This window comes from Arachis ipaensis, chromosome B7, assembly GCF_059453495.1.
Source record: "Arachis ipaensis isolate K30076 ecotype BB chromosome B7, ASM5945349v1, whole genome shotgun sequence".
Classification (NCBI taxonomy): Eukaryota; Viridiplantae; Streptophyta; class Magnoliopsida; order Fabales; family Fabaceae; genus Arachis; species Arachis ipaensis.
The window spans coordinates 46,975,251-47,047,339 of NC_142442.1; the positions used below are offsets into that span (position 1 = coordinate 46,975,251).

At 40.6% G+C, this 72,089-nt stretch overlaps 3 non-coding genes and 1 pseudogene across 3 annotated transcripts; 3 read left to right on the plus strand and 1 right to left on the minus strand.

The window, feature by feature from the left end:
- Positions 1 to 7,743: 7,743 nt before the first annotated feature.
- LOC148551041 (small nucleolar RNA R71) lies at positions 7,744 to 7,850 on the plus strand. Its single transcript, XR_015893762.1, has one exon. It is a non-coding gene; the product is annotated as a small nucleolar RNA R71 (small nucleolar RNA).
- A 4,167-nt stretch (positions 7,851 to 12,017) lies between these two features.
- LOC148551042 (small nucleolar RNA R71) lies at positions 12,018 to 12,125 on the minus strand. The gene has a single exon (XR_015893322.1). It is a non-coding gene; the product is annotated as a small nucleolar RNA R71 (small nucleolar RNA).
- Positions 12,126 to 13,139: 1,014 nt separating this feature from the next.
- LOC148551043 (uncharacterized) lies at positions 13,140 to 50,112 on the plus strand (annotated as a pseudogene).
- A 12,934-nt stretch (positions 50,113 to 63,046) lies between these two features.
- LOC148551044 (small nucleolar RNA R71) lies at positions 63,047 to 63,154 on the plus strand. Its single transcript, XR_015893692.1, has one exon. It is a non-coding gene; the product is annotated as a small nucleolar RNA R71 (small nucleolar RNA).
- Positions 63,155 to 72,089: the final 8,935 nt, after the last annotated feature.

The following is a 72,089-nucleotide window of genomic DNA, read 5'->3' on the forward strand; positions in this document are numbered from 1 at the left end:
TCTCATAAAAGTAAATGACAGAAATTAAAGAGAATGGGTAAGATCAGAAATGGGGAGTTCATTGGGCTCAGGAGATGTTGCATTCTCCGGATCAATTTCATTTTCATCTCTTCCTCAATCAATGCACTCATTGATCTCCTTGGCAATCTTAAGTGATCGAATTACAATTCCTTGTAATTCAATCTCTCAAATCTTGATCAATAGCCAATTCCTTGGTCAATTACTCATGAGAAGAGATGAAGTATGGTCACTGATTATACCACATGCATTTCCCAAATCAAGTGTTGAGAGGATTATAGTCACATATCCATCCAATCCCAATTTGGTCCAGCATGAGAAAGCATTTATAGCATGATCTCTTCATTCCTCTTTCAAGGTTCAGAAGAGATCCAAGTATGAATAGCTTCTTTTCCAAGATAACTACCCAATTGGATGAAGATCGAAAGCTTTCAAGTAAAATCAAGAGAAAAGATAGAAGAAGAATAATGAAAACTAGTATTGATCCATCAAATTACAACAGAGCTCCCTAACCCAATGAAAGGGGTTTAGTTGTTCATAGCTCTGGAAAATGAAAACAAAGATGGAGAATACATGATGAAACTAGAAGTGCAGAGAAAGTAAATACAGAGAGTAATTATATGCCCAGAGGCTCCCTGTATTTTCCAACTCCTTAAATAATTCAAAGCTACTCCTATATATACTACTCTTCTACTCTTCTAGTTGGCTCTTCAAGTCTTGGGTCTGGGCCTTTGGATCTTGAGTTTGAAGCAATTATCTTCTTCATTGGGCTTGGCTTTACTTGCAGAGAGAAAGTGTGAAGTGGGCAGAGACTTTAGCTCAAGACGTTAGTGGTGTTAACGTTCAGTGAAAATATGGGTTCGAGAATGTTAGTGACATTCAACTTTTTCACTAACGTTCCTCACCCAAGTAAGAGCCACGTTAACCTCAACGTTAGTGGCACAAGTTGCCACTAACGTTGCCTCTTTGTCCTTCGCGCACGTTATTGGGACTCAACTTTCCCAATAACGTTGAGAAGCTTCCCCCTTCCCTACTTTAGAGTCCACGTTAACTTAGTTAACGTGGCTCTTTTAACGTAGGCTTGCCAACCTTCGAGAACGTTAGTGACACTTAACATTGTCACTAACGTTCCAATGTGCCCCTTAGCTCCCACGTTAGAGTCCACGTTAACTAGGTTAACGTGGCTTCTAACGTGGCTGTGCTAGCCATCTCCAACGTTAGTGACAAAGTTGAATGTCACTAACGTTGGCTCATCATCCCTCTCCTCACGTTAGCTTCCACGTTAACTAAGTTAACGTGGGAGTTAACGTGGCTCATTGTGGCTTGTGTTGGCTCCTTCCAACGTTAGTAATAATGTTTGGTGTCAAGTTAATTTGGGAGTTAACGTGGCTTCTTGGGGATAGTGTGTGTTCATCCTAACGTTAGTGACAATGTTTGGTGTCACTAACGTTGTCGACCACCTAGTTTCTTCACGTTAGCTTCCACGTTAACTAGGTTAACGTGGGAGTTAATGTGGCTTCTTGTGACTTGGCCAACATTAGTGAGAAAGTTGAATGACACTAACGTTGGTGTCCCCCTTTTCTTCTTAACGTTAAAGGCCACGTTAACTAAGTTAACGTGGCAACTAACGTGGCCACTTATGAGCTTGGTCCAACGTTAGTGATAATGTTAGTTGTTACTAACGTTGGCTCCATTTCTTTTCTTCCACGTTAGAGTTCACGTTAGCTTAGTTAACGTGACTCTTAACGTGGGCAATGATGGCTTCGAGAGCGTTATTGGCAATGACTTTTCTCATTAACTTTGCAAGTTACTCCCATTCCACGTTAGTGTTAACGTTAGTGTAACTAACGTAGCTACTAATGTGGTTCTTCTTTGCTTCTTTTGTCCTGAAATCAAGCAATAAAGTGCATCAAAGTTCTAGTCCAAGCCATGGGAAATGCAACATCCAATTTGTCATTAAATTCATGCAAAATCCTCATGAAATCATGTAAAGTGCACAATGTATGCTTGAATCAAGATGTAAATGAATATCTACCCAAAACTAGCTTATTTCCTAAGGAAATGCATGAAACTACCCTAAAAACAGTAAAGAAAAGATCAGTGAAACTGGCCAAAATGCCCTGCTAAGTCCCTAAGCAAGTACTGGAACAAGAGAATGATGAATAGAATGCCAAGAGGAATGAGTCATTCTTGTGGAAGTCATGTCCCTGGTTTTATGGTGGTTTCATGCATAGCAACTTAGGTTCATTCTTGGCTCTCAGACCTTTATCATGTCCTAGAACATTCACCTTGATTGCATCCCATGAGACTTTTATTCATTGATCCTTTTATTGTCATTTCAGGGTTTATTTGTGTTCTTAAGCTAAGTGCTCTGTAAGGGGGCAACTCTTTAGAATAAGCTTTCAGCCAACACTCCCAAACCAGTTGGTTCAAGGTGCTAGGTGTTGAAGCACCCCTAAGGACTTACTTGCTCAAGTCTCTCCCCCATACATACACACCACAGGCACATAGTTTATTTATTTTCTTTTCTTGAGACCTTGGTGTCCAGCACCTCTTTGGGTTACTAAATGCTCTGTAGTGAGGGTTACTCTTGATAGTGGACTTTCAGCTGATAATCCCGAGTTAGTTAACCCAAGTTACCAAGTGATAAGGCACCCCTAAGAGGTTATTCATCCAAATAGATCCCTCACACAGGAGCACCACAGACACATGCCTCAAGATTAAAACCATTGGTGCCTAGCCTTATTGCTTACTCTTTTTCTTTTCTTTTTCAACCTTTATTGTTCTTTCCCTTTTTCTTATTAGGATCTTCTTATTTAGCTAGTCTCATGGGGTGTGTCTCAAGCATAGTATTCATGACAGATAGTTGTCCTTCCACCTTATGGTTGAACCAACTTAGCTAACTTATGATTATACCATAAACTCATGAACTTATTCCATAGTATGAACTCCTCTCTGGTCTTTAAAAATACTCATTCTCTTTTTTTCATTTGATTTGAAGGGACAAACATACAAGTAAGTAAAGTAAGGGTGCAGTGACATAAAGACCAGCAAACATAGACCTTTTCAACACAAAAACTTAAAAGACAGAATTTAAAAAGGTTTAAACATAACATGGAAGAAATTTCTATTTCATACAAGATCTTTCTTATTCAAAGCATAGAAAAAGATGGACCAAAGAAGGAACTCCACCACCTTTTACTCTTGTGGATGTCCATGCTTTCCTCCTTGTTTGTCTTCTTTGTGTCCTCTTGCATTCCCTCGCATCCGTGCCAATCTTGCTTGCTTCCAATCCTCAAGTGCCTTCCTCACTACTTCATGACTCTCTTCCACCCTTTGTCTTTCTTCTCGTGCTAATTCATCCCTCATTTCTTCATACCTTGTGATTCCTGGATGCAATATAGGCAGCTGTCCTACCAAGTAACCGAGCCTGGCTTGAGTATTTATATGATGCCCAGTCTCGCTCAAGTAAACTCCTTTTGCGAATGCCCTTTGCTCATCCAATAGTTCTGCCTGTTCTATTTATCTTCGATGCATCTCATGTATATGTGCACCTTGATGTGCTTGGATGTTGATTAGCCTCTGGATGGATTCTTGTTGCTCATTTTGCCTTTGTTCCATCCTGTGGAATGTTTCACTCCATTGTTGTCCTTGACTCAGTTACTGATCCATCATTTACTTTTGCCAATCCCCTTGTTGAGTCATCCATCTTGAGAGTGACTCCTCTTGCTGCCCCATCATCTGTAGTTGAAGTTCTTTCTGTGCTCCTTGGCTTTCCAAATATTGTCGAGATAGCCCACCAATGGCCTCCTACAATTGGTGCATATCCAAGGTGGCTGGTGCTTGCCCTTCTACGACTTGTCCTTCTACTACTTGAGGGGCTGCCCTCTTCCTTTGCTTCCGTTGAGGCAGGGGGAATGCGGTGGCATGCATTCATTGAACGGTTATTGGAATGCCCTCTTTTATCCACACGGGGTCCTCATCTTCAAACACCACCCCAGCTTTCTTGCACGGTCGGTAGATAGTGCTGGGGTAACCTAGCGTTCCCCTTGAGTCGCTTTTCTCTGCCATTTTTCTAATCCCTTCTACTATAAGTTCATGAACCTTGATCTCTCCGCCTTTGAGTATACAGTGCACCAGTGTGGCTCTCTTAAGATTCACCTCCGAGTTGTTCGCTGCTGGGAGGATGGACCTCCTTACAATTTCGAACCACCCTTTTGCTTCCGGGGTGAGATATGCTCTTTTGATGAACCTTGGTCTCCTATCTGCATATCTTTCCCAATCAGCTCCTGGTACACAAATGTGTTGCACAATCTGTTCATGATCAGGGTTGTTGTCCATTCTTGAATGATAATTCTCTTCTTCAAACGGTATGGACCGCAGCTTTAATGCCCTCATGACACTCATGGGACCAAAATCCACAATCTTTCCTTTCACAAAGCTTGTATATGACTCATCTGCCTTATCATATCGGACCGCATTTGTATAAAACTCTCTTATAAGATTTGCATTCACCCTAATAACCGGATCAGTGAGGAGCTCCCATCTTCTCTTTTCTACCTTCTTTGTGATTTCGGGACACTCATTTTTCCTAACTTGAAATCCCAGCTCATAAATGATCTCCTTATCCACCATCCATCTGTATTGCAATGCATGGTGCAAGCTTCTAAATCTCTTTTCATCATACGGGTGTTGCTCCATAGGTTCATTTCCCTTCCTTCTTTTAGAGCTCGAAGATGCCATGAATGAGGGTTAATACGTGAGGTTAGCATAGGTGTGGAGACTTTTGGTTGTTTAGGGTTGAGTGCAATGAAGGGTGTGAAGGGGAACCCGAAATGGAGAGGTGTGAAGAGTGGGTACGGAACAAGGATCACTCATATAGAGAGGTTGTGAATAAATGGAGGGTGTGGATTGATGGAGTGGTTGTTTGATGGACGGTTGGGGTTGTGCATGGAGAAAGGACAAGGATCATCACTTTATGATGGAGATTGCTCGGTCTTCAAGGGTCCCATTTTTTTTACAATGTTGCATGGCAACATTTTCCAATGCCTTCCCTTTTTAGAACAAGTGTGAGTCCTTCCTGTTGTGGTGTCCGAACCTTCTTCATTTATTTGTCCAATCTACCTCCTTCAATGCTCCTCTTCTTTTTCCTATAAAGATCAAATAAAAAAAGTAAGAATTAATATCATAAAAATTCAATTTAAATTTTACGGCTAGAATAATAAAGGGAAGAAGGGATTAGATTGTTTATTCATGAAGTCCAACTAACTAACTAACTGTGTATCCTTATATGCACATTGGTGGCACCATGGGGTGACACCAAACTTAGTTTTGAGCATTGTGATGAAAAGGTTGTTTTTCAAAGCACCAAGACAAGCATGCTTTGGGTTGCATTCATGCTTTCTTGGCATGCTTTAAACACCAAACTTGTTCTTCACTATATACTGCATTTTAAGGATTTCACCAAGTTTTTGTCAAGTTTGGGTCGGAATTCATGAACATTGACTTATTCACTAGTAAAAGCTCATAAAACATGGGTTGCCTCCCATGAAGTGCTTCTTTAGCATCACTAGCTTGACGTTTCTCCTTCATCAGGGAGGTTGATAATGCTTCAAGTCCTCCCCTCTTGCCTTGGACTTATATCCATTGGTTGTATCAATGATCTCTACATGTTCCAAGGAGAGAACTCTGTTGATAGTGAAGACCTTAGGTAACTGAGATGGTACAGTTGGGAGATTAGGGGGGATATCTAGAAAGTAAGCTGAGATCACTTTATCTCCTGGAGAGAAGTCTTCCGTAGTGATCTTCTTGTTCCTCCACCCCCTTGGTACTTTCTTCTTTGTCCCTTTTGATGTTGCCTTGCTCTTGGTCACTTCTTCTTCTAAGGGAATTTTGTTGTTGTCTTCACATGTCTCTGGTGGTTTAGGTTCCTCCAGCTTTTCCTTGAGTTGTGACAACTGTTTATTTCCTTGTTCATCAACCAAGGGCTTTTCCAGATGGGCTGGTTGTGCTTCAGTGCTTGCTTCTTCTGTCAGCATCTCATTATGATCTTTGCTTGGTTCTTTGTTCTCTTGGTCTGCTTCTTGTGAAAGTTTGAAGACATTAAAGCTGAGTCGTTCATCATGGATCCTCAATATTAGCTCCCCTTGCTCCACATCTATGAGTGCTCTGGCTGTAGCTAGGAATGGTCTTCCCAATATGATTGGGTGAGTGTGACTTTCTTCCATGTCCAGGATGACAAAGTCTGTTGGGAGGAAGTATTTCCCAACCTTTAACAATACATTTTCCACCACCCCTATTGCTTGTTTTTGAGTTTTGTCAGCCAGCCTAATGACTACATCTGTGGGCATTATCTCATTGATCTGCAGCCTCTTCACCAGGGAGAAGGGCATTAAGTTGATGCTTGCTCCCAAATCGCAGAGTGCTCTATCAAACGTTGTTTCTCCTATGGCATAGGGGACATGAAAACTCCCTGGATCTTTTCTTTTTGTAGGCAACTGCGGTTGAATGAGGGCACTGCACTCCTTGTTCATCACTATAGTTTGGCCTCCCTTGAGTGAGCTTTTCTTGGGAAGAAGTTCCTTCATATACTTGACGTATGCAGGCATTTGTTGAATAGTCTTGATGAATGGTATGTTGACATGCAGAGATGTAAACAAATCTAGAAACCTTGAGTATATTCTCTTCTCCACAGTACCATTGAGCAGTTGGGGAAAAGGTGCATAGAGTCTCAGCAGCTCCTGTTGTCAGATTTCTGGTTCTTGATGATCTTTTTCCTTTTTCTCTACTGAGGTATCTTCAGGTTGTTCTGACAGCTTGCTTGGCTTGTCCTCAGTCTCCTTATCACTTATAGTGGCCATCTTACAATCTTCCCATCTTACTTTCTTTGTTTCACCTCTCGAATTCTTCTCTGTGTCACTTGGGAATCCATCTGTGGGTTTGGGAATTTGCTCAGAGAGATACCCCACTTGAGATTCCAACCTCTTGATTGTGTCTCCCTGGTTCTTGAAACTGGCTCGCACTTCCTCCTTGAACACCTTGTTGTCTTGAATCTCCTTGCCTATGCCTTCAAGTAGATTCTCAATCCTTGAGAGTCTGTCATCAAATGATTGTAGATCGTGATTAGAGGTGGAAGGATGAGGTAAGTTATTTTGGTTTTGATGTGGATGTGGAGAGGTGTTGTTATGGGGGTGTTGATATGGTCTAGATGTGAAATGTTGGTGGATTGCATTGTTGGGATTTGGGCGTCTTTGATCAAGGCTTGGGTCTTGTTGATTTCCCCACCCAAATTTTGGGTGATTCCTCCATCCAGGGTTGTAAGTCTTGGAGTATGGATCATGGTTTTGCCTAGGTGAATTCCCAATTTAGTTGGCTTGATCCTGACTACTCTCTGCTTCTTCATTCACTCCTTCTTGGGTTGTTGGTGAAGTGGCGATTGCTGCTATTTGGTTCCTCTCCATCTTCTTGGTGAGGTCAGCCAGCTGTTGGGTAATGAGCTTGTTTTGGGCCAGCAGAGCATCTACATTGTTTAGCTCCATTACTCCTCTTGTGTTCCCTCTTTCGGAAGCATAGAAGTAGTCATTCTCTGCTACAGTTTCAATGACATCTATGGCCTCCTCAATGGTCTTCTTCTTATTCAAAGATCCTCCGGATGAATGGTCTACGGCCTTCTTCGACTCATAAGAGAGCCCTTCATAGAAAATGTGCAGTTGTACCCATTCGTTGAACATATCTGGTGGGCACCTCCTTGTTAGGTCCTTAAACCTCTCCCATGCTTCATAAAGAGTCTCACCATCTTGTTGCCTGAAAGTTTGGACCTCAGCTCTCAGCCTATTGATTCGTTGAGGAGGGTAGAATCTTGCTAAGAATTTGTTCACCACATCTTCCCAAGTTGTCAAGCTCTCCTTTGGGAAAGACTCCAGCCACTTGGCTGCCTTATCCTTAAGTGAGAATGGAAATAAGAGCAGTCTATAGGCGTCAGGATGAACACCATTAGACTTCACTGTGTCACATATTCTTAGGAAGGTGGTTAGATGTTGATTGGGGTCTTCTTGGACACTTCCTCCGAACAAACAGTTGTTCTGCACAAGGGTGATGAGCTGTGGTTTTAGTTCAAAATTGTTGGCATGGATGGTTGGCTTTTAAATGCTACTTCCACAGTTTCCTGGGTTCGGATTGATGTAAGAGCCTAAAACTCTTCTATCCTCCCCAGCATGATTTGCTCGACCTCCTCCGCCATGATTGTGAGTCTCTTCTTCATGATGGTTTTCCATATTTTCTTCCATGTTTGGTTCAAAGTATTCCTCCTCTTCCTCAGCACCAACTACTCTTTTTCCTCTTGCTTCCCTTCTTAATCTCAAGAAGGTTCTCTCAGGTTCAGAATCAAAGGAAGTTGAAGCCCCGCTTCTTCTCCCTGTCATACAACCAACAAGTACAAGCAAGAAAAATAGATGCAGAAAGTATTTCTGTCAGAATTACTGTTAATGTGAGTGATGCAATATATCAAACAGTTAGTGGGTTAGTGAAATGAATTGTAAATAACAAAGAAAAAGTAGAGGGAAGGGGAGAAATTAACTAAAACAGAAAGTAAATTACTCAAACAGAAAATTAAATCAAACAAAAATAAAATGCTCAATCTAGTTATCCTCCAATTTAATCATTGTTGATGGACAATCAATCCCCGGCAACGGCGCCATAAACTTGATGCACGAAAAACTTGTCTCATAACAAATTTTCTTCGGCAAGTGTACCGAATTTGTCGTCAAGTAAAAACTCACAATAGAGTGAGGTCGAATCCCACAAGGTTTGATTGATCAAGAAACTTTAATTAGAGGAATGTTCTAGTTAAGCGAATCAGAATTTGAGTTGAGAATTGCAGAAAATTAAATGGCGGGAAAGTAAATAACAGAAAAGTAAATGCCAGAAATAAAAAGCTGAATGTAAATGACGGAAAGTAAATTGCAGAATCTTAAATGGGAATGGGGGAATTGCTCATAAAAGTAAATGACAGAAATTAAAGAGAATGGGTAAGATCAGAAATGGGGAGTTCATTGGGCTCAGGAGATGTTGCATTCTCCGGATCAATTTCATTTTCATCTCTTCCTTAATCAATGCACTCATTGATCTCCTTGGCAATCTTAAGTGATCGAATTACAATTCCTTGTAATTCAATCTCTCAAATCTTGATCAATAGCCAATTCCTTGGTCAATTACTCATGAGAAGAGATGAAGTATGGTCACTGATTATACCACATGCATTTCCCAAATCAAGTGTTGAGAGGATTATAGTCACATATCCATCCAAACCCAATTTGGTCCAACATGAGAAACCATTTCTAGCATGATCTCTTCATTCCTCTTTCAAGGTTCAGAAGAGATCCAAGTATGAATAGCTTCTTTTCTAAGATAACTACCCAATTGGATGAAGATCGAAAGCTTTCAAGTAAAATCAAGAGAAAAGATAGAAGAAGAATAATGAAAACTAGTATTGATCCATCAAATTACAACAGAGCTCCCTAACCCAATGAAAGGGGTTTAGTTGTTCATAGCTCTAGAAAATGAAAACAAAGATGGAGAATACATGATGAAACTAGAAGTGTAGAGAAAGTAAATACAGAGAGTAATTCTATGCCCAGAGGCTCCCTCTATTTTCTAACTCCCTAAATAATTCAAAGCTACTCCTATATATACTACTCTTCTACTCTTCTAGTTGGCTCTTCAAGTCTTGGGTCTGGGCCTTTGGATCTTGAGTTTGAAGCAGTTATCTTCTTCATTGGGCTTGGCTTTACTTGCAGAGAGAAAGTGTGAAGTGGGCAGAGACTTTAGCTCAGGACTTTAGTGGTGTTAACGTTCAGTGAAAATATGGGTTCGAGAACGTTAGTGACATTCAACTTTTTCACTAACGTTCCTCACCCAAGTAAGAGCCACGTTAACCTCAACGTTAGTGGCACAAATGTTGCCACTAACATTGCCTCTTTGTCCTTCGCGCACGTTATTGGGACTCAACTTTCCCAATAACGTTGAGAAGCTTCCCCCTTCCCTATGTTAGAGTCCACGTTAACTTAGTTAACGTGGCTCTTTTAACATAGGCTTGCCAACTTTCGAGAACGTTAGTGACACTTAACATTGGCACTAACATTACAATGTGCCCCTTAGCTCCCACGTTAGAGTCCACGTTAACTAGGTTAACGTGGCTTCTAACGTGGCTGTGCTAACCATCTCCAACGTTAGTGACAAAGTTGAATGTCACTAACGTTGGCTCATCATCCCTCTCCTCACGTTAGCTTCCACGTTAACTAAGTTAACGTGGGAGTTAACGTGGCTCATTGTGGCTTGTGTTGGCTCCTTCCAACGTTACTGGCAATGTTTGGTGTCACTAATGTTGTCGACAACCTTTCTTCTTCACGTTAACTTCCACATTAACTAGGTTAACGTGGGAGTTAACGTGGCTTCTTGGGGATAGTGTGTGTTCATCCCAACGTTAGTGACAATGTTTGGTGTCATTAACATTGTCGACCACCTAGTTTCTTCACGTTAGCTTCCACGTTAACTAGGTTAACGTGGGAGTTAACGTGGCTTCTTGTGACTTGGCCAACGTTAGTGAGAAAGTTGAATGATACTAACGTTGGCATCCCCCTTTTCTTCTTAACGTTAGAGGCCACGTTAACTAAGTTAACATGGCAACTAACGTGGCCACTTATGAGCTTGGTCCAACGTTAGTGATAATGTTAGTTGTCACTAACGTTGGCTCCATTTCCTTTCTTCCACGTTAGAGTTCACGTTAGCTTAGTTAACGTGACTCTTAGCTACTAATGTGGTTCTTCTTTGCTTCCTTTGTCCTGAAATCAAGCAATAAAGTGCATCAAAGTTCTAGTCCAAGTCATGGGAAATGCAACATCCAATTTGTCATTAAATTCATGTAAAATCCTCATGAAATCATGTAAAGTGCACAATGTATGCTTGAATCAAGATGTAAATGAATATCTACCCAAAACTAGCTTATTTCCTAAGGAAATGCATGAAACTACCCTAAAAACAATAAAGAAAAGGTCAGTGAAACTGGCTAAAATGTCCTGGCATCAAAATCACATAAATTCTCTAATTTAGTTTCCTGTTTATCAACTCAATTCATTTTTGAAAACATCTGATTAATAAAATAGCACACCTTTCTGCAACTCGTTGGGAGAAGACCTGGGATTCATACTCCCAGTATTTTAATTTTAATTTTTGTGACAACCCTTCTAAATTGATAGGCGGATTTCTGTTTGGTTGAGAACTTTACTTGCAACGCATATCTTATAACAATTCTTAACTCGCCAATTTCTGCCACGTCAATTTTTGGCGCCTTTACCGGGGAGTTGCAATAGAGTGCTAAGTTATTGATTGGAATTTATTTTTTTGCATTTTATTTTATTTTGCTACTATGAGCTGCATGTTTCTTTCGTTAGATGACGCGTTCACTTCCTGATCCAAGCTTGCCAGCATTCGATCCTGAAATTGAAAGAACTATTTCACGAATAAGGCAAGCTCGGCGTCGGTTAGCCCTCTCTGAGGGCAGATCTGAAACGTCACTTGAGGAAGAAACCAGTCTCCGTTCTACTGATTTGGTTGATTTACGTGCAGGTGACATGGCAGCACCTAGAAGAGTTACTATCCAGGAGGCTGGAGCCCCTGATTTTTCAATGCAACCGTTTCAAGCGCATCACTCAGCGGTGGCTACAGATTTTGAAATAAAGACTGCACTGCTAAATTTGATGCCCAAGTTTCATGGCTTACCTGCTCAAGAGCCTATCAAGCACCTGAGAGATTTCCAAGCAGCCTATTCTACTGTTAGGCATGATGGTGCAGATGAAACTTTAATCTTGTTAAAAGCCTTCCCATTCTCTTTTGAGGGAAAGGCAAGAGAGTGGTACTACACTCAACCCACAGCAAATGTATCCGACTGGGATACACTTAGAAGATAATTTTTGGAAGAGTTCTTTCCAGCTGAAGTTACTGATAAACTGAGAAAAGACATTTCCATGATTGTTCAGGATGAATCCGAGACTCTCTATGAATACTGGGAGCGCTTCAATAATCTTTTGGAAGCATGCCCCCACCATATGATTGACAAGATAGTGTTGCTCGGTTATGTCACGCAGGGCATGAGGCCCCAAGATAAGACCACATTGGAAAGTGCTAGCAATGGGTCTATGAAAAAGTACATGACCACTGATGAGGCATGGTAATTGATCAACGACTTAGCTGAATCTACTCGGAATCACAGGTAGAAATAAGGCCATTCAAAAGCTGTTGCAGAAATATCCTCTAGCAAAGAGACTGCTGCTCTAACTCAGAGTATCTGTGAAATGACCAACTTACTGAAGCAGATGCAATTAAATCAACAACAAGTTCATCAAGCTCAACCTTCTCCACCACAGCAAAGCCAACAGTTAGTCCCACAGAGAGTTTGCGGAGTCTGTGTTGATTATAGCCATTATACTGATGAATGTCCGCAGCTCCAGGAGGAAGACAACACCGTGGCAGCCACTCATAACTTCTATGACCGCCCCAACTAAGGGTACAATCAAGGTGGCAGTTACAGCCATGGATGGCAGGACAATTTTAATCAGAATTGGAGGGACAACAATAATAGAGGAGGCAGAGATAATCAGGGAAATCAGAGGTGGAATAATAACAACAACAAGCAGCAGAAGCAGAACCAACCTTACAGAGCACCTCACCTGAGGCAATCCCAAGGACCACAGAATACCCCACAGTAGACCTCTCAAATTACTTATCTTTCTTCATCTGCTAATGATGAGTTACTACAATCTATTGATCGGAGACAACAGGCCATGGAAAATAACCTTTATGCTATACTAAATGGTCTGAACTCTACCTTGCAAGCTCTTGTCTCACAGATTGGATCAATGAATAACTCCAATAACTAGCCTTTGAGCTCCAGTGGAATCCCCTCTCAACCATTACCCAATCCAAAGGGTGGCATCAATGCCATCACCCTACGGTCCGGAACCACACAGCAGGAGAGAAATCAGGAGGAGCCAAGCCCACCAGAACACGCCTCAGCTGAAGAGGTAGTGGAAATAGAAGATGTTGAAGAGGAAGAGGACGTACAGGACATGGCTGAAAAAGAAGAAGCTCAATCACAGGAAGAAGAACCAAAGGGTGCAGACACTGTAGAAAATGCCACTCCTATTCCATTTCCACAACTTGCAAGGAAGCCCAGGAAGCAGCTGGAACCTGATCCCAAAATGGTAGAAATATTCAAAAAGGTTGAGGTAATTGTTCCCCTTTTTGATGTTATTCAACAGGTACCTAAATATGCAGAGTTTCTAAAAGATTTATGTATACATAAAGACAAAATTAGTGAATTAGAAACTCTTCCTTTAGGAAGTTCCATATCTGCTTTAATGGGAGGTTTACCCGAAAAGTGTAGTGACCCAGGTCCATGTATGGTTAATTGTACTATTGGTGGTGTAGTATTTTCTGACTGCATGTGTGATTTAGGAGCATGTATGAGTATAATGCCTTTTTCTATATATGATATTTTGAGGCTCCCTCCCTTAAAAAGATCGGCAGCTCCTTTTTTGTTAGCAGATAAAAGCATTATTACAGTGGCTGGAGTTGCTGAAGATGTATTAGTGGGCATTAAGGGGCTCACATTTCCCATTGATTTTTATATCCTGGAGATGCCCCAAAATGACTCAGAGAAGCCATCATCAATCCTACTCGGAAGACCATTCCTGAAGACCTCGAAGTTCAAATTAGATGCTTTTTCCAGAACATACTCTTTTGAAATAGACGGCCGAGTAGTAAGCTTCAATCTGAATGGAATTATGAAGCACCCTCCAGAAGATCATTCTATCCTCCAGTATGACATCATAGATGAAACCGTGGCTGAAGTTCACCAGGAGGAGTTTGAAGAGAAGTACATAGGACAAGGTCCAAGTGTGGGGACATTCTCAGAGGACAATGACAGTACTTTACCGTTGTCACCAGCTCCAGACAATCCAGAGCTTGACCATGAGCAGAAGCTAGAATTGAAACCCCTACCTCCACACCTCAAATATGCTTACCTTGAAGACGAGCAGAAGTTTCCAGTTATCATTGCAAGGGAACTCACTTCTCAACAAGAAGAGCAGTTACTTAGTGTGCTGAGGAGGCACAAGAAGGTAATTGGTTGGAGTTTGGCAGACATAGTAGGCATCAACCCTCAAGTCTGTAAGCATAGGATATTTCTAGAAGAGGGAGCAAGGCCTGTCCGTCAACCCCAGAGAAGACTGAACCCCACTATCTTAGAGGTTGTCAAAAAGGAAGTGACCAGACTACTGGAGGCAGATATCATCTATCCCATCTCAGACAGTGAATGGGTAAGCCCAGTACAAGTGGTGCCCAAGAAGTCTGGAGTCACTACAGTGAAGAATGAGCATGGAGAGCTCATGGCAACCAGAGTTTAGAACGCTTGGAGAGTCTGCATTGACTACAGACGCCTCAACCAGGCCACTCGTAAGGATCACTATCCTCTTCCATTCATTGATCAAATGCTGGATCGCCTGTCAGGTAAATCACATTATTGTTTTTTAGATGGTTACACAAGTTATTTCCAGATTCATATAGCTCCTGAAGATCAGGAAAAGACCACTTTCACATGTCCTTTTGGTACTTATGCTTACAAGAGAATGCCCTTTGGCTTGTGCAATGCACCAGCTACTTTCCAAAGGTGCATGATGAGTCTTTTCTCTGATCTTATTGAGGACTGTATGGAGGTTTTTATGGATGATTTTAGTGTATACGGCGATTCCTTTAGCCTTTGCTTAGATGGATTATCTAGAGTATTAGATAGATGTGTCAGTACAAAGCTTGTATTGAATTTTGAAAAATGTCACTTTATGGTTAAACAAGGGATTGTACTAGGACATGTTGTGTCTAATACTGGCATTTCTGTAGATCCAGCAAAGATGGATGTTATTTCTAGTTTACCTTACCCCTCCTCTGTGAGGGAAGTCCGTTCGTTCCTTGGCCATGCAGGTTTTTACAGGAGATTCATTAAGGACTTCAGTAAGGTAGCACTTTCCTTATCTAGACTACTGCAAAAGGATATTGAGTTCGAGTTCAGTGAGGATTGCAAACAAGTGTTCGATAAGTTGAAAACCGCCCTGACTCAAGCTCCAATTGTGAGAGGACCAGACTAGAGCCAACCATTTGAAATAATGTGCGATGCTTCCAACCATGCAGTAGAAGTAGCATTGGCTCAGCGTGAAAGTAAGGACCCCTTTGTTATAGCTTATAAGTCTAAAACTTTAGATGCCGCTCAGTCTAATTACACTACTACTGAGAAAGAGCTTCTTGCTATTGTTTTTGCTCTGGATAAATTCCGAGCCTATTTACTTGGTACGAAAGTAGTAGTGTATTCAGACCACGCAGCTCTAAAGTATTTATTAGCTAAAAAGGAATCCAAACCAAGGCTTATACGTTGGATACTGCTACTACAAGAATTTGATTTAGAAATTAAGGAAAGGAGTGGTAACCAGAATTTAGTGGCAGACCACTTGAGTCGCCTTGAGCACATTAAAGATGACTCCACTCCTATAGCTGATAATTTCCCATTTGATAACCTGCAAGCAATATCCGAGGTAGTCCCTTGGTATGCACCTGTAGCTAATTATCTAGTTAGCCGCACCTTTCCTCCAAACTTTACTAAGCATCAAAGAGACAAGATGAAAAGTGAGTCTAAATATTATATATGGGATGACCCATATTTATGGAGATGTGGCGCTGACCAGGTAATTAGATGGTGTATGCCTCAATCAGAATTCCAGTCCATCTTAGAGGCCTGTCACTCATCTGAGAGTGGAGGACATTTTGGCCCTCAAAGAACGGCTAGAAAAATCTTAGACTGTGGATTCTGGTGGCCTACTCTTTTTAGAGACACTGCTGAATTTTGTAGATCTTGTTTCCCATGCCAAAAATTTGGTAATATATCCAAGAAGGATGAGATGCCTCAACAAATTATGCTTTTCTGTGAAATTTTTTATGTTTGGGGCATTGACTTCATGGGTCCATTTCCAATTTCTAATGGTTATTTTTATATATTGTTAGCTGTGGATTACGTTTCCAAATGGGTGGAAGCAATTCCAATCCACACTGATGATGCTAACACTGTTGTTTCCTTTGTGAGAAACCACATTATCTGTCGCTTTAGATCACCACGAGCAATCGTAAGTGATCAAGGCACCCATTTTTGTAACAGGATTATTAATGAAGAAGCATGGGATAATTCATAAGGTTGCAACATCCTACCATCCTCAGACTATTGGGCAAGTCGAGGTGTCAAATAGAGAGATAAAGCGTATCTTGCAGAAGATAGTCAAACCTCATAGAAGAGACTGGAGCACCAGGCTACAAGATGCACTATGGGCATACAGAACAGCATACAAGACACCCATTGGGATGAGTCCTTTCCACTTAGTTTATGGAAAAGCCTGTCATCTTTCAGTTGAAGTAGAGCACAAAGCCTTTTGGGCAGTAAAGGAGTGCAACATGGGATTTGAGAAAGCCGGAGCTGAAAGGAAATTGCAACTGCAAGAATTAGAAAGCCTTCGCCTAGAGGCGTATGAGAACTCAAGGCTATACAAGGAGAAGATGAAAGATGTACATGATCAGCACATCAAGAGGAAAGAGTTCCAACCTGGGGACTTAGTCCTCCTTTACAAATCTCGACTGAGGCTCATGCCAGGCAAGTTGAGATCAAGATGGGAAGGTCCATACAGAGTAGAGAAGGTCGAACCGTACGGAGTTTTTCACCTAAGTCATCCTTCAAGCTCTGAACTCATCAAAGTTAATGGACATCGTTTAAAGCTGTACCATGGCGAGAAGATGAAGAAAAACAAGGAGTTCAAGATCTTCCTCTTGGAAGATCCACACATAGCCAAAGACTGAGCTAGTGGAGCGTCCAACTTACGGACGTTAAAGCAAAGTGCTAGGTGGGAGACAACCCACCATGGTATGATCGTTATTTTCTTTATTATTAGTTTTCTTATTCAATAACTCTTCTCTTTATTAGTACATTTAGTCTGCATCTACATTTGCATACTTTTATTATAAAAAAAATCCAAAAATATTCAATAATTAAATAAGGGGACAAAATTACCCCAATGCTAAATTTAAATTCAAGAACCAATGCATATATGATAAAATTAAAATAAAAAGTTGATACATGAGTATGGAAGGTGAAAGAGAAATTTCTGGGTAGCTAGGTATGAATTCTAAAGTTATATAGAATATATATAGGTTAGGTTAAAGCTTGGGTTAACTAAAGATTCAATTCATAAGCTTACTTAGCCATATATGTATCCTTATCCTTACCTTGGCCCCATTACAATTCATAAGCTTGGGTTAACTAAAGATTCAATTCATAAGCTTGGGTTAACTAAAGACCTCATGATGTTTGCATTGGTAAATTAAATGTTGTTGATTGGTTAGGAGAAGAACAAAAATTAGAGAGTATGATTAGAGAAGGATAGAGTGATTACCCTATACACTAGAGAGACTAGAGTGTACATACATCATCAGTGAGGGTTTAATACTTGAAATTCTATGTTCCCTACTTTCATGAGCTATCTTCTTGCACTTTTATCTGTTTTTACTGTATAAGAATTGAATTAGTGGAATTTGATTTGTAATTGTTTTGAAGAGCTTATTTACTTTTGATCAAGTGGACAAGAATCATATAGTTGCATTCACATATATAGGTTGCATTGCATTGCATGAGTTTTACATGTTCCTACTCACTTATTTTATCTCCTCCAACTAAGCATGAGGACATGCTAATGTTTAAGTGTGGGGAGGTTAATAAACCATTAATTTATGGTTTATATTGTGTTTAATTGTGTGGTTTTACCAACTCTTTATCCACTTATTCATTAAAAAAACCATGCATTTATAATTCCTTCCTAAAAATGCTTTATGGTTGAAAACTTGCTTTCTAGAGACTTTTAATTATGTATTTTAATTCTCCTTTATTCCATTCGATGCCGTGATTTGTGTGTTAAGTGTTTCAGGCTTTATAGGGCATGAATGAGTTGGAGATTGGAAAGGAAGCTTGCAAAAATGGAAGGAACACAAGAAATTGAGGAGATGACCAGCGAGAAGTGACGCGGACGCATGGCTCACGCGGCCGCACGATATAGAGGAAATTGCAGTGACGCGGACGCATGGCTCACGCGACCACGCGGATTGGAAACTGCATCAGTGACGCGAAGGCATGGACGACGCGCACGCGTGGCAAAGCAAACGCTGAATGACGCGTCCGCATGAATGACGCGATCGCGTGATATGCGCAATCTACATAATCTGCAGAATTCGCTGGGGGCGATTTTGGGCCCTGTTTTGACCCAATTTTCGGCCCAAAAAAGCAGACTAGAGCCAGGGAACATGCAGAAACGAGGGAGAACATTCATTCTACACCGTTTTAGTTTTTAGATCTAGTTTTACTTCTCCTCTAGGTTTTTCTCTCTACACATTTATAGTTCTTAGGATTTCAATTATTATTGTTTTTGCATTGGGATATTGAGAAGAGTTATTGCCTCAGCAAGACTTCGTCATTCTAGTTCGTTCTCTTTACTTGTCTCTTACTCTTCCATGTCCTTAATTTACTCAATTTTACTATTGGATTATTTTAGAATTTATTAATACAAGAATTACTTTTATTTTTAATTGATTTCTTTGATTATTATTTATCATGTCTTTCTTTAATTCCCTTTCCTATGTTATGAATTCTACATTCACGATGAGCGAGTAGTTCCATAACTTGATTGGGAGTTGATTGAAAGGAAGATCTTGAGTTGGAATGCTTAAAAGAAAAATTGTAATTGGGTTTATAGTTGGATTGCCCTCTAGTCACTGACACCAATCCCTTTCAATTAAGCGAATTGGAACTTGTGAATAGAAATAGCATTCCAACTTGTTTGACTTTCCCTTACCTAGTAAGGGATAACTAAACAGAACAACCTTCAATTGTCAATTAATCTTGAGAGTACTCCAACAAGAATAGGGCTTCCAGCTAATCTACTCCCAGTCAAGGCTTTTATTTAAATCACATAAATTCTCTAATTTAATTTCCTGTTCATCAACTCAATTCATTTTTGAAAACATCTGATTAATAAAATAGCACACCTTTCTGCAACTCGTTGGGAGACGACCTGGGATTCATACTCCCAGTATTTTAATTTTAATTTTTGTGAAAACCCTTCTAAATTGATACGTGGATTTCTGGTTGGTTGAGAACTATACTTGCAACGCATATCTTATAACAATTCTTAACTCGCCAATTTCCGCCACGTCAGTCATCCATCCTTGATCCAAACCCGTTATGGCTAAGACCTTTTCTTCCGAGATTGACAGGTTCTGTAGCATTTCCTGTATGAGGCTTCTATTGTTGCCCCCTGGTTTGGTGCTGGCTAGTTTTGAGAATATGACGTTAATATTTTTTTGCCAGTAAAGAATTTCATAAAAATAGTTGCGTTGTAGATATAGTTTCTAAACTAACAAAAATCTCTTCGTACAAACGTTTTGGGTGTCACAAGTAACAAACCCCTTTAAAAATTGTTAACCGAGTATTCAAACCTCGGGTCGTCTTCTCAAGGAACTGCAAGGAAGTATGTTCTTATTATTGGCTATAAAGGTTGTAATCGGGATTTAGAAGGTGAGAAGCAAGTGATTTAAATGACAAGTAAAGTAGATGGCAATTAAAATAAATAAATACTGTAAAACAAACTTCTGGCAAGGTAAGAGAAATTGGAAGTCCAACTTAGTTATCTCTCTCAACAATAATGAAAGTTGAATCTAATTTCTACTTAGTTAACTTTTACTAGAGCAAAGGAAAGTCAAGGGACTAATTAGTTTGACCTTCGAATCCTATTTATTTCCTAAGAAAAAGTTGGGATTATTGAAGTTCAGTTCAATTAGCAAGATAGCGATTATCAGTTATGTTGAGTTGATAATGTTGAGTTGCTGATTTCTTAACCAAGACCAAAAAGGGAAAGAGTAAAATTGCTGGAATAAAAAAATGTCCTTAGATGGAAAGCAATGGTAACACAAATTAAAGAGAAAGCAATCATAAACTGGAATACCTCAAATATCATTAATTCAAATAACAATCTGTAACATGGAATAATTCATAAATTAAATTATAAAAGTAAATAATCAACTCAGGTGCTGGAATAAATAAATAAGAGTGAAAAGGAAGCTTAAAACAAGAAACATAAAACCTGGATCGAGAGTTACTCTTAAAAACTAAGAGAAGTCCTAAATCCTAATCCTAAGAGAGAGAGGAGAGAACCTCTCTCAAACTAAATCTAAATCATGGAAAGTAGTAAAACTGCGAGCTCTCCTTTGAATGGATGCATTCCTCCACTTTATAACCTCCAATCTGTGTTTTCTGTACTTGGATCTGGGCCAAAAAGGCTTCAGAAATCGCTGGGGGCGTATTCTGTAATTTCTGGTGCGTGGCCTCTGTCACGCGTCCGCGTGGGTCACGCGGTCGCGTCATCTGGAGTTTTCCTTGTGGCGCGGTCGCGTCGGTCATGCGTCCGCGTCGAATGCTTCTTCGCTCCTGGCACGCGATCGCGTCGTCCATGCGATCGCGTGGATGCCAGTTTCTTCAAAACTCCGTTTCGCAATTTCCTTCCATTTTTGTACGTTTCCTTTTTCATCCTTTAAGTCATTCTGCCTTTAGAAAATCTGAAACTACTCAACACACTAATCACGGCATCTAATGGAAGTAAAGGTAATTAAAATAATTAATTTTAAATCTTAGGAAACATGTTTTTCACATACATCACATAATAAGGAAGGGAAAGTAAAACCATGCAATTAATATGAATAAATGGGTGAAGGATTGAATAAATCACTCAAACTAAGCACAAAATAACTTATGAAATATGGGTTTATCAACCTTCCCACACTTAAACAATAGCATGTCCTCATGCTAAATCCAAGGTAAAGAATAAGGTAAGATTAAAGTGGTGGAATGTTATGCAATGCAACCTATTCTAAATGCATCTACCTAAATGAGTCATGCAATTCCAATTTATCCACTCATATATAAAGCTTACACATAGTCAAATTGATTTACATTCTCAAGGAGTCATATATATATATATATAGCCAACCTTTAAATAATAAAGCATTTTAGCAAATGAGATGGGAAAAAAATATTGTACAAACTTGCAAAACAATTAGTAAATTAAGCACAGATATATGTTGATGAGTTATTGAACCCTCACTAGATTTTGTGTTTACCCTCTAGTCACTCAGTGTTTATTGGGTTTATTCACTCTACTTTTCTTTTTATTCCTACTTTCTATAACTTTGTTCTTCATCTAACCAATCAACAATCATAGAGTACAGTCATACCAAAAGTCATGAGGTATTTAATTAAGGTTGTAATGGGGCTGACGTTAGGATTTTTGCCAGTAAAGAAGTTCATAAAAATAGTCGCGTTGTAGATATAGTCTCTAAACCGACAGAAATCCCTTCGTACAAACGTTTTGGTTGTCACAAGTAACAAACCCCTTTAAAAATTGTTAACCGAGTATTCAAACCTCGGGTCATCTTCTCAAGGAACTGCGAAGAAGTATGTTCTTATTATTGGTTATAAAGGTTGTAATCGGGGTTTAGAAGGTGAGAAGCAAGTAATTTAAATGACGAGTGAATTAAATGGCAATTAAAAATAAAATAACTGTAAAACAACTTTTGGCAAGATAAGAGAAATTGGAAGTCCAACTTAGTTACCTCTCTCAATAATAATGAAAGTTGAATCTAAATTCCACTTAATTAACCTTTACTAAAGCAAAGGAAAGTCAAGGGACTAATTAGTTTGACCTTCGAATCCTATTTATTTCCTAAGAAAAAGTTGGGATTATTGAAGTTCAGTTCAATTAGCAAGATAGCGATTATCAGTTATGTTGAGTTTGATAATGTTGAGTTACTGATTTCTTAACCAAGACCAAAAGGGGAAAAAGTAAATTGCTGGAATAATAAAAGTGTCCTTAGATGGGAAGCAACAATAACATAAATTAAAGGAAGCAATCATGAATTGAAATACCTCAAGTAACATTAATAAGGGAAATTATAATCTAACATGAAGAGTTCATAAACTAAATTGGGAAAATAAATAAAAATAAAGAACCTGGGATTGAGAGTCACTCCTAAAACTAAGAGAAGTCCTAAATCCTAATCCTAAGAGAGAGGAGAGAACCTCTCTCTCTAAAAACTACATCTACTCCTAAAATTGTGAATTGTGAAAGCCTTCCTATGAATGGATGCATTCCCCCACTTTATAGCCTCTAATCTATGCTTTCTGTACTTGGATCTGGGCCAAAAAGGGCTTCAGAAATCGCTGGGGGCATATTCTGTAAATTCTGATACGTGGCCTCTGTCACGCGTCCGCGTGGGTCACGCGGTTGCATCATTCGGAGCATCTCCTTGCCACGCGGTCGCGTCAGTCACGCGTCCGCGTCATATACGTTCTGCTTAAGGCGCGCGGTCACGTCAGTCATGCGGCCGCGTCGCTGCTTCTTTGCTTCTGGCACGCGATCGTGTCATCCATGCGATCGCGTGGATGCCAGTTTCTTCAAAACTCCGTTTCGCACTTTCCTTCCATTCTTGTACGTTTCCTTTTTCATCCTTTAAATCATTCTGCCTTAGAAAATCTAAAACTACTCAACACACTAATCACGGCATCGAATGGAAATAAAGGTAATTAAAATAATTAATTTTAAAGCTTAGGAAACATGTTTTTCACATACATCACATAATAAGGAAGCGAAAGTAAAACCATGCAATTAATATGAATAAGTGGGTGAAGGATTGAATAAATCACTCAAACTAAGCACAAAATAACTCATGAAATATGGGTTTATCAACCTCCCCACACTTAAACAATAGCATGTCCTCATGCTGATTCCAAGGTAAAGAATAAGGTAAGGTTAAAGTGGTGGAATGTTATGCAATGCAACCTATGAATGCAACTACATGCAGAATGTTTCTACCTACTTGGTTAAAAGTAAATAAATCTTTTAAGAACAAATATGAACTGGATTTCACTCATTCAAATTACAAAATAGAGTACAAATAGTCTTGCAAGAAGAAAATAGCTCATGAAAGCCGGGAACAAAGAATCGAGCATCGAACCCTCACTGGAAGTGTATGCACTCTAATCACTCATGTGTTTAATGTTCGATTCTCTCAATCCTCTACTAACCTTGCTTTCTAAGGCTTGCTCTTCATCTAACAATCAACATAAATTTAATGCACAAATACACAAATCAAGAGGTCTTTTAAGGGTTGTAATGGGGTTAGGGTCAAGGTAGGATTGTATTTGGTCAAGTGGACTAAAATCTGAATCCTTAATTAACTTAAACTTTCCACCTAACTTTAGACAATCCATGTAATCATAATACAATATCTAACTATCCATTAACCATGTTTTTCCACATATTCATGCATTCTAATTTCAGGTACAATACATATGCATTGTTTTCAACATTTACCTTGGGGCATTTTGTCCCCTTTCACTTATTTTGCTCTTTTTTTTTCATTTTTTTTTCATTTTCAATTTTTTTTATATATTATTATTTTTTTTCTCAATGCATATGATTAATTTATTGAATGCATGAATCATGTTCTAAACATTTCTTTCACAGTTTCATAAAGATATATAATACCCAATTCTTAAACCAATCGTTTCCAAACCCAATTTCCCACACTTAAATCATAAGCACTCTCACTAGTCTAAGCTAACTAAGGATTCAAATTAAGGACATTATTGTTTTCCGCTTAGAGTTAATGATGTGCTAAAGTAAAGAACAAAGGGGTAAAATAGGCTCAAATTGGTTTGCAAAGGATAATGAAAGGTAAGGCCATATGGGTATGTAAGCTTAGTGAAACAAAGGCCTCAATCATGTAAGTGCATGTATACATCAAACCATGGAAATATAGAATTAAGCAAGACAAAGATCACAATTTTAGAGAGAAAAACACACACCAAAAATAAAATATTGGTTGGTAAAATACAACCAATTCAAATAGGCTCAAAAAATCTCACAGGTTTTTTGTGTTCGAGCTCTAAACCATGTTCCAGTATAATATTTCTTCAAACAAGTGTAGCATTAAATTTTATTCAAATTAGTGAAATGCTTTAAAAATTTTTCTTGAAAAAGAAAATATTACTTCAATCAAGTGGTAAAATATGCAAAAAATCAAACAAATATGCAATCAAACATGTAAATGCAACAACTAACAAGGAAAATAAAACATTGGTGTTTGAGAAGGAAATACTAACCCATGGAGATCGGTATCGACCTCCCCACACTTAAAGATTGCACCGTTGGTGCACGAATTGTGAATCACACTTTTCACAATGCGTACCACTTACCAGCAAGTGCACTGGGTCGTCCAAGTAATACCTTACGTGAGTAAGGGTCGAATCCCACGGAGATTGTTGGTTTGAAGCAATCTATGGTTATCTTGTAAATCTTAGTCAGGAAGTCAGTTATGTTTATCAGTTGAATCGCGAATAACCAAGAGAGCATAAATTAAAGGTTACTTGTTATGCAGTAATGGAGAATATGTTGGAGTTTTGGAGATTCTTTGTCTTCTGAATCTCTGCTTTCCTCTGTCTTCTGATTCACGCATGCACGTCCTCCCATGGCAAGCTGTATGTAGGGGATCACCGTCGTCAATGGCTACATTCCATCCTCTCAGTGAAGAATATGCTCACATGCTCTGTCACAGCACGGCTAATCATCTGTCGGTTCTCGATCATCCTGGAATATGATTCTTCATCCTTTTGCGTCTGTCACTAACGCCCAGCACTCGCGAGTTTGAAGCTCGTTACAGTCATTCGATCATTGAATCCTACTCGGAATACAACAGACAAGGTTTAGACTTTCCGGATTCTCATGAATGCCGCCATCAGTTCTAGCTTATACCACGGAGATTCTGATTAAGGAATCTAAGAGATACTCATTCAATCGGATATAGAACGGAGGTGGTTGTCAGGCACACGTTCATAGGTTGAGGAAGGTGATGAGTGTCACGGATCATCACCTTCATCACAGTTAAGCGCGAATGAACATCTTAGGTAGGAACAAGCGTGTTTGAATGGAAAACAGAAATACTTGCATTAATTCATCGAGACACAGCAGAGCTCCTCACCCCTAACAATGGGGTTTAGAGACTCATGCCGTCAAAGAGTACAAAGTTCAGATCTAAAAAAATGTTATAAAAAATGCAAAATAAGTCTCTAAAAGTTGTTTAAATACTAAACTAGTAGCCTAGGTTTACAAAAAATGAGTAAACTATGATGGATGATGCAGAGATCCACTTCTGGGGCCCACTTGGTGTGTGCTGGGGCTGAGATTTAAGCAATTCACGTGCAGAGGCCATTTGTGGAGTTGAACGCCAGTTTTTGTGCCAGTTTGGGCGTTCAACTCCAGCTTTTGATCCTTTTCTGGCGCTGGACGCCAGAATTGGGCAGAGAACTGGCGTTGAACGCCAGTTTACGTCCTCTATCCTTGTGCAAAGTATGGACTATTATATATTGCTGGAAATCCCTGGATGTCTACTTTCCAACGCAATTGGAAGCATGCCACTTCGAGTTCTGTAGCTCCAGAAAATCCACTTTGAGTGCAGGGAGGTCAGAATCCAACAGCATCAGCTGTCCTTTTTCAGCCTGAATCAGATTTTTGCTCAGCTCCTTCAATTTCAGCTAGAAAAAATACCTGAAATTACAGAAAAACACACAACTCATAGTAAAGTCCAGAAATATGAATTTTTCCTAAAAACTAATGAAAATAGACTAAAAACTAACTAGAACATACTCAAAACTATATGAAATTAACCCCAAAAAGCGTATAAAATATCCGCTCATCACAACACCAAACTTAAACTGTTGCTTGTCCTCAAGCAACTAGACAAATAAAATAGAAGACTAATAGGTTGAGAAGCAATAATATCTCAGAGTTTTTGAGTGAAGCTCAGATTCTAATTAGATGAGCGGGACTAGTAGCTTTTTGCTTCTGAACAGTTTTGGCATCTCACTTTATCCGTTGAAGCTCAGAGTGATTGGCATCTATAGGAACTTAGAATTCAAATAGTGTTATTGATTCTCCTATTTCAGTGTGATGATTCTTGAACATAGCTATTTTATGAGTCTTGGCCGTGGCCCTAAGCACTTTGTTTTCCAGTATTACCACCGGATACTTAAATGCCACAGACACATAATTGGGTGAACCTTTTAGATTGTGACTCAGCTTTGCTAAAGTCCCCAATTAGAGGTGTCCAGAGTTCTTAAGCACACTCTTCTTTTTGCCTTGGACCTTGACTTTAACCGCTCAGTCTCAAGTTTTCACTTGACACCTTCACGCCACAAGCACGTGGTTAGGGACAGCTTGGTTTAGCCGCTTAGACCAGGATTTTATTCCTTTAGGCCCTCCTATCCACTGATGCTCAAAGCCTTGGGATCCTTTTTATTTGCCCTTGCCTTTTGGTTTTAAGGGTTATTGGCTTTTTGCTTTTGCCTCTTGGTTTTAAGAGCTTTTAGCTTTTTCTGCTTGCTTTTTCTTTTTCTTTCTATTTTTTTTTCTGCAAGCTTTGTTCTTTGCTGCTTTTTCTTGCTTCAAGAATCATTTTTATGATTTTTCAGATTATCAATAACATGTCTCATGTTCATTATTCTTTCAAGAGCCAACATATTTAACAGTCTTAAACAACAAATTCAAAAGACATATGCACTGCTCAAACATTCATTCAGAAGACAGAAAGCATTGCCACCACATTTAACTAATTAGAATTTTTCTTATTAAAACTCGAAATTTTATTGCCTCTTATTCAAAAGATCTACTACTTTATTCATGTTTGCTGATGATGAGAAAAATAAACTATAGCTTAATTGGAGATAAAATCAAAATGGATACTAATTACTACTATATGACTCCTAAGGTAAACTTCTATAAGGACACTGTCACAGAGTTAAGGCAGGAATTGGAAATTAACAACCTTTATTCTGGGGGAACGGGGGTTCCTCTGATCCTTGGGGTGCTTGGTCCTGCAAGAGAAGACTTTTGGCGCTTCAATTCCCTTAAGTCACGCCCTTGCTCCTCTTGTTCTTTAAACATATAGGTCAGCATTTGACTGTGTTCCTTCTGTTCTTTTATTATTTGCTCCATAGCTTCCCGTATCTTGGTAACAGACGTCTCAAGATACTCCTAGTATTCAAATTGAGGGATCTCTGGGAGGAATTCCTGTGCTCTCTTCTTGATGGGATCAACCTGTGCTTGTTGTTTTTCCATTGATGCTTTGGTGATTGGCTTCTCAACTGAGATATACTCAGTTATTCCCATCCTTACTCCAGCGTCCTTGCAGAGCAGAGAAATCACGCTTGGATAAGCCAACCTGGCCTCTTTAGAATTTTTGTTAGCAATTTTGTAGAGTTCAGCTGAAATCAGCTGATGAACCTCCACTTCCTTTCCCATCATGATGCAATGGATCATCACTGCTCTTTTAACTGTGACTTCAGAACGGTTGCTAGTAGGCAACAGAGAATGCCCAATGAAGTCTAGCCATCCTCTGGCGACTGGTTTGAGATCCTCTCTCTTGAGTTGATTTGGGACACCCTTTGTGTTGGTGGTCCACCTGGCTCCAGGGATACATATGTCCTCTAGAATCTTATCCAGGCCCTTGTCTGCTCTCATCATCCTCCTGTTGAAGGAGTCTGGATCATCCTTCAGCTGAGTTAGCTTTAAGATTTCCCAGATCCTGTCAGGGTGGGTATGAACAATCTTTCCTCTGACCACGGTCCGATAGTCATAGAGAGCAGTCCCAGATAGTTTCTTCTTGTCAGTTTGCCACATATTAGCATAGAACTCCTGGACCATGTTCCTCCCCACTTTCATTTCAGGATTAGCTAGGACTTCCCAGTTCCTGATTCGAATTTGCTCCTGGATCTCCAGATATTCATCTTCTTTCAGATCGAATCTAACTTCCGGGATCACTGATCTCAGACCCATTATTTTATGATAATGGTCTGAATGTTCTTTAGATAAGAACTTCCCTTGATTCCAAAGTGGTTTTGGAACGCTCTCTTTCTTGCCTCTTGGAGTGGGTTGTTTTCCTTTAGGAGCCATGATCTTAGTGATCTCGGATAAACACACCAAACTTAGAGGTTTGCTTGTCCTCAAGCAAAAGAAAAGAAAGGAGAGGGATGGAAGGAGAGCTAGGTGCAATTGTGGATGGAGGAGGAGGGGGGCCGAACCCATATTTAAAGGGATGGGGGGTGGTTTTTTCGAAAAATTGGAAAAGATAGGATAAAAAGATTGATTTGAAAAAGATAAGATAGAGGATATAGTTTAAAATTGAGAAGATATGATAGATTTTTGAAAAAGATGAATCTAGATTTTGAAAAAGATAATATGGAGATTTGAAAAAGATATTGATTAGTTGAAAAGATTTTAGAGTGAAAAAGATAGATTTGTTTTTAGAATAGATTTGAAAAGAGTTGGATTGAATTTGGAAAGAGGGATTTTTAGGAATTAAGGATTTTAGAAATCAGGGTTCTTAACATGTTTATGTAAAAATCATGCATTGAAACATAAAATTTGAAATTAGAATGGAAAAACGTGTGGAAAAATGAATTTGGCTCCTCCTTGCCATCCTGGCGTTTGAACGCCCAAACACTGCCTGTTTTGGGCGTTCAGCGCCCAATTGCTGCTCTCCTGGGCGTTCAACGCCCAACTGCTGCCATTACTGGCGTTCAACGCCCAATGGGTGCCCATTTCTGGCATTGAACGCCCAGATTGCTACCATTACTGGCGTTCAACGCCCAATGGATACCCATTTTGGGCGTTGAACGCCCAAAATAAACTTTTACTGGCGTTTTCTTGCCAGTGAGCTCTTTTTCTCTGTTTTGAGTGCCGAGGTCTTCTGTAAATGATTCCTCACTTTAGTGTCAGTGAACTTTATATAAACAAATAAAAATAAAAATAGGGCAAAATGCTTAGAGGATTGTTGCCCCATGGCTGGGTTGCCTCCCAGCAAGCGCTTCTTTATTGTCTTTAGCTGGACCTTGCTGAGCTTTTAATCTAGCTTCAGCCTTGAGCATTCTTGCTCAATGTTGCCTTCAAGATAGTGCTTGATTCTCTGTCCATTGACAATGAACTTCTTATCAGAATCAATATCTTGAAGCTCCACATAACCATATGGTGATACACTTGCAATCACGTATGGTCCCCTCCACCGGGATTTCAGTTTCCCGGGGAATAGCCTGAGTCTAGAGTTAAACAACAGAACCTTCTGTCCTGGTTCAAAGATTCTAGATGACAGCTTTCTGTCATGCCACTTTTTTTATTTCTCTTTATAAAGCTTGGCATTTTCGAAAGCTGTGAATCTGAATTCCTCTAGCTCATTTAGCTGGAGCAATCGTTTTTCTCCTGCTAGTTTGGCATCAAAGTTTAGGAATCTGGTTGCCCAGTAGGCCTTATGTTCCAGTTCCACGGGCAGGTGACATGCCTTACCATACACGAGTTGGTATGGAGAGGTCCCTATAGGGGTCTTGAATGCTGTCCTGTAAGCCCACAGAGCATCATCCAAGCTCCGTGCCCAATCCTTTCTACGGGTATTTACTTTCCGTTCCAGGATTCTCTTTAATTCTCTATTAGAGACTTCAGCTTGCCCATTAGTTTGTGGATGATATGGAGTGGCTACCTTATGGCGAATTCCATACCGAACCATGGCAGAGTAAAGCTGTTTATTGCAGAAGTGAGTGCCCCCATCACTGATTAGTACTCTAGGGACACCAAACCTGCTAAAGATATGTTTATAGAGGAACTTCAGCACTGTTTTAGTATCATTGGTGGGTGTGGCAATAGCCTCAACCCATTTTGATACATAGTCAACTGCCACCAGAATATAAGTGTTTGAGTATGATGGTGGGAAAGGTCCCATGAAGTCAATTCCCCATACGTCAAGCAACTCAATTTCCAAGATTCCTTGTTGAGGCATGGCGTAACCATGAGGCAGATTGCTAGCTCTTTGGCAACTGTCACAATTACGTACAAACTCTCGGGAATCTTTATAGAGTGTGGGCCAATAGAAGCCACATTGGAGGACCTTGGTGGCTGTTCGCTCACCTTCGAAATGGCCTCCATATTGAGATCCATGGCAATGCCACAGGATCCTCTGTGCCTCTTCTCTAGGCACACACCTACGGATTATTCCGTCTGCAGATCTCTTAAAGAGATAAGGTTCATCCCACAAGTAGTACTTTACATCAGTAATTAATTTCTTCTTTTGTATCCTGTTGTACTCCTTGGGTATGAACCTTGCAGCTTTATAGTTTACAATATCGGCAAACCATGGTGTTTCCTGAATGGCAAATAAATGCTCATCCGGAAAAGTCTCAGAGATCTCAAGAGAGGTGAGGGGCGTCCCTTCTACTGGCTCTATCCGGGACAGATGATCAGCCACTTAGTTCTCTGTCCCTTTTCTGTCTCTTATTTCTATATCAAACTCTTGCAGAAGCAACACCCATCTGATGAGCCTGGGTTTTGAATCCTGCTTTGTGAGTAGATATTTAAGAGCAGCATGATCAGTATACACAATCACTTTTGATCCTACTAAGTATGATCTGAACTTGTCAATGGCGTAAACCACTGCAAGTAATTCTTTTTCTGTGGTTGTGTAATTTTTCTGGGCATCATTTAGAACACGACTAGCATAATAAATGGCATGCAGAAGCTTGTCATGCCTCTGTCCCAATACTGCACCAATGGCGTGATCACTGGCATCACACATTAGCTCAAATGGTAACGTCCAGTCTGGTGCAGAAATGACTGGTGCTGTGACCAGCTTAGCTTTCAGCGTTTCAAACGCCTGCAGGCACTCTGTGTTAAACACAAATGGCGTGTCAGCAGCTAGCAGATTGCTTAGAGGTTTTGCGATTTTTGAAAAATCCTTTATAAACCTCCTATAGAATCCTGCATGCCCCAGAAAGCTTCTAATTGCCTTAACATTGGCAGGTGGTGGTAATTTTTCAATTACCTCTATTTTTGCTTGATCTACCTCTATTCCCTTGTTTGAAATTTTATGCCCAAGAACAATCCCTTTAGTCACCATGAAGTGACATTTTTCCCAGTTTAAGACTAGGTTGGTCTCTTGGCATCTTTTCAGAACAAGTTTCAGGTGATCAAGACAGGAGCTGAATGAGTCTCCATATACTGAGAAGTCATCCATGAAGACTTCCAGAAATTTTTCCACCATATCAGAGAAAATAGAGAGCATGCATCTCTGGAAGGTTGCAGGTGCATTACATAACCCAAATGGCATCCTTCTATAAGCAAACACTCTAGATGGACATGTGAATGCTGTTTTCTCTTGATCCTGAGGATCTACTGCAATCTGGTTATAGCCTGAGTAGCCGTCTAAAAAGCAGTAATAATCATGACCTGCTAGTCTTTCTAGCATCTGGTCTATGAATGGTAAAGGAAAATGATCCTTTCTGGTGGCTGTATTGAGCCTTCTGTAGTCAATACACATGCGCCACCCTGTAACTGTTCTTGTAGGAACCAGTTCATTTTTTTCATTATGAATCACTGTCATGCCTCCCTTTTTTGGGACGACTTGGACAGGGCTCACCCAGGGGCTATCAGAAATAGGATAAATAGTCCCAGCCTCTAGTAATTTGGTGACCTCTTTCTGCACCACTTCCTTCATGGCTGGATTTAGCCGCCTCTGTGGTTGAACCACTGGTTTGGCATTATCCTCCAATAGGATTTTGTGCATGCATCTAGCTGGGCTTATGCCCTTAAGGTCACCTATGGACCACCCAAGAGCTGTCTTGTGTGTCCTTAGCACTTGAATAAGTGCTTCCTCTTCCTGTGAATTTAAAGCAGAGCTTATGATCACTGGAAAAGTATCACCTTCTCCCAGAAATGCATATTTCAAGGATGGTGGTAATGGCTTGAGCTCGGGTTTAGGAGGTTTTTCCTCTTCCAGAAGAAATTTCAGAGGCTCTTTCATGTCCTCTGAGTCCTCCAAATCAGGCTGAACATCCTTAAAGATATGTTCCAACTCTGATTCGAGACTCTCAGCCATGTTGATCTCTTCTACCAAAGAGTCAATAAGATCAACTTTCATGCAGTCTGTTGATGTGTCTGGATGCTGCATGGCTTTGACAGCGTTCAACTTGAACTCATCATCATTGACTCTCAGGGTTATTTCCCCTTGTTGGACGTCAATGAGGGATCGTCCAGTTGCTAGGAAGGGTCTTCCTAGAATGAGAGTAGCACTCTTGTGCTCCTCCATTTCCAGCACAACAAAGTCAGTGGGAAAGGCGAATGGCCCAACCCTGACAATCATGTCTTCAATCACGCCTGATGGGTATTTAGTGGAGCCATCAGCAAGTTGGAGACATATCCGGGTCGGTTTAACTTCGTCAAGCCAAGCTTTCTGATAGTGGATGCAGGTATTAAGTTGATGCTTGCCCCAAGATCGCATAAAGCTGTCTTGGTGTAATTATCTTCTAATATGCATGGTATCAAAAAACTCCCAGGGTCTTTAAGCTTTTCAGGAAAGCTTTTCAGAATGACTGCACTGCATTCTTCAGTGAGTAGAACTCTTTCTGTTTCTCTCCAATCCTTTTTATGACTCAAGATCTCTTTCATGAACTTGGCATAAGAAGGTATTTGCTCAAGTGCTTCTGCAAATGGAATCTTTATTTCAAGAGTCCTGAGGTAATCTGCGAAGCGAGCAAATTGCTTATACTACTCCTCTTTCCGGAGTTTTTGAGGATAAGGTATCTTGGCTTTATATTCTTCAACCTTAGTTGCTGCAGGTTTATTGCCTACAGAAGTGGTTGAAGAAGCCTTTTTAGAGGGGTTGTTATCAGCATTTGTGTGTGTCTGATCCCTCACTGGCAATTGAGTGCCAGAGTTAGAAGCTGGAGTGAAACTGGACGCCAGCTCCTTGTCTGCTCCTGGCGTCTGAACGCCAGAACTGTGCCCATTTTGGGCGTTCAGTGCCAGATCTGGCCCATTTTGGGCGTTCAACGCCAGATCTTTGCCCATTTCTGGCGTTGAACGCCAGTCCTGCCTTGTTTCTGGCGTTGAACGCCAGTCCTGAGCATGGTCTGGGCGTTCAGCACCAGCCTTCCACCAATTTTCTGGCGTTTTAGTTCCAGAATTACTTTTCCCTGGGCTCTTACTGTCCTCAGGTGAATTTTGGGTGGTTTGCTCATTTCTTAGCTTTTTGCTGCCTTGAGGTGGGGTATTTAATGTTTTCCCACTTCTTAGTTGAACTGCTTGGCATTCTTCTGCTATTTGCCTTGACAGCTGCTGCTTTGTTTGCTTAAACTGTTCGTCCATATGTATATTAGCCATCCTTGTCTCTTGTAACCTTTCTTTGAATTCGGCTAACTGCTTTGTTAGAAAGTCCAATTGCTGATTGAATTCAGCAGCTTGTTTTATAGGACTGAGTTCAGCAGTTGCTGTCTTAACCTCTTCTTTCATGGAAGAGTCATTGCTTAGGTACAGATGCTGATTCCTGGCAACTGTATCAATGAGCTCTTGAGCCTCTTCAATTGTTTTTCTCATGTGGATAGATCCACCAGCTGAGTAATCAAGAGACATCTGAGCTCCTTCTGCAAGCCCATAATAGAAGATGTCTAACTGAACCCACTCTGAAAACATTTCAGAGGGGTATTTTCATAGCATCTCTCTGTATCTTTCCCAGGCATCATAAAGAGATTCATTATCTCCTTGTTTAAAGCCTTGGATGTCCAGCCTTAGCTGTGTCATCCGTTTTGGGGGAAAGTACTGATTCAGGAATTTTTCTGTTAGCTGTTTCTATGTCCTTATGCTGGCCTTAGGTTGGTTATTCAACCACCTCTTAGCTTGATCTTTTACAGCAAATGGAAACAGTAATAGTCTGTAGATGTCCTGATCTATTTCTTTATCATGTACTGTGTCAGCAATTTGTAAAAACTGTGCCAAAAACTCTGTAGGTTCTTCCTGTGGAAGACCGGAATACTGGCAACTTTGCTGCACCATGATAATGAGCTGAGGATTCAACTCAAAGCTACTGACTCCAATGGAGGGTATGCAGATACTACTCCCATATGAAGCAGTAGAGGGGTTAGAATATGACCCCAGAGTCCTCCTGGACTGTTCATTTCCGCTTAGGTCCATGATGGAGAAAGGGAGATGATGTAAAATGGAAAAATTATTTTTATTTATTTATTTATATATTTATTTCGAAAATGAAATAAATTAAAATAAATAAAAATTGAGTGAAGATTTTCGAAAAACTGAGAGAGAAAGTGGTTAGGAAGTTTTGAAAAGGATATGATGATTTTGAAAAAAAGTTTTAAATTTTGAAATAAAAATCTGAATTTTTAGAAATATATTTCGAAAAATTGTTTTTAAAATAGAGAGAAAAGATATTTTTGATTTTTAAGAGGAAAGAGAAAAACAATAAGATAGCACAAGATTTAAAATTTTTAGATCTAATGCTCCTTATTTTCGAAAATTTTGGAAGGAAAACACCAAGGAACACCAAACTTAAAAATTTTAAGATCAAGACACAAGGAAAACTCAAGAACACTTTGAAGACTCACAAGAACACAAGAACATGAAGGAAGAACACCAAACTTAAAATTTTTAGAAAACCAAAATAAATTTTCAAAAACTTTAAGAAAAATCAACAAAAAGAAAACACCAAACTTAAAGTTTGGCACAGAATTCAGTAGAAAAATTATTTTTGAAAAAGATTTTAAAAAGAAAATAAGGATTCTAAAATTTTAACACGACAATAATAAGAGAGTCTAAACAAAAAGAAAAATTTTTCCTAATCTAAGCAACAAAGTAATCCGTTAGTTGTCCAAACACGAACAATCCCCGGCAACGGCGCCAAAAACTTGGTGCACGAATTGTGAATCACACTTTTCACAATGTGTACCACTTACCAGCAAGTGCACTGGGTCGTCCAAGTAATACCTTACGTGAGTAAGGGTCGAATCCCACGGAGATTGTTGGTTTGAAGCAATCTATGGTTATCTTGTAAATCTTAGTCAGGAAGTCAGTTATGTTTATCAGTTGAATCGCGAATAACCAAGAGAGCATAAATTAAAGGTTGCTTGTTATGCAGTAATGGAGAATATGTTGGAGTTTTGGAGATGCTTTGTCTTCTGAATCTCTGCTTTCCTCTGTCTTCTGATTCACGCATGCACGTCCTCCCATGGCAAGCTGTATGTAGGGGATCACCGTCGTCAATGGCTACATCCCATCCTCTCAGTGAAGAATATGCTCACATGCTCTGTCATAGCACGGCTAATCATCTGTCGGTTCTCGATCATCCTGGAATAGTAAAGTCCAGAAAATATGAATTTTTCCTAAAAACTAATGAAAATAGACTAAAAACTAACTAGAACATACTCAAAACTATATGAAATTAACCCCAAAAAGCGTATAAAATATCCGCTCATCAACCGTCCTCGGTGCATGCTGAGATGTACAGGTGGACGGGTTGTTCCAACTGATGATTTTCTTTAAGGATTGTGCAGATGGACTTGTTTGTCTCCCTTTTAAAAGTGTCTCCTTTTTGCCGTCTTTGGTGGCCAGCCTGAAAGAAGAGGAAAAGAAGAAGAGTAACCCAGAAATAAAGATAAGAAACAATTAAAACATGGGTTGGTTAATGCCAAATAATGAGGGTCTCAATTACATGGTAGCTACAACATGTAAGTGAGAAAACAATAGAAGTACATGGCATACCAGTGGTGCAAAAAATGTTGCAACAATGAGGGAGAGTGTGGGTAAGGAGAGATAATATAAATTCATATCAATGTAAAAGTAATACAGGTATATAAAAAATTGGCATTGATATAAATAATATTACCTATTCAAAATAAAACAAGTCACTAAGCACCCAAAATAATTTAAGAGAAGATGCAACAGTTAAATAAGAAAATTTTAACACCAAAGGAAAAATAATGAATTTAGAAAAGAAAGCAAAAATATGCACAAAATTGAGATGCAATGAATGAAATATGCAAATAAATGAAGTAAAATAAAATGGAGGTGAAAGAAAATAAGAAAGGAAGAAGAAAGAAATAAGAAAAAATAAGAAAAATAAGGATTAGAGAAGAAAAGATAAGAAAATTGGCTGATCAGGATATTCTGTGCGCCGCTTGTGACGCGGACGCATGAGTGACGCGGTCGCGTGGTTCGCGATAAGGTCAGATGACGCGAACTAATGGGTCATGCGATTGCGCGGCCTATTTTGTGCGATTGGCGCGAGTGCAGCCTCGCGGTCGCGCAACTCTCTGTTTGAAACTCTTTTTGCCAAAAATCTCGGTGACGCGGTCGCGTGGTTGACGCGATCGCGTGAGTGGCCATCATGGGGATATGACGCGGACGCGTGGGGCACGCGTTCGTGTGGTGAGGCTTGGGCTTCCAGCACGATTCCAGCCCAACTCCAGCTCAACTTTCGGCCATGCACCCGGTTGACGTCGATTATCAGGTCACGCGGCCGCGTGGGTGACGCGGTCGCGTGGGAGGCCATTATTCCCAGGTGACGCAGACGCGTGGGGCATGCGTCCGCGTGGGTAGAATTGTGCCATTGGCACGTCTCCAGTGCTGCTCCTGTGAAACTCTCTGTTCATATTAATATTGTCTCCCATCCCCTTGCGACGCGGACGCGTCGCTGATGCGGTCGCGTTGCGTGCTCGCTTTTTTTTTTTTTTAATCTGAAAAATGTAGATGCAGAATGCAGTGTTAATATAAATGTGATGCAAAACTCCAGGTTTAATAAAATAAGATAAAATTCAAAAACAAATAAAACTAAATAAAAATGAAAAAGGAACGATCATACCACGGTGGGTTGTCTCCCACCTAGCACTTTTAGTTATTGTCCTTAAGTTGGACATTTGGGGAATCTCTTGTTATGGTGGCTTGTGCTTGAACTCATCCAGGAATCTCCACCAATGTTTGTGATTCCAGTAACCTCCGGGGTCCCACACTAAGCATGTAAAGCCCTTAAGAAGCTTCAAACAGATTCTTGGGCTCCCGGGGTGACAAATGTCAGAGCGGATTCCAGGATCCCAAATCTTGCTTTTACACCCATCTTTGTCGGGATCTGTATTTTTCCAACTGGGTGATAAGTAATTTGAATTCTCACTGCAGCTACCAAACAGCTTCCTAGACCCATTCAGTTGAGCTTTACACTAACCTTTGCGTTTGAACTTAAAGCTTCCAACAATGATGAACCTTGCAGGACAATTCTTACCACTGGCCATCTTCCTCTTACTCTTAATGTTACAAAGAGCTCTAAGTTGACCATCCGTCTCCAGTAGCCCATATTCGAGTGGAATTTGAAAGCTAAGGGATATGAATTTTACCCACTTGAATGTTGTGAAGGATGATGCCAACTTAGGGGGAGGTATTTTTAATGAAATTGCAAGCTCCACTCCCTTGTGCTCTTTTCTGATAACTACCACCTCTTTGCAAGCTTCTTCAATTTCAACCTCTTCCTCTTGGTAGCTTTCTTCCAATTCAATCTCCTCTTCATTGCTATCCAAGGGCATAGGAGGCTGTGCTTCTTCTTGTTGAATCTCCATCACTTGATCAACTTCTTCCAAGTCTTCAACTGTGATATGCCTTGGAGGTTGTACACCCTCCTCGGCATCAATTTCAAACGTCTTGGAAGGGGCTTCTATGACTGGACTTTCCCATGGAGGTTCTGCATCTCCTAAGTCTTCAACCAACTCTTCTTCTTGAGTGATGACAGCTTCTTTTGCATGTTCTAGTATGAATTCATGCTCTGTCTTGTCCACTGGAGTCTCTAGTATCTCCTTCATGCTACGCTCTTCACTAGACTGTCCACATGGAGCTGTGGCTGATCCTTGTATATTTGAGCGTCTAGAAGCCCATTGAATTAATGCATGCTCCAGTTGTTGAGTGGTTGCCTGAAATCGATCCACTGTTTCCTTGAAACGATCCTTTGTCTCTTGATGCACTCGGTTATCATAGGTAGGATCATAGTGCTCTTGGATTGATGGATATGGAGATGGCAAATATTGTGGTGGTGGTGGGATGGGGAGATCATTCTGTGATTGAAAAGAAAGTGCACTAGAGCTTGAGGGTTGATTGTTAAAGGTATTTGGTGGTCTGATTTGGGCAGAGAGAGCTCGTATAGTAGAGTTTAGATCGGTAAGTGCTCTCTCCATGGAGGTTTGGGGTGGATCTATGTATGGTTCATTTGGTTCATAAGGTGGTTGGTATGGTGGATGTGGGTTAGGGTCATATGGAGGTGAATGGTGGAAAGAGGCTTGTGAGTATGGTGGTCCAAAGTCATGTTGAGGAAAGGGTCCATAGGCATATGGTGGTGGTTGTTGATATGAGGGTTGATCAAATCCTTGTGGCTCCTCCCATCTTTGATTGTTCCAACCTTGATGCCTGTTCTCATTGTAATTTCTTCTTCCTGCAACATTATTGTAACCAGACTCATAGCCAAAGGGGTGAGAGTTCATAGTAGCAAATAAAAATTAAAAACAAAAATAAAAACAAATTTAAATTAAAAGGTTATTTAAATTTTGAATTTGAAAATTAAATTTTGAAATTTGAATTTTAAATTTTTTTTTTGAAATTTGAAATTTTGAAATTTTGAATTTTAAATCTTTCAAATTTGAATTTTTGAAATTTGATTTTTGAAATAAGATAAGATAAGATAAAAATTTTTAAAATAGAAACCAATAACCTCTTAATTTACGAAAAAGCAAAAATAAAAACAAAAATAAACAAGCAAAAAGCAAATATTTACAATAACCAATAATAAGGCACACGTTTGCAATTACCCGGCAACGGCGCCATTTTGACGTTAGGATTTTTGCCAGTAAAGAAGTTCATAAAAATAGTCGCGTTGTAGATATAGTCTCTAAACCGACAGAAATTCCTTCGTACAAACGTTTTGGTTGTCACAAGTAACAAACCCCTTTAAAAATTGTTAACCAAGTATTCAAACCTCGGGTCGTCTTCTCAAGGAACTGCGAGGAAGTATGTTCTTATTATTGGTTATAAAGGTTGTAATCGGGGTTTAGAAGGTGAGAAGCAAGTAATTTAAATGACGAGTGAATTAAATGACAATTAAAAATAAATAATAACTGTAAAACAACTTTTGGCAAGATAAGAGAAATTGGAAGTCCAACTTAGTTATCTCTCTCAACAATAATGAAAGTTGAATCTAAATTCCACTTAGTTAACCTTTACTAAAGCAAAGGAAAGTCAAGGGACTAATTAGTTTGACCTTCGAATCCTATTTATTTCCTAAGAAAAAGTTGGGATTATTGAAGTTCAGTTCAATTAGCAAGATAGCGATTATCAGTTATGTTGAGTTACTGATTTCTTAACCAAGACCAAAAGGGAAAAAGTAAATTGCTGGAATAATAAAAGTGTCCTTAGATGGGAAGCAACAATAACATAAATTAAAGGAAGCAATCATGAATTGAAATACCTCAAGTAACATTAATAAGGGAAATTATAATCTAACATGAAGAGTTCATAAACCAAATTGGGAAAATAAATAAAAATAAAGAACCTGGGATTGAGAGTCACTCCTAAAACTAAGAGAAATCCTAAATCCTAATCCTAAGAGAGAGGAGAGAACCTCTCTCTCTAAAAACTACATCTACTCCTAAAATTGTGAATTGTGAAAGCCTTCCTATGAATGGATGCATTCCCCCACTTTAAAGCCTCTAATATATGCTTTATGTACTTGGATCTGGGCCAAAAAGGGCTTCAGAAATTGCTGGGGGTGTATTCTGTAAATTCTTATACGTGGCCTCTGTCACGCGTCCGCGTGGGTCACGCGGTCGCGTCATTCGGAGCATTTCCTTGCCACGCGGTCGCGTCAGTCACGCGTCCGTGTCATATACGTTCTGCTTAAGGCACGCGGTCGCGTCAGTCATGCGGCCGCGTCGCTGCTTCTTTGCTTCTGGCACGCGATCGCGTCGTCCATGCGATCGCGTGGATGCCAGTTTCTTTAAAACTCCGTTTCGCACTTTCCTTCCATTCTTGTACGTTTCCTTTTTCATCCTTTAAATCATTCTGCCTTAGAAAATCTGAAACTACTCAACACACTAATCACGACATCGAATGGAAATAAAGGTAATTAAAATAATTAATTTTAAAGCTTAGGAAACATGTTTTTCACATACATCACATAATAAGGAAAGGAAAGTAAAACCATGCAATTAATATGAATAAGTGGGTGAAAGATTGAATAAATCACTCAAACTAAGCACAAAATAACTCATGAAATATGGGTTTATCAGGGGCCAAGGTAAAGGTGAGGATATATGTATAAGGCTAAGTGATCTAATAAGTGAATCCTTAATTAGACTAAGATCTCACCTAACATACATATTTAGTAGAACAAGCTTCTTTACCAATTTCCCATATTATCCCACTTTGTTGTTACATGTTCATGTTTCAATTTTATTTTATTTTTTTATTTTTTATTTTTTATCCCATGTGCATTGCTTTTATTTTGCATTGGGGAATTCTTTTGTATCCCCTTTTATTAGATGCTAAAAAATAATTTTTTTTAATGCACAAGGTAATTGAATCACTTTGATTTTACATGAGCATGCTTCCCAAATTTTTATTTTATTTCTTTTAACTCTTCTACCTTTTGTTTCTATCATCCATGTTCCCAATAGGTTTCCCATATTTTAATCTATTCATAATTTTCTATCTTAAGCTAACCAAGGATTCAACTTGGGATTTTATTTTGTTTTTCTGCTTAAGGCTAGTAGTGTGGCTAAATAGAATAAAAGGGATTTTAAAGGCTCAAGGGGGCTAACAAGGGTGATGTGAAAGGTAGGTTATTTTGGGGTAAATGAGCTAAAATCAAATGGTGGCCTCAATCATTCTTTTGGTATGTATCTATATTCTATATTCTATAAGTGAACATATAGATTAAAGCAAAGTAAAGAACATCAGAATAAAAAGAAGTGAAACACACAGAAATGAAATTATGGTTTGAATGCAACTAGACAATTAAGCTCAAGACTCACAGGCTGTGTGTTCTCTAACTCAAGCATCATATATCATTCATATATGTTATGCAGGTTTAGTTAAAAATTCCCATTATTCTCATAAAAAAAATTATTTTGGGTAGCCTTTAAAGTTTTAATGTTCCTCCTTGATGAAATGTTGTCAACTTAACTATATGATGTAATGCTATATATACAAGGTTTATGGATTTAAATCTGTTATGTTCAATTTCCTAGCTTACTTCCTTTTTCAATTTAACTATGCTATCTTATGCTAAAAAGGGTAAACTATACTAATTAATTCACTAATAAGTCAGAATTGCAAACTAAACTAAATAACTAAAATTATGAACTAAAAATACAAAATGCAGAAATAGAGTAAAAATACATAAAAGTAGCAATGTATAAGTACTCAGAAAATAACAGTAAAGAGAAAAATACAGAAAAAATATCCAAAATAAAAGGAAAAAGAGATGTAGTGGTTCACAAAAATAAAACGCCAGAGATGGCGACCTCCCCACACTTAAAATGAAGCATCGTCCCTGATACTCAGTCAAGCCGGGTGTGAAGGGGTGTCATCACTGGTAGGGATGGTAGCTGGAGGCTCTGTGGTGGTGGTGGGCTGAGCGTCTGGCTGCTGTAGAGGCGGTGCTGACTGGATCGGGATCTCCGGATCTGCAGCCTCGATCTAATGCATAACCTCCTGATGTGGTGCAGCCTACTTTGTGCCTGCCTGTGGATGGGTCTCCTCCTGGAAGTGAGTCTCCTCCTCGGGCTCATCCTCCTCCTCCTCTGATGGCTCTGATGGTGTGTCAGGCTCGGAGTGGATGTCACCACCCTGTCGGATCATCAACTTCAGATGCGAATAGCGTCGCTGGCTACGATGCTCCAATCTCTCATACCGGCACCGGTTACAGTGCTCCATCTGATCAAGCTGTCGGAATAGGCGGTGCACGAGGCGATATACGGGCTCAGAGGCAGGTGGAGGTGCAGTGGTGGCAGCAGGGGTAGCAGGGGCAGCTGTTGATGAAGAGGGTCCAGCAGACGGTGGGGCTGTCTCATCAGTAGCAGTGAAGGGTGGTGGTCTGAAGCCCAAAGCTAGGAAGTTTCTGCTGTGAGGGATGATCTTCCTGCAGTCCGCCGCTGGTGGTCTCTCATCGGCATCCTCCCATGGCACGTCAGCTCGACGGCCTAGCTGTGTAACGAGATATGGAAAAGGGAGGGTGCCTCGGACGTGGACCCTGGCCATATAATGCCGAATAAAGCGTGGCAGATAAAGGTCCTTACCCTCCAACACACACCATAGGAGGGTGATCATAGCAGCTGGGATCTCCGTCTCATGAGTACTCGGCATAACATAATTGCTCAAGATCTGGTGCCATAACCGAGCCTCATCATTTAAGTATGCCTTCTTGATCCCTCTAGGTATGGTGGTGTCCTGACCCATCTCCCAAGGAACAGTCGGGTCGAGAGCTATCCGTGCCTTCACAGCATCCCAATCAAACTGCATCTGGCGCATGTCCTCCTCTGCCTTTGAATAACCATCAGGCTGATCAGACTTGGCTGGGAGCTGGAGAATGTCCTCTATGGCCTCCTCAGTGACCAGAATCTGCTTTCCTCTCAGGTTTATTGCATCTAGGGTGGTGATGTAGTAGTTGCAGTAGAATTCCCAGACCCAAGATGCATTGACCTCTGTCAGTGTTCTCTCCAAAAAGAACCAGCCTCTTTGCTTGATTTGCTCAGTGGTGTACTGCTGGAGTGCTTCTAGAATCCTCAGAGTTCTCTTCAGGTATAGATTCTTGGAGTTTGCAAATGCCAGATATTTCAGCTCACAGTACCGGTTTACAAATTTTATTAGATCATTTGCAGGGAGAAGCTGGTCAGCTTTTTCCTACTGTGTAAAGTTCTTCTCCCGCCATGAGGAATCATGCATTAGGTCAATGATGGACTGGGAGAAATCTCCTCTTTTGCGCTTGCCAGTAGCCTTGCCTTTTCCTTTCCTCTGTGAAGCAGACATCCTGAAAAATGGGAAACCAGGATATGGATAAAAATAGGGAAGCAAATAGGCAATTAAACAAAGAAAACTTAAAGCGGCAAAGGAGAATTAGAATGAGGTAAATGAGTCAAGTAAATGTGCATTAAGGATTGTTTAGTAGTTTAAAATTCGGAAAGGAAGAATTTACAATCCAAAATGTATCAGAATTCAAGTTAAATAGAAAAATTGTCATTATGTCATGGTTAGAAAGTTAGAGGAAAGTGAAAAATCATAAAGGAGATTTTAAAAGGTTAGTATGGTTAGAATTTCTAAAAGAAGTTAGTAAATTAAAATTAGTGAGTCAGTAAAATGCGGGTTAAAGTAAGTGGCATAAATAAAAGAGTCCATGTAACAAGGATTCACAATTATGACTAGAAATAACTCATAACCGAACAAGGAAAACAGGGTGATGTTGGTTCAAATAGATATAAAGAAAGCAAGAACTGGAATCAGAATATCACAAATGCAGTTTATAAACCAGGAAATCAAAGAGGATAAGAAAGTCTGCCATAGCATTCATGAAATGGTTTGGTTAAGGCAGAGGACAACAGAGTTCAGATTGCCAAACCAAAACATGAATGAAAATAATTTACAAAAATTTGGGCAGCATTCCGGCTAAAATTGGATTGTCCCGGAAAATAAACAACAAACAAGGCAGTTCATATGATTTAAAAAGTCGAGCTGTAGGTACATATATATAATATAAACATGAAAATTCAATGTAAAGAGTAGCAATATACAAGAAATACAGCATATCAACAAGATTACAGCAACAGCAGATTTGCAAATATGATAAAACAGAAGCAAGAACAGCAAATAAATAGACCTAGAGCCACTAACCACATCCTAGGCTACCTAACAACCTAAAATCCACTACAACATGCATATCTAACTATCCTATCATGAACAAAAACGGAAAAATAAGAGTAAACTACGAACGGATAAAAGGGATTGCGTGTTGCAGAACTTGGAAGGCTGAATAAGGAGAGCAGGCAGGAAGGTGGTTGGGTGGTGGTGATGGTGGCGTCCGGTGGTTGGCGGTAACGTCCGGCGCGGCGGCTGGCGGCGGTTGCTGCTGTTAGGGGGTAGGGGCGATGGGAAGGGTAATGGGTGAAATAGGGGAGGGGGTTGGGGGTTGCCGGTGGTGGTGGGAGCGGCGGGTACGGATGGCGGCGGTGGGTGGTGGTTCGCGGAGGGGGGCAGTGGCGGAGGGGGAGGGAAGAGAGGAAGAAAGAGGAAGGAAGAAGGGGAGGGAGGAAGGCGGGTAGGTGGCGGCGGCGTCTGGGTGGTGGTGCGGTGGTGGCTGGGTGGTGGTGGTTGAGGGTTGGGGAAGAAGAGAGGGAGAAGAAGAATTGGGGGGGCTGCGCGAATGTAGGGTTTTGCGTGACAGGGGGTGTTATATTTTTGAATCCACGCGGTCGCGTGGTTGGGGTGAAAATGGGAGTGACGCGATCGCGTGGGGCGCGCGATCGCATGATAGGGGTGGAAGAGGGGATGACGCGATCGCGTGGGTAGCGCGATCGCGTTGCTGGAAATTGTGCTAAACGGACGACTCCAGCATCGTTTCAGCGCAACTCTCTGTCTCCTTCGAGGGTGTTGTGGGATCCATGCGACGCGATCGCGTCGCTCACGCAGTCGCGTGTGATTGATTTTGTGCATGTGACGCGATCGCATGGGGCATGCGATCGCGTGGCCAATTTGTGCAAAACACACAAGGGCCGCACGATTCTAGCCTAACTTTCTGGACGTTGGATTTTTACGCCGTTCTCCAGGTCACGCGGCCGCGTGGATAGTGTTTTCGCAATATGACACGATCGCGTGGGCATGCGATCACGTCGTGCATCCCCTTTTTTTTTAACTGAATGATAAATGCAGAATGCAATGATTAACATGAATGCTATGCATGATTCCAGGTTCAATAAAGTAAAATGAAAAGAAAATAAAAATGAAAGCAATTAACAAGAATTAATCTGAAAAAGAAGCGACCATACCATGGTGGGTTGTCTCCCACCTAGCACTTTTAGTTAAAGTCCTTAAGTTGGACATTGGAGGAGCTTCCTGCTATGGCGGCTTATGTATAAATTCGTCCAAAAATCTCCACCAGTGCTTGGAATGCCAATAGCCTCCGGGGTCCCATACTAGGCATGTAAAGTTTCTGAGCAGCTTCAAACAGATTGTTAGGCTCCTGGGGTGACAAACGTCAGAATAAACTCCAGGATCCCAAACTTTGCTTTTAAATCTGCCTCCGTCTTGATCTACATGTCTCCATCCGGGCGGTTTAAAGAGTAGAATCTCACCATGGTGACCAAACGTTCTCCGTGATCCATGCAATTGAGCATGATACCAATCCGTGTACTTTGAGGTGAAGCGTGGAACCTTATTGAACTTTGTGCACCAGCTCTGAGTATGAGCCATTTCCCTCTTACTCTTAAAGCCGCAAAGAGCTCTAAGCTGACCATCTGTTTCAAGCAAACCATATTCAAGTGAATAAGTAAAGTTATAGGTTAAGGATTGTACCCACTTGAAGCTTGTATTAGGTGGTAATGGCCTTGGGATAGGTGTTTCTGGTGGTTCTGTAAGTTCGACTCCCTTGTGCTCTTCTGTGAATTTCTCCACTTCCTTGCAAGGCTCTACAATTGTATATGTGTCCTGGTCAAAGTCTTCTATGTCTTCCTCATCACTTGAGTCATAGATTGGAGGTTGAGAGAAATCTACCTCTGCATTGTCTTCATATTCACTTGGGGAAGATTCTTCGATCTCAGAGAATTCATTTGCGGATGCAAGTTCATTACTAAGAGAGCCAGACTTGTGACATCATCATCAAGGGAATTTGTGTCCTGGGTTATTCCGTCTGATTCTTCATAAATAACTTGCCTTGGAGATTGTACAATATCCTCCTTAGCATCAACTGTAGCGTCCTTGACGGAGTACTTCTCAGTTCTGGATTCCCATGGAGGTTCAGCATCTCCTAGATCTTCAACCAACTCTTCTTCTTGAACAATGACAGCTTCTTCTACTTGTTCTAGTACGAATTCATTCTCTGTCTTGTCCACTGGAGTTTCTGGTATCTCCTTCATGCTACGCTCTTCGTTAGACTGTTCACATGGGGCTATGGCTGATCCTTGTGTATTTGAGTGCCTAGAAACCCATTGAATTATTGTTTGCTCCAGTTGTCGAATGGTTGTTTGAAATTTATTTACTGTTTCCTTTAGGCGAACCTCTGCTTCTCGGGTTGCCGGACTTGGACATGATACATAGGAAAGTGGTGGTGATTGGGAGTGATTGGATTGGTACTGGGGTAAGAAAGGATCATATGGTGGCGAATGGTAAAGAGAAGCTTGTGAGTGTGGTGGTTCGAGGTTATGTTGAAAGGATGGTTTATATGCACGGGGTGGGGCTTGTTGGTAGTTGCAAGGTTGTCCACCATATCTTTCAGCTGGGTGTGCATGGTAGAATGGCCTTTGTCCAGGATATCTCGGAGGGTGTTGCTGCCTAAAGGGTTGATTAGATCCTCTTGGCTGCATCCATCCTTGATTGGTCTGACCTTGATGTATATTCCTGCTGTAACTTCTATTTCCTTCAACAAAGTTAGAACCAAACTCAAAGCGAGAGGGGTGAGAGTTCATGGTAGCAAATAAAGATAAAAAGGAAAAACAAAAATAAATAAACAAGCAAAAGAAAAATATTTACAATAACCAATAATAAGGCACACGTTAGCAGTTCCCCGACAACAGCACCATTTTGACGTTAAGATTTTTTTGCCAGTAAAGAATTTCATAAAAACAGTTGCGTTGTAGATATAGTTTCTAAACCAACAAAAATCCCTTCGTACAAATGTTTTGGGTGTCACAAGTAACAAACCCCTTTAAAAATTGTTAACCGAGTATTTAAACCTCGGGTCATCTTCTCAAGGAACTGCAAGGAAGTATGTTCTTATTATTGGCTATAAAGGTTGTAATCGGGGTTTAGAAGGTGAGAAGCAAGTGATTTAAATGACAAGTAAAGTAGATGGCAATTAAAATAAATAAATACTGTAAAACAAACTTCTGGCAAGGTAAGAGAAATTGGAAGTCTAACTTAGTTATCTCTCTCAACAATAATGAAAGTTTAATCTAAATTCCACTTAGTTAACCTTTACTAGAGCAAAGGAAAGTCAAGGGACTAATTAGTTTGACCTTCGAATCCTATTTATTTCCTAAGAAAAAGTTGGGATTATTGAATTTCAGTTCAATTAGCAAGATAGCGATTATCAGTTATGTTGAGTTGATAATGTTGAGTTGTTGATTTCTTAACCAAGACCAAAAGGGGAAAAAGTAAAATTGCTGGAATAAAAAAATGTCCTTAGATGGAAAGCAATGGTAACACAAATTAAAGAGAAAGCAATCATAAACTGGAATACCTTAAATATCATTAATTCAAATAACAATCTGTAACATGGAATAATTCATAAATTAAATTATAAAAGTAAATAATCAACTCAGGTGCTGGAATAAATAAATAAGAGTGAAAAGGAAGCTTAAAACAAGAAACATAAAACCTGGATCGAGAGTTACTCTTAAAAACTAAGAGAAGTCCTAAATCCTAATCCTAAGAGAGAGAGAGGAGAGAACCTCTCTCAAACTAAATCTAAATCATGGAAAGTAGTAAAAATGCGAGCTCTCCTTTGAATGGATGCATTCCTCCACTTTATAACCTCCAATCTGTGTTTTCTGTACTTGGATCTGGGCCAAAAGGGCTTCAGAAATCGTTGGGGGCGTATTCTGTAATTTCTGGTGCGTGGCCTTTGTCACGCGTCCGCGTGGGTCACGCGGTCGCGTCATCTGAAGTTTTCCTTGTGGCGCGGTCGCGTCAGTCACGCGTCCGCGTCGAATGCACTATGCTCAAGTCGCGCGGCTGCGTCAGTCATGCGGCCGCGTCGCTGCTTCTTCGCTCCTGGCACGCGATCGCGTCGTCCATGCGATAGCGTGGATGCCAGATTCTTCAAAACTCCGTTTCGCACTTTCCTTCCATTTTTGTACGTTTCCTTTTTCATCCTTCAAGTCATTCTGCCTTTAGAAAATCTGAAACTACTCAACACACTAATCACAGCATCGAATGGAAGTAAAGGTAATTAAAATAATTAATTTTAAAGCTTAGGAAACATGTTTTTCACATACATCACATAATAAGGAAGGGAAAGTAAAACCATGCAATTAATATGAATAAGTGGGTGAAGGATTAAATAAATCACTCAAACTAAGCACAAAATAACTCATGAAATATGGGTTTATCAGAGTACATCAGCTTGAGCATTCTGTTCCCGAGGTATGTGATGGACCTCATATTCCCGAGTTGTCTGAGCTGTGCCCTGGTTTTGTCCAAGTACTTTTTCATGGTGGGATCCTTGGCTTGGTAGCTCCATGCTATTTGTGAGGTGACTACTTATGAGTCGCTGAAGATGGTAAGCTTTTGAGCTCCAACTCCTTAGCCAGCTTCAAACCAGCTAGTAGTGCTTCATATTCGGCTTGATTGTTTGAAGCGGGGAACCCGAATTTGAGGAAAAGTTCAATTTGGGTTCCCTGATCGCTCTCTAGTATCACGCCTGCGCCACTTCCCGTTTTGTTTGAAGAACCGTCTACGTATAGATTCCATTTTGTAGGGATTTCCAGGGTGTCCGTAAACTCAGCAAGGAAGTCAGCCAGATACTGTGATTTAATGGCTGTCCGAGCTTCATATTAAAGGTCGAATTCGGACAACTCGACTGCCCATTGGAAGATTCTTCCTGCTAAGTATGTTTTCTGTAAGATGCCTTTATGGGCTGATTGGTCCAAACCCTGATGATGTAGGCTTGAAAATACGGGCGAAGTTATCGAGATGTTAGTATGAGAGCATAGGCAAACTTTTCTATTTTTTGGTAGTTTAGTTCGGACCCTTGCAGCGCTATGCTAATGAAGTATATAGGTTGTTGTCCGTTGTTGTCGTCTCGGACCAGTACTGAGGCTACTGCCCTGTTTCCTACTGCAAGGTACAGTACAAGTGGTTCTCCTTCCTATGGTCGAGTTAGAATAGGTGGTTGTCCCAAGAACCTTTTGAAGTCTTGGAAGGCCTGCTCGCACTCCGTTGTCCATTCGAACCTCGTCCACATAAACTTCCATGACTTTTTCGATGTGGTCTGTGAAGACTTTATTGATTAATCTTTGATAAGTCTCTCCTGCGTTTTTGAGTCCAAATGGCATGACTATATAGCAGTAGTTTTCTTTCAGAGTTAAGAATGAGGTTTTTTCTTGGTCAGGAGGATAGATTGGGATTTGATTGTATCCCGAGTAGGCATCCATAAACGAGAGGTATTTGTATCCGGAGGAGGCATCCACCAGGGCGTCGATAGTTGGGAGTGGGTAAGGATCTTTTGAGCAGGCTTTGTTAAGATCAGTGTAGTCGGTGCACATCCGCCATTTTCCATTTGATTTTTTCACCAAGATGACATTAGCTAGCCATAGCGTGTATTTGACTTCCCTTATGAATCCTGCCTCCAGTAGAGCTTGTACCTACTCTTCCACAGCTTTGGATCATTCTGGTCCGAGCTTTCTACGTCTCTGCTGTACTGGCCGAGATCCGGGGTAAACTGCCAGCTTGTGGCACATTAACTCAGGGTCTATGCCTGGCATGTCTGCGACCTTCCATGCAAAGAGATCGACATTGTTTCGCAAGAACTGTATGAGGGACTCCCTTTTGTCCCCTTTTAGGATTGTGCCAATATTGGTTGTTTTATCTAGAGTATCTCCGATTTGAACTTTTTCTGTTTCGCCTTTAGGTTGTGGATGAAGTTTTTCCCGTCCTCGAACTCTCCCAAGCTCAATGGTGTGATTTCTTCTCCTTTGCCTCTGAGGTTCAGACTTTCGTTATAGCAGCGGCGCGCTGCCTTCTAGTCTGCTCTTACTGTTGCGATTCCTTCTATGGTTGGGAACTTTATGCATAGATGTGGAGTTGAGACTACCGCACCGAGCTGATTTAGCGTGGTCCGACCTATCAAGGCATTGTAGGCTATACCTACGTCGACCACTATGTAGTCTATGCTGAGTGTCCTTGACCGATTTCCTTTTCCAAAGGTGGTGTGCAAGGAGATGTATCCAAGTGGTTGGATTGGAGTGTCTCCCAGCCCGAATAAGCTATTTGGATATGCTTTGAGCTCTTTTTCATCTAGGCCGAGCTTGTCGAAGGCCGTTTTGAATAGAATGTCTACCGAGCTTCCCTGGTTCACCAATGTGCGGTGGAGATTAGCATTGGCTAATATGATAGTGATGACCATGGGGTCGCCATGCCCTGAGATGTTGCCAGCTACGTCTTCTTTAGTGAATGTGATAGTGGCGAGTTCGGGTGCTCCTTCTCCTCCTTCGACATGATATATCTCTTTTAGATGTCTTTTGCGAGATGATTTGGAGACCCCTCCTCCTGCAAATCCTCCATGTATCATGTGGACATGTCTCTCCGGGGTATGAGGTGGTAGTTCAGTTAGTCGGACCTCCTCGTCCCTTCTTCTTTTTCTTGGCTCATCTGCTTTGTTAGCTAGGTACCGATCTAGCCTCCACTCTCTTACCAATTTTTCTATAATGTTCTTCAAATCGAAGCACTCGTTGGTGGGATGTCCATAGATTCGATGATATTCACAGTATTCTGTCCGATTTCCTCCTCTTTTCTTGCTTTTGAGGGGACGGGGTGGGGGTATCTTTTCAGTGTGGCATACTTCTCTATAGATATCCACAAGAGACACCCGAAGAGGGGTGTAATTGTGGTATTTTTTATCTTCTCCCCCTGTTGATCTCCTTTTTTCTTGGTCTCTTTATCTTTATAGGCGAATCCGAATTTTGAGGTCTCTCCTAATCGGGAGTTTTCCTCCATGTTGATGTACTTTTCTGCTCGTTCTTAGACTTTATTTAGAGATGTGGGATGTTTTTCGATATGGAGTGACTAAAGGGTCCCTCACGTAAGCCATTGATGAGGCCCATAATGGCTGCTTCTGTTGGTAAATTTTGTATATCCAAACATGCCTTGTTGAATCTTTCCATGTAATTGTGAAGGCTTTCCCGATCTCTTTGCTTGATCCCTAGTAGACTTGGGGCATGTTTAGTTTTATCCTTCTGGATGGAGAATCTGGCTAGGAATTTTTTGGCCAGGTCGTCAAAGCTTGAGATGGACCTGGGGGCAGGTTGTTGAACCACTTAATTGTCGTCTTTGTCAGAGTAGTGGGGAAGGCTTTGCACTGAGTTGCGTCTAAGGCGTCAGTGAGATACATTCTACTTCAGAAGTTGCTAAGATGATGGCCGGGGTCTGTCGTGCCATCGTATAGAGTCATGTCAGGAAGTTTGAAGTCTTTTGGGATTTTTGCCTTTATAATCTCCTTGGTGAACGGGTCTTGGTCTTTGCGGGAGCTATCTTCGTGGCTGGATCTGATATTTTTAGCTTTGAGATCAGCTTCGATCTTTAGGAGCTTGTCCTCTAGTTCGCGACGTCGCCTAGCTTCCCTTCGTAGGTCTCTCTCGGCTTCCCGTTGATACTCGACCTCTTTTTCGAGTTGTTTTAGGCGATCCTGAAGTGCCTCCATGGCTCCCATGTTTGGCGAATTCTTGTCTTTGTTAGGTTGAGAAGTATCGTCTAGTGTGACCTCCGTGTTCTTATGTGGCGTTCTGTTCTCCAAATCAGAGTTGTGGTCGTTGTCAAGCTTGTCCGCCATGATGATGGGATGACTTCCAGGTTCCCCGGCAACGGCGCCAGTGTTCCGAGGGTTACCTGAAACTGAAGGTCGATCTCAGATGAGATTTGCTGTGGTGGTCGGAGATGACGTGTCTGGCTTGTTGGACTGGCTCAGCTGTTGATCCTTTGTCACCAGAGGGTGGTGGTACCTGCAAGGGACTCCGATGCTTAAGTTAGCAAGGGTATTAAGCAGGTTTTTAGTAGAATTAGAGTATGAGTTATACCTGGGTGCTCCAGTGTATTTATAATGGTGTGGAGTGACCTTTCTGGAGATAAGATAGTTATCTTATCTTATCTTATCTTTGAGTAAAGTCATCTTATCTTCAAGGGAACCGCCCTTATCTCTCTAGGCTTGGGCTGCCTTTGGATTTGGGTCGTGTTCCTCTGTTTGGGCCCTCTTGGGCCTCTGTAGTGATTTGGCCGAGCTCTTGGAGAGAAGGTCAGATAGTCCTGATCTGAAGAGGTCGGTCGACTTGTCGTTAAACATCCCGGGTCGGACAGCTCGACCTAGGGTATGAACAATATCCAGATGACTTTCCTTCATAGTTAGAGGTTAACTAAGTGGATCAATGAACAAATCTTGTCACAATTGATGATGATAATGAGGATAGGACTTCTCCTCGTCAACGGCGCCATTTTGATGAGCGGAAATTGTTTGGATAGTATAGAATTTCACAAATTGAAATCTCGTTGCAAGTATAGTTCTAAACCATCAAACAATCCTCAATCAAAAATTTGTTTGTCACTAGTACAAACCCCAATAAAAATAACCGAAGTATTTAAACATCGGTCGTCTCTCAAGGAATTGCAGGGAAGTGTTCTTGCTATTGGCTAGGAAGGAATGCTTTGGGGTTTTTTTGTAATAATGAACAAGAAATGTAAATAGCAAAAGAAAGTCAAGTGGAAAGTCAAGTGTGACAATAATTGTCCATTGTGACAATAATTGTCCATTGCTGCCACTTAGTTAACCTCTAACTATGAAGGAAAGTCAAGTGGATACAACCAACTTGAGTCCACAAGTCCTAGTCAAATCATAGTGAAAGACTAGCTTTAGTGACATTCAAGTCAACTAGCAACTTCCAATTATCAATCAACAAAAGAGTTTGATAACTCAAGAGTCTCCTATTACTCAACTCAAGCCAAGAGGAGAAAAATCTAACTCATGACTAAAAGAAACATTTTATCAAACACATAGAAGGCAATAAGGGTAAACATCATAAATTGCAAGAATTAAAAGAAGCTATAACTACAAAGGCAAGAAATCAACAATAGAAAACTAAAGCAAATGTAAGAAGACAAGGAAATCATAAATTGCATTAAAAAGGAAATGGAAATCAACATAAGAGTTCATAAACTAAAATTGACAAAATAAAAGAAACAACAAGAGAAGTAAAGTACTAGAACAAATAAAAGCAAAAGGAAAACTAAAGCATAGGAGGAATAAGATCTAGGTCTAAAAGGAAAATGTTCATACCCTGGGTCGAGCTGTCCGGCCCGGGATGTTTTAACGACAAGTCGACCGACCTCTTCAGGTCAGACTATCCAACCTCTTCAAGAGCTCGGCTAAATCACTACAGAGGCCCAAGAAGGCCCAAACGAAGGAACACAGCCGAAATCTAAAGGCAACCAAAGCCTAGAAAGATAAAGGCGGTTCCCTTGAAGATAAGATGACCTCACCCAAAGATAAGATAGGATAAGATAACTATCTTATCCTTAGAAGGGTCACTCCACACCATTATAAATACACTGGAGCACCCAGGTATAACTCATACTCTAATTCTACTAAAAACCTGCTTAATACCCTTGCTAACTTATGCATCGGAGTCCCTTGCAGGTACCACCACCCTTCGGTGACAAAGGATCAGCAACATTATCAGTCCAACAAGTTGGGCGCGATAGCACAGAAGATCTCGTCCGAGATCGACCTACAGTTTCAGGTAACCCTCGGAACATTGGCGCCGTTGCCGGGGATCGAGGAAGTCATCCCATCACCATAGCGGACAACCTTGACAACGACCACGACTCTGATCTAGAAGATAGGACGCCGCACAAAAACGCGGATACTACACCAAAAGACACTCCTTAACCTAGCAAAGACAAGAATTCGCCGAACACGGAAGCCATGGAGGCACTTCAAAAGTGCCTAAAACAAATCGAAAAAGAAGTGGAGCATCAACGAGAAGCTGAGAGAGACCTACGAAGGGAAGTTAGGCGACGCCGCGAGTTAGAGGACAAACTCCTAAAACTCGAAGCAGATCTCAAGGCCAAAAGTACTCGATCCGGTCACAAAGACGACTCCCGTAAGGACCAAGACCCATTCACCAAGGAGATCATGAGGACCAAAATCCCAAAGGACTTCAAACTTCTCGACATGACTTTATACGATGGCACAGCAGATCCCGACCATCATCTCAGTAATTTCAGAAGTAGAATGTACCTCACCGACGCCTCAGATGCAGTTCGCTGCAAAGCCTTCCCGACTACTTTAACAAAGACAGCAATTAAATGGTTCGACAATCTACCCCCTAGGTCCATCTCAAGCTTCGACGACTTAGCCAAGAAGTTTCTGGCCAGATTCTCCATCCAAAAAGACAAAGCTAAGCACGCCCCAAGTCTATTAGGAATCAAGCAAGGAGATCGGGAAAGTCTCCGCAGCTACATGGAAAGATTCAACAAGACATGTCTGGATATACAAAGTCTACCAACAGAGGCCGCCGTTATAGGTCTCATCAATGGCTTGCGAGAGGGACCTTTTAGCCAATCTATATCGAAAAAAAATCCCACATCTCTGAACGAAGTGCAAGAACGAGCAGAGAAGTACATCAACATGGAGGAAAACTCTCGACTAGGAGAGACCTCAAAATCCAGATTCTCCTACTCCTCCCGAGATAAGGATAAAGAGTCCAAAAAGAAAGAAGATCAACATGAGAAAAAGATCAAAAAATACCACAATTACACCCCTCTTCGGGTGTCCCTTGTGGATATCTACAGAGAAGTATGCCATACTGAAAAATACCCCCAGCTCAACCACTTAAAAGAAAAAATGGAGGAGGAAATAGGACTGAATATTGCGAATACCATCGAATCCATGGACATTCCACCAACGAATGCTTCGACTTAAAAAATGTCATAGAAAAACTGGTAAGAGAAGGGAAATTAGATCGGTACCTAATGATAAACCCATATTTTATGATATATTTTGTGCTCAAATTAAGTGATTTATTCAATCCTTCACTCACTTATCCATGAAAATTGTATGGTTTTACTTTCCCTCCCTTATTATGTGATGTATGTGAAAAAACATGTTTCCTATGCTTTAAAAATAATTATTTTAATTACCCTTTATTTCCATTCGATGCCGTGATTCGTGTGTTGAGTAGTTTTAGATCTTCTAAGGCAGGAATGACTTAAAGGATGGAAAGGAAACATACAAAAATGGAAGGAAAGTACAAAACGGAGTTTTTGGAGAAACTGGCAGTGACACGATCGCATGGACGACGCAGCCACATGCTAGCGCGAAATGGCAGTGACGCGACCGCGTGATTGATGCGATCGCGCGCCTTAAGCGAAACGCATATGACGCGGACGCATGACTGAAGCGACCGCGTGATAAGGAAAACTCTAGATGACGCGACCGCGTGACAGAGGCCACATACCAGAAATTACAAAAAATGCTCCTAGCGATTTCTGAAGCCCTTTTTGGCCCAAATCCAAGTCCAGAAGACACAGATCAGAGGTTATGAAGTGGGGGAATGCATCCATTCGAAGAGAGTCTCCAATTATTCACTATTCATGATTTAGATGTATTTTTTAGGGAGAGGTTCTCTCCTCTATCTCTTAGGATTAGGATTTAGGATTTTTTCTTGCTTTCATGATTTCCCCTTTTTATCAGGTTCAACTTTCTTTTTAATTAATTATTTTCTCAATTTGACTTATGAACTTTTCTATGTTACAGATGATTCTTTTAATTAATGTTATTTGAGGTATTTCAGTTTATTATTGCTCTCTTTTATTTATGTTACTGTTGCTTCCAATCTGAAGACATTTTTATTCGATTAGATCTACTTTTTCCCTTTTGGTCTTGGTTAAGAAATCAGTAACTCAGGAGTTATCAAACTCAACATGATTGATAATTGTTACCTTTGCTAATTGAATTGAACTTCAATAATCCCAATCTTTTCTTAGGAAGTAACTAGGATCTGAAGATCAAACTAATTAGTCGCTTGACCTTCCTTTGCTTTAAGTAAAGGTTAACTAAGTGGAATTAAGATTCAATTTTCATCATCATTGATAAGGATAACTAGGATACGACTTCCAATTTCTCATACCTTGCCAAAAGTTTATTTTACAGTTATTTATTTATTTTACTTGCCATTTAAATTACTTGTTCCTCATCCTCAAAACCCCAATTTATAATCTTTATAACCAATAATAAGAACATACTTCCCTGCAGTTCCTTGAGAAGACAACTGGTGCACGAAATTGTGATCTCTAGTAATGGCTCCAAAGGCTTGGTGCTCTAATCTCAATTCATAATTTGTCACAACTTCGATACAACTAACCAGCAAGTGCACTGGGTCGTCCAAGTAATAAACCTTACGTGAGTAAGGGTCGATCCCACGGAGATTGTTGGTATGAAGCAAGCTATGGTCACCTTGTAAATCTCAGTCAGGCGGATATAAAATAGTTATGAAGTTTTCGAAAATAGATAATATAATAAGGATAGAAATACTTATGTAAATCATTGGTGAGAATTTTAGATAAGTGCATAGAGATGCTTTCGTTCCTCTGAACCTCTGCTTTCCTACTATCTACATCCAATCAGTCTTACTCCTTTCTATGGCTGGCTTTTTGTAAAGATGTCACCGGTGCCAATGGCTACTTTCAATCCTTTCGGGAAAATGGTCCAAATGCTCTGTCACAGCACGGCTAATCGTCTTGAGGCATCACCCTTGTCGATGGCTACATCCTATTCCTCTCTGTGAAAATGGTCCGATGCGCTGTCACTACATGGCTAATCATCTTGGAGGTTCTCGATCATACTGGAATAGAATTTACTATCTTTTTGCGTCTGTCACTACGCCCAGCACGTGCGAGTTTGAAGTTCGTCACAATCATTCAATCCTAGAGTCCTACTCGGAATACCACGGACAAGGTTTAGACTTTCTGGACTCTCATGAATGCCGCCATCAATCTAGCTTATACCACGAAGATTCTGATTAAGAGATCTAAGAGATACTCATTCAGTCGAAGGTAGAACGGAAGTGGTTGTCAGGCACGCGTTCATAGGGAATGATGATGATTGTCACGCTCATCACATTCAGGTTGAAGAGCGAATGAATATCTTAGAAGTGGAATAAGTTGAATTAAATAGAAAAATAGTAGTACTTTGCATTAATCTTTGAGGAACAGCAGAGCTCCACACCTTAATCTATGGGGTGTAGAAACTCTACCATTGAAAATACATAAGTGATAATGGAGTTCATTGGTCTCGGCCCCAGAGGGGAACCGGAGTAACCAAGACTACGAATACAATGATAAAAAGTTCTATTTATAATAAACTAGTCACTAGGGTTTACAGAAGTAAGTAATTGATGCATAAATCCACTTCCGGGGCCCACTTGGTGTGTGCTTGGGCTGAGCTTGAAGTCTACACGTGGAGAGGTCATTCTTGGAGTTGAACGCCAGCTTTTGTGCCATTTTGGGCGTTGAACTCCACTTTGCAACTTGTTTCTGGCGCGGGACGCCAGAATTGGGCAGAGAGCTGGCGTTGAACGCCAGTTTGCGTCATCTAAACTTGGGCAAAGTATGAACAATTATATATTGCTGGAAAGCCCTGGATGTCTACTTTCCAACGCAATTGGAAGCGCGCCATTTTGAGTTCTGTAGCTCCAGAAAATCCATTTTGAGTGCAGGGAGGTCAGAATCCAACAGCATCAGCAGTCCTTCTTCAACCTCTGAATCTGATTTTTGCTCAAGTCCCCCAATTTCAGCCAGAAAATACCTGAAATCACAGAAAAACACACAAACTCATAGTAAAGTTCAGAAATGTGAATTTAACATAAAAACTAATGAAAACATCCCTAAAAGTAACTAGATTCTACTAAAAACATAATAAAACAATGCCAAAAAGCGTATAAATTATCCGCTCATCACAACACCAAACTTAAATTGTTGCTTGTCCCCAAGCAACTGAAAATCAAATAGGATAAAAAGAAGAGAATATACTGTAAATTCTAAACTATCAATGAAACATAGCTCCAATCAGATGAGCGGGACTTGTAGCTTTTTGCCTCTTGAATAGTTTTGGCATCTCACTTTATCCATTGTGGTTCAGAATGATTGGCATCTATAGGAACTCAGAGTTCAGATAGTGTTATTGATTCTCCTAGTTCAGTATGATGATTTTTGAACACAGCTTCTTTATGAGTCTTGGCCGTGGCCCTAAGCACTTTGTTTTCCAGTATTACCACCGGATACATAAATGCCACAGACACATAATTGGGTGAACCTTTTCAGATTGTGACTCAGCTTTGCTAAAGTCCCCAATTAGAGGTGTCCAGGGTTCTTAAGCACACTCTTTTTTATTTTTTATTTTTTTGCTTTGGACCTTGACTTTAACCGCTCAGTCTCAAGTTTTCACCTGACACCTATACGCCACAAGCACATGGTTAGGGACAGCTTGGTTTAGCCGCTTAGGCCAGGATTGTATTCCTTTAGGCCCTCCTATCCACTGATTCTCAAAGCCTTGGGATCCTTTTTATTTACCCTTGCCTTTTGGTTTTAAGGGTTATTGGCTTTTTTCTCTTGCCTCTTGGTTTTAAGAGCTTTTGGCTTTTTCTGCTTGCTTTTTCTTTCTATTTTTTCGCCTATTTTTTTTTCTCTTTTTTTTTCTGCAAGTTTTGTTCTTTGCTTCTTTTTCTTGCTTCAAGAATCATTTTTATGATTTTTTAGATCATCAAATAACATGTCTCCTTGTCATCATTCTTTCAAGAGCCAACATATTTAACATTCTTAAACAACAACTTCAAAAGACATATGCACTGTTCAAGCATTCATTCAGAAAACAAGAAGCATTGTCACCACATCAATATAATTAAGCTAAGTTCAAGGATAAATTCAAAACTCATGTACTTCTTGTTCTTTTGAATTAAAACATTTTTCATTTAAGAGAGGTGATGGATTCATAGGACATTCATAACTTTAAGACAAAGTTACTAACTACTAATGATCATGTAATGAAGACACAAACATGGATAAGCACTTAACATAGAAAATGAAAAACAGAAGAAATAAGAACAAGGAATGAATCCGCCTTAGTGATGGTGGCGTTTCCTTCTTGAGGAACCAATGATGTCCTTGAGCTCTTCTATGTCTCTTCCTTGTCTTTGTTGCTCCTCCCTCATTGGTTTTTGATCTTTTCTGATTTCATGAAGGATGATGGAGTGCTCTTGATGTTCCACCCTTAGTTGTCCCATGTTGGAACTTAATTCTCCTAGGGAGGTGTTGATTTGCTCCCAATAGTTTTGTGGAGGAAAATGCATTTGAGGCATCTCCGGGATCTCATAGTGATGAGCTTCCTGCGCCTCTTGAGCTCCATGAATGGGCTCTCTTGCTTGCTCCATCTTTTTCTTAGTGATGGGCTTCTCTTCCTCAATGGGAATGTCTCCTTCTATGAAAGCTCCAGCTGAGTAACATAGATGGCAAATAAGATGAGGAAAAGCTAGCCTTGCCCCAGGGGAGGGCTTTTCGGCTATTTTGTAGAGTTCAAGGGAGATGACTTCATGAACTGCTACTTCCTCTCCAATCATGATGCTATGGATCATGATAGCCCGATCCACAGTAACTTCAGATCGGTTGCTAGTGGGGATGATGGAGCGTTGGATGAACTCCAACCATCCTCTAGCCATAGGCTTGAGGTCCAATCTTCTTAGTTGAACCGGCTTGCCTTTGGAGTCAATCTTCCATTGAGCTCCTTCCACACATATGTCCATAAGGACTTGGTCCAACCTTTGATTAAAGTTGACCCTTCTAGTGTAGGGGCGTGCATCTCCTTGCATCATAGGCAAGTTAAACGCCAACCTCACATTTTTCGGACTAAAATCTAAGTATTTCCCCCGAACCATTGTAACATAATTCTTTGGATTCGGGTTCTTACTTTGATCATGGTTCCTAGTGATCCATGCATTGGCATAGAACTCTTGAACCATTAGGATGCCGACTTGTTGGATGGGGTTTGTTAGAACTTCCCAACCTCTTCTTTGGATTTCATGTCGAATCTCCGGATACTCATTTCTCTTAAGCTTGAAAGGGACCTCCGGGATCATCTTTCCCTTCTTGGCCACAATATCATAGAAGTGATCTTGATGGGCTTTGGAGATGAACCTTTCCATCTCCCATGACTCGGAGGTGGAAGCTTTTGTCTTCCATTTCCCTTTTCTAGAGGATTCTCTGGTCTTAGGTGCCATCAATGGTAATGGAAAAACAAAAAGCTTATACTTTCACCACACCAAACTTAGAATATCGCTCGCCCTCGAGCAAGAAAAGAAAGAATTAGATGAAGAAGAAGAAGAAAATATGGAGAAGAGGGGGGAGGTGTGTTTCGGCCAAGAAGGGAAAGAGAGGGTTGTGTTGTGTGAAAATAAAGAAGAATGGAAGGCTTTATATAGGGAAGGGAGGGGGGGTTAAGGTTCGGCCATATGGGTGGGTTTGGGTGGGAAATTGATTTTGAATTTTGAAGGTAGGTGGAGTTTATTGGGTAGGTTTATGGGGAAGAGTGGGTGGATGTGAGTGGTGAAGGGTTAATAGGGAAGAGGGATGGAGGTGATAGGTGAAGGGTTTTAGAGAAGAGTGTTTATTGGGAATAGAGGATGATTGAGAAGAGAGAAGAGAGTGAGTGGAGGTAGGTAGGAATCCTGTGGGGTCCACAGATCCTGAGATGATCCTGTGGGGTCCACAGATCCTGAGGTGTTTAAGGATTTACAACCTTGCACCAAATTAGGCATGTAAAATGCCCTTGCACACAACTCTGGGCGTTCAGCGCCAGGTTGGTGCCCATTTTGGGCGTTCAACGCCCATTTGTTTCCCATTTCTGGCGTTGAACGCCAGAACCATGCTTGTTCTGGGCGTTCAGCGCCAGCTCTTCTCCAGGATGCAATTCTGGCGTTCAGCGCCCAGATGCTGCCCATTTTGGGCGTTCAACGCCCAGATACTGCCCATTTTGGGCGTTCAGCACCAAAACCATGCTCTGTTCTGGCATTGAACACCAGGCAGGTGCTTCTTCCAGGGTGTGATTTTTCTTCTACTGTTTTTGATTCTGTTTCTAAAATTTTCGTTTATTTTGTGACTCCACATGATCATGAACCTAAGAAAACATGAAAAACAAAAACAAAATTAGATAAATAAACATTGGGTTGCCTCCCAACAAGCGCTTCTTTAATGTCAATAGCTTGACAGTGGGCTCTCATGGAGCCTCACAGATGTGTAGAGCTTTGTTGAGACCTCCCAACACCAAACTTAGAGTTTGGATATGGGGGTTTGACAACAAACTTAGAGTTTGGTTGTGGCCTCCCAACACCAAACTTAGAGTTTGACTGTGGGGGCTTTGGTTGACTCTGCTTTGAGAGAAGCTTTTTATGCTTCCTCTCCATGGATGCAGAGAGAGATCCTTGAGTTGTAAACACAAGGTTGTCCTCATTTATTTGAAGGATCACTTCTCCTCTGTCCACATCAATCACAGCTCTTGCTGTTGCTAGGAAAGATCTTCCTAGGATGATGGATTCATCCTCTTCCTTTTCAGTATCCAAGACTATGAAATCAGTAGGGATGTAAAGGCCTTCAACCTTTACTAACACGTCCTCTACTTGTCCATAAGCTTGTTTTCTTGAATTGTCTGCCATCTCTAATGAGATTTTAGCAGCTTGCACCCCATAGATTCCTAGTTTCTCTATTACAGAGAGAGGCATGAGGTTTATCCCTGAACCAAGGTCACACAGAGCCTTTTCAAAGAGCATGGTGCCTATGGTACAAGGTAATATGAACTTTTCAGGATCCTGTTTCTTCTGAGGCAATGTCAGTTGATCCAGATCACTTAGTTCATTGGTGAATAAGGGAGGTTCATCTTCCCAAGTCTCAATACCAAATAATTTGGCATTCAGCTTTATGATTGCACCAAGGAACTTGGCAGCTTGCTCTTCAGTGACATCCTCATTCTCTTCAGAAGAGGAATATTCATCAGAGCTCATGAAGGGCATAAGGAGGTTCAATGGAATCTCTATGGTATCTAGATGAGCCTCAAATTCCTTTGGTTCCTCAGAGGGAAACTCCTTATTGATCACTGGACGTCCTAGGAGGCCTTCCTCACTGGGATTCACGTCCTCCTCTCCCTCTTTGGGTTCGGCCATTTTGGTAATATCAATGGCCTTGCACTCTCTCTTTGGATTTTCTTCTGTATTGCTTTGAAGAGTACTGGGAGGGATTTCAGTGATCTTCTTACTCAGCTGGCCCACTTGTGCCTCTAAATTTCTAATGGAGGACCTTGTTTCATTCATGAAACTCATAGTGGCCTTAGATAGATCAGAGACTAAGTTTGCTAAGCTAGATGGATTCTGCTCAGAATTCTCTGTCTGTTGCTGAGTGGATGATGGAAAAGGTTTACTATTGTTAAACCTATTTCTTCCACCATTATTAAAGTCTTGTTGAGGCTTTTGATCCTTCCATGAGAAATTTGGATGATTTCTCCATGATGAGTTATAGGTGTTTCCATAAGGTTCACCTAAGTAATTCACCTCTGCTATTGCAGGGTTCTCAGGATCATAAGCTTCTTCTTCAGAAGATGCCTCTTGAGTACTGTTGGATGCAGCTTGCATTCCATTCAGACTCTGAGAAATCATATTGACTTGCTGAGTCAATACTTTGTTCTGAGCCAATATGGCATTCAGAGTATCAATTTCAAGAACTCCCTTCTTCATAGGCGTCCCATTATTCACAGGATTCCTCTCAGAAGTGTACATGAACTGGTTATTAGCAACCATGTCAATGAGTTCTTGAGCTTCTGCAGGGGTTTTCTTTAGGTAAATGGATCCACCTGCAGAAGTATCCAATGACATCTTTGATAGCTCAGATAAACCATCATAGAATATATCCAGGATGGTCCATTCTGAAAGCATGTCAGAAGGACACTTTTTGGTCAGCTGCTTGTATCTTTCCCAAGCTTCATAGAGGGATTCACCTTCTTTCTGTCTGAAGGTTTGAACATCCACTCTAAGCTTGCTCAGCTTTTGAGGAGGAAAGAACTTGGCTAAGAAAGCCGTGACCAGCTTATCCCAAGAGTTCAGGCTATCTTTAGGTTGAGAATCCAACCACACTCTAGCTCTGTCTCTTACAGCAAAAGGGAAAAGCATGAGCCTGTAGACTTCAGGATCTACTCCATTAGTCTTAACAGTATCACAGATCTGCAAGAATTCAGTTAAGAACTGAAAAGGATCTTCAGATGGAAGTCCATGAAACTTTAGTTCTGTTGTATCAGAGAAACTAGCTGAGGTTTCAGCTCAAAATTGTTTGCTCCAATGGTAGGGATGGAGATGCTTCTTCCATGTAAATTGGAATTTGGTGCAGTAAAGTCACCAAGCATTCTCCTTGCATTATTGTTGTTGGGTTCGGCTGCCATCTCCTTTACTTGTTCGAAATTTTCAATAAGGTTGTCTCTAGATTATTGTAATTTAGCTTCTCTTAGTTTCCTCATCAAAGTCCTTTCAGGTTCTGGATCAGCTTCAACAAGAATGCCTTTTTCTTTGTTCCTTCTCATAAGAAAGAGAAGAGAACAAGAAAAGAAGAGGAATCCTCTATGTCAGAGTAAAGAGGTTCCTTATTGTTAGTAGAAAAAGAAAAGGAATAGGGGTGAAGAAGAATGAAGAATCCAAACACAAGGGTAAGGATAGGAGCAGTGAATTGAGATGAGGAGATGTTAGTAGATAAATAAATAATTAGAATAAGATGAGAGAGGGAGAATTTCGAAAATAATTTTTGAAAAAGAGTTAGTGATTTTCAAAAATGGTTTTTGAAAAAAGTTAGTAATTTTTTGAAAATTAAAATCCAAAATTAAAATAATTAGTTAATTAAAAAGAAGTTTTGAAAAAGAGAGGGAGATATTTTCAAAAATTAGAGAGAGAGAGTTAGTTAGGTAGTTTTGAAAAAGGTAAGAAACAAACAAAAAGTTAGTTAGTTAGTTGAAACAAATTTTGAAAATCAATTTTGAAAAGATAAGAAGATAAGAAGATAAGAAGTTAGAAAAGATATTTTGAAATCAAATTTTTGAAAAAGGTAAGATAAGAAGATATTTTTTTTGAAAATATATGATTGAAATTAGTTTTGAAAAAGATTTTATTTTTTTAAAATCACAATTAATGACTTGATTCACAAGAAATCACAAGATATGATTCTAGAACTTAAAGTTTGAATCTTTCTTAACAAGTAAGTAACAAACTTGAAATTTTTGAATCAAAACATTAATTGGTGATGTTATTTTCGAAAATTATGTGATAAAGATAAGAAAAAGATTTTTGAAAAACATTTTTATAATTTTCGAAAATAACTAAGAAAAATGAAAAAGATTTGATTTTTGAAAAAGATTTTGAAAAAGATGAGATTTTTAAATTGAAAATTTGATTTGACTCATAAAAACAACTAGATTTTTAAAAATTTTTGAAAAAGTCAAATCTAATTTTCGAAATTTTAAGAGAAAAAAAAGGAAAGATATTTTTTGATTTTTGAATTTTTAAAGATGGGGGAGAGAAACATGAAAATGATGCAATGCATGAGAATTTTAGATCAAAACATGTGATGCATGCAAGAATGCTATGAATGTCAAGATGAACACCAAGAACACTATGAAGATCATGATAAACATCAAGAACATATTTTTGAAAAATTTTTAATGCAAAGAAAACATGCAAGACACCAAACTTAGAAATCTTTAATGCTTAGGCACTAAGAATTCAAGAATGCATATGAAAAACACCATACAACACAAAACAAGAAAACATCAAGATCAAACAAGAAGACTTACCAAGAACAACTTGAAGATCATGAAGAACACTATGAATGCATGAATTTTCGAAAAATACATGAATATGCAATTGACACCAAACTTATAACATGACTCAAGACTCAAACAAGAACACAAAAAATATTTTTGATTTTTATGATTTTCTAATTTTTTTTTTGTATTTTTTTCGAAAACAAAGATGAAATTTTTGAAAGATTTTTTTTTTTGAAAATTTTTTTTTTTTTGAAAACTTTTTTTGAAAAGAAAACGAAAAGAAAGTTACCCAATCTGAGCAACAAGATGAATCGTCAGTTGTCCAAACTCGAACAATCCCCGGCAACGGCGCCAAAAACTTGGTGTTGTTGCTGGATCAAAACTTGGCACTGATGTTACCGGACCAAAAGCTTGCCGAAAACACAAACAATCCCCGACAACGGCGCCAAAAACTTGGTGCACGAAATTGTGATCTCTAGTAATGGCTCCAAAGGCTTGGTGCTCTAATCTCAATTCATAATTTGTCACAACTTCGATACAACTAACCAGCAAGTGCACTGGGTCGTCCAAGTAATAAACCTTACGTGAGTAAGGGTCGATCCCACGGAGATTGTTGGTATGAAGCAAGCTATGGTCACCTTGTAAATCTCAGTCAGGCGGATATAAAATAGTTATGAAGTTTTCGAAAATAGATAATATAATAAGGATAGAAATACTTATGTAAATCATTGGTGAGAATTTCAGATAAGTGCATAGAGATGCTTTCGTTCCTCTGAACCTCTGCTTTCCTGCTGTCTACATCCAATCAGTCTTACTCCTTTCTATGGCTGGCTTTTTGTAAGGATGTCACCGGTGCCAATGGCTACTTTCAATCCTCTCGGAAAAATGGTCCAAATGCTCTGTCACAGCATGGCTAATCGTCTAGAGGCATCACCCTTGTCGATGGCTGCATCCTATTCCTCTCTGTGAAAATGGTCCGATGCGCTGTCACTGCATGGCTAATCATCTTGGAGGTTCTCGATCATACTGGAATAGAATTTACTATCCTTTTGCGTCTGTCACTACGCCCAGCACATGCGAGTTTGAAGTTCGTCACAGTCATTCAATCCCAGAGTCCTACTCGGAATACCACGGACAAGGTTTAGACTTTCCGGACTCTCATGAATGCCGCCATCAATCTAGCTTATACCACGAAGATTCTGATTAAGAGATCTAAGAGATACTCATTCAGTCGAAGGTAGAACGAAAGTGGTTGTCAGGCACGCGTTCATAGGGAATGATGATGATTGTCACGCTCATCACATTCAGGTTGAAGAGCGAATGAATATCTTAGAAGCGGAATAAGTTGAATTGAATAGAAAAACAGTAGTACTTTGCATTAATCTTTGAGGAACAGCAGAGCTCCACACCTTAATCTATAGGGTGTAGAAACTCTACCGTTGAAAATACATAAGTGATAATGGAGTTCATTGGTCTCGGCCCCAGAGGGGAACCGGAGTAACCAAGACTACGAATACAATGATAAAAAGTTCTATTTATAATAAACTAGTCACTAGGGTTTACAGAAGTAAGTAATTGATGCATAAATCCACTTCCGGGGCCCACTTGGTGTGTGCTTGGGCTGAGCTTGAAGTCTACACGTGGAGAGATCATTCTTGGAGTTGAACGCCAGCTTTTGTGCCATTTTGGGCGTTGAACTCCACTTTGCAACTTGTTTCTGGCGCGGGACGCCAGAATTGGGCAGAGAGCTGGCGTTGAACACCAGTTTGAGTCATCTAAACTCAGGCAAAGTATGGACTATTATGTATTTCTGGAAAGCCCTGGATGTCTAATTTCCAACGCAATTGGAAGCGCGCCATTTTGAGTTCTGTAGCTCCAGAAAATCCATTTTGAGTGCAGGGAGGTCAGAATCCAACAGCATCAGCAGTCCTTCTTCAACCTCTGAATCTGATTTTTGCTCAAGTCCCTCAATTTCAGCCAGAAAATACCTGAAATCACAGAAAAACACACAAACTCATAGTAAAGTCCAGAAATGTGAATTTAACATAAAAACTAATGAAAACATCCCTAAAAGTAACTAGATTCTACTAAAAACATACTAAAAACAATGCCAAAAAGCGTATAAATTATCCGCTCATCAACGACCCGAAGTTTAAATACTTTTGTTATCAATTTTTAAGGGGTTTGTTACTTGTGACAACCAAAACGTTTGTACAAAGGGATTTCTGTTGGTTTAGAAACTATATCTACAACGCGAATATTTTTATAAAATTCTTTACTAGCAAAAATCCTAACGTCAAAATGGCGTCGTTGCCGGGGAACTACAATCGTGTGCCTTATTATTGGTTATTGTAAATATTTCTCTTTTACTTGTTTATTTGTTCTTATTTTCTTCTTTTAATTTTTATTAGCTACTATGAATTCTCACCCCCCCTCGCTTTGAGTTTGGTTTTAATATTGTTGAAAGGAGTGAAAGCTATAACAGGAATATGCATCAAGGTCAGAGAGATCAAAGACGGATGGAGCCAAGAAGATTTGATCAACCCTTTAGGCAACAACACCCTCCAAGATATCATGGACAAAGACCATTCTACAATGCATACCAAGCCAATAGACATGGTGGACAACCTTGTAGTTACCAACAAGCCCCACCCTCTGCTTATAGGCCATCCTCTCAACATAACTTCGAACCACCACTCTCACAAGCTCCTTTTCACCATTCACCACCATATGATCCTCATTAACCCCAATTCCAATCCAACTACTCCCAAACACCACCACTTCCCCATGTACCACGTCCAAATTCATCACCCCGAGAATCAGAGGTTTGCCTCAAGGAAACAGTAGATCAACTTCAAATAACCCTTCATCAACTGGAGCAAGCAGTAAGTCAATTATCTTCTAGACGTTCGAACATTCAAGGACCTCCCACAGCCCCATGTGGACAATCTAATGAAGAGCGTAGTATGAAGGAGATACTAGAAACTTCAGTAGACAGAACAGGGCATGACTTCATACTGGAACAAGTACAGGAAGTTATCATTGTAAAAGAAGAAGAGTTGGTTGAAGACTTAGGAGAAGCTGAACTTCCATGGGAATCCAGAATTGTGGAAAATTCTGTCAAGGACATTACAATTGATGCTAAGGAGGATAGCGCACAACTCCCAAAGCAAGTCTTTTATGAAGAACTAGACGGAATAATCCAAGAAGCAAGTTTCCTTGATGATGATAATCTGAAGTCAAGTTCTCCTAGTAATGAACTTGCATCCGTAAGTGAATTCTCTGAGATCGAAGAATCTTCCCCAAGTGAATACGAAGATGATGCGGACGTAGATTTCTCTCAACCTCCCGTTTATGACTTAAGTGACGAGGAAGACATAAAAGGCTTTGATCAGGACATGGATGCATTTGAAGAAGTCTGCAAGGAAGTGAAGAAATTAACAGAAGATCACAAGGGAGTAGAACTTACAGAACCACTGGAAACACCTATCCCAAGGCCATTACCACCCAATACAAGCTTCAAGTGGGTACAATCCTTAACCTTTCACTTTATTTTTCCCCTTGAATATGGGTTGCTTGAAACAGATGGCCAGCTTAGAGCTCTCTGCGGCTTTAAGAGTAAGAAGGAAATGGCTCGTACTCAGAGCTGGTGCACAAGGTTTAATAAGGTTCCACGCTTCAACTCGAAGTGCACGGATTGGCATCATGATCAATCGAATGGATCTCGGAAAACGTTTGGTCACCATGGTGAGAATCTACTTTCTAAACCGCCCGGATGGAAAAATATAGATCAAGATGGAGGCGGATTTAAAAGCAAAGTTTGGGATCCTGGAATCTATTCTGACGTTCGCCACCCCGGGAACCTGAGAATCTGTTTGAAGCTGCTCAGAAGCTTTACATGCCTAGTTTGGGACCCCGGAGGCCATTGGCATTCCAAATATTGGTGGAGATTTCCGGATGAATTTAAGCATAAGCCGCCATAACAGGAAGCTCATCCAATGTCCAACTTAAGGACTTTAACTAAAAGTGCTAGGTGGGAGACAACCCACCATGGTATGGTCGTTCCTTTTTCAGTTTTATTTCGTGTTATTTATTTTTATTTCCTTTTTAATTGAACCTGAATATTATTCACTCGCATTGCATATTGCATAATTGCATACCTGCATAAAAAAAAAGAAAAGAAAGAAAGGGCGCGCGACGCGACCGCATCACTCATGCGATCCCGACAGTTGCGAAAAACACTTCCCACGCGTCCGCGTCATTCACGCGGCCGCGTGATCTGGAAATCGGCGTAAGGATCCAACGCCCAGAAAGTTGGGCTGGAATCGTGCGGCTGTTGCACGTTTCGTACAAAACGACCCACGCGGTTGCGTCCCTGACGCGATCGCGTCACTTGCACAACACCCCAAAGGAGACAGAGAGTTGCGCTGAAACGACGCTGGAATTGTGCGTTTAGCACAGTTTCCAGCGACGTGGTTGCATGCCTCACGCGACCGCGTCATTCATTCTTTTACCCATTCCATGCGATCGCATCACTCACGCGATCGCATCAACCCCCATTCTACCCCAGCCACGCGATCGCGTGGATTCAAATTCGATAACACCCAGCCACGCGAAACCCTACCCATTCGCGCCCCCCTAACCCCCTTTTCCTTCCTCTCTTCTCTGCAACCAACCACCACCAACTTCCAGCCACCACCACCGACCACCACCCCACCGTCGACCACCCAGACCCCACCGCAACGCCACCTCCTTCTTCCTTCCCTCTCTTTCTTCTTCTTCTTTCCTCTTCTTCCCTCCACCACCGCTACCCCCTCTGCGACAACCACCGCCCGCCGCGCCGTCACCGCCGCGCCTCCACCCACCACCTACGCCCCCCTTCCCTTCCTTCCCCCTTAAACCCAAATAGCAGAAATTGGAATCTAAACATCAAAAATGCAGATTATTATTTAGGACATTAAAAAGAATAAGAAAGCTTGTCCTGGCATTCATGCAATGGTTTGGTAAAAGCAGAGTAAAGCAGAGTGCAAATTGCCAAAACCAAGACATGAATGAAAATCAAAACAGTTTACAGAAATTTGGGCAGCATTCCGGCTAAAATTGGATGTTCCCGGAAAATAAGCAGCAACAGAATAGTTCATATAAGTTAAAATAAACTGCAAATAGATATAAATAAGATGAACATGAAGGAACATTCGCAAAAGCAGCATGAATAGTAAAAACATCATATGAACAATACGTAGAGCACAGCAACAGCAGAATTGCGAAAAGTATAAAACAAGTAGCATGAACAGCGCAATTAAATAGGCCTAAATCCACTAACCACATCCTAGGCTACCTAACCACCTAGAATCCACTACAACATGCATATCTAACTAGTCTAATTATGAACATAAACAAAAAATTATGGTATTAACTATGAATTGAAAGAAGGGTGGCGTTCGGCGGAACCTGGTAGGCGTATGAATGAAAGTGGGGCAGAGAGATGGTAGGGGGTGGCTGCGGTGGTGGCTGACGCGGCGGTTGAGGGTGGTTGGCGCGGCGGTGGTGGCTGTTCGGACGCAGGGGGTTTCGGGTAGGGTAATGGTCTGCTTTTTAACTTCCTTGTTTGAATATAAGTTGCCTGTAGCTTATAATTGTGAATCCTTGTTACTTAGAAACCAATCATCATGCCGCTTACCTTAACTTTCTTTTTACTAACTCACTGATTTTTTATTTCTAACCTCTTTTTCAATTTCACACCACTTTTAACTTTCTAACAACCCCCTCTACTTTTTGACTCACTCTTTACTTTTATTTTAACTCAAGGTATGTTTGTGGTTTTCCTAATTAACATGAATTCTATGGATCTTACATTTTAGATTATGAATTTTTCTTCTCAGTTTTCTAACTCCTATACAATCCTTAATGCACATTTACTTAACTCATTTTCATCATTCTACTGCTCCTTTGTCATTATATGCTTCTTTTGTTATTTGCCTTCTTGTTTTCCTGTTTTTATTATATCCTTGATTTCTATTTTTCAGGATGTCTGACACCCAAAGAAAAGGAAAAAGTAAGGCAACAACTGGCAAACGTAAAAGAGGAGAATCCTCTATGTCCATCCTGGACATCATGCATGATGACTCCTGATGGGAGAAACACTTTACCCCACAGGAGAAGGCTGACCAGCTACTCCCTGCTATTGATCCCATCAAGTTTGCAAACAAATACTGCGAATTAAAGTATCCGGTGTTTGCAACCTCCCGGAACCTGTAGCTGGAGCAGACTCTGAAAATTTCGAAAGAACTCCAACAATACACCTCTGATCAGATCAAACAAAGAGGCTGGTTCTTCTTGGAGAGAAACCTGACTGAGATCAATGCTTCTTGGGTAAGAGAATTTTACTGCAATTACTTCAAAACTTCCCTAGATGCAGTGAACCTAAGAGGGAAGCAGATACTGGTCACTGAAGAGGCCATTGAGGATATTCTGAAGCTTCTGCCTAAATCTGATCAGCTAGATGGCTATCAAAAGGTTGAGGAGGACATGCGCTTCATGAAGTTTGACTGGGATGTCGTCAAGGCAAGGATAGCCCTTGACCCGACTGTTCCATGGGTCATGGGTCAGAACACCACCATGCCTAAGGGAATCAAGCTAATTTACTTAAATGATGAGGCTCGACTATGGCATCAGATCCTGAGCAACTTTGTTATGCCGAGTACCCATGAGACGGAGCTACCTGCCACTATGATCACCCTCCTATGGTGTGTGATGGAGGGTAAGGACCTGTACCTGCCACGCTTCATCCGGTACTACATGGCCAGGGTCCACGTCCGAGGCACTCTCCCCTTCCCATATCTGATTACACAGCTAGGCCGTCGAGCTGACGTGCCTTGGGAGGATGCTGATGAGAAGCCACCTGCTGCAGAATGCAAGATTATCCCTCACAGCAGGAACTTTCTGGCTTTGGGCTATAGACCTCCATTCCTCACAGCTCCTGGTGAGATAGCCACACCGTCTGATGTCCCCTCTTCCTCTACAACTACCCCAGCTACCCCTGCTACCACCACTACACCTCCACCTACCTCAGAGCCAATTTATCACCTAGTACACTGCCTGTTTCAGCAACTAGACCAGATGGAGCGCCGCAACTGGCGCCGATACGAGAGAACTGAGCATCGCGG